This window comes from Amblyomma americanum, chromosome 4 (assembly GCF_052857255.1).
Source record: "Amblyomma americanum isolate KBUSLIRL-KWMA chromosome 4, ASM5285725v1, whole genome shotgun sequence".
Lineage (NCBI taxonomy): Eukaryota > Metazoa > Arthropoda > Arachnida > Ixodida > Ixodidae > Amblyomma > Amblyomma americanum.
Window position 1 is genome coordinate 125,441,591 of NC_135500.1, and position 57,443 is coordinate 125,499,033.

General features: G+C 44.8%; 3 protein-coding genes across 5 annotated transcripts; all 3 read left to right on the plus strand.

Moving 5' to 3' along the window:
• Positions 1–12,883: 12,883 nt before the first annotated feature.
• LOC144128317 (alpha-tocopherol transfer protein-like) lies at positions 12,884–42,569 on the plus strand. Of its 3 annotated transcripts, none has more exons than XM_077661636.1 (6): positions 12,884–13,783; positions 19,865–19,994; positions 21,406–21,657; positions 30,165–30,295; positions 39,947–40,057; positions 41,235–42,543. In XM_077661636.1, the coding sequence occupies exons 1-6, from the start codon at positions 13,781–13,783 to the stop codon at positions 41,439–41,441; spliced, it is 834 nt and encodes a 277-aa protein (XP_077517762.1). In that variant the 5' UTR covers positions 12,884–13,780; the 3' UTR covers positions 41,442–42,543. The 3 variants fall into 3 exon arrangements, with proteins under 3 accessions (XP_077517762.1, XP_077517761.1, XP_077517764.1); XM_077661635.1 differs by having other exon boundaries at positions 12,886–13,783; positions 30,102–30,295; positions 41,235–42,521; XM_077661638.1 differs by lacking the exon at positions 21,406–21,657 and having other exon boundaries at positions 12,886–13,783; positions 30,102–30,295; positions 41,235–42,569.
• A 6,810-nt stretch (positions 42,570–49,379) lies between these two features.
• Positions 49,380–54,299, plus strand: LOC144128319 (alpha-tocopherol transfer protein-like). The gene is made up of 4 exons (XM_077661641.1): positions 49,380–49,689; positions 52,054–52,188; positions 53,440–53,691; positions 54,053–54,299. The coding sequence occupies exons 2-4, from the start codon at positions 52,113–52,115 to the stop codon at positions 54,262–54,264; spliced, it is 540 nt and encodes a 179-aa protein (XP_077517767.1). The 5' UTR covers positions 49,380–49,689; positions 52,054–52,112; the 3' UTR covers positions 54,265–54,299.
• Positions 54,300–54,867: 568 nt separating this feature from the next.
• On the plus strand, positions 54,868–57,191 carry LOC144128320 (alpha-tocopherol transfer protein-like). The gene is made up of 2 exons (XM_077661642.1): positions 54,868–56,112; positions 56,739–57,191. The coding sequence occupies exons 1-2, from the start codon at positions 55,960–55,962 to the stop codon at positions 56,913–56,915; spliced, it is 330 nt and encodes a 109-aa protein (XP_077517768.1). The 5' UTR covers positions 54,868–55,959; the 3' UTR covers positions 56,916–57,191.
• Positions 57,192–57,443: the final 252 nt, after the last annotated feature.

The window sequence follows — 57,443 nt, forward strand, 5'->3', positions numbered from 1 at the left end:
AAGCTGTAAAACGGCACCCAATTACCCATTGCGACGTCACTTGCACGTTCACACACACGGCTCTAAAAAAAGTGAATCCAGGCACAAGTGAAATGTACTTGAGCTACATGCTGTAGACCTGATTTTAAAGGAGATATGCTCCTGCATTCAATTGTTAGCCTGCCGTTTTTTGCTTACGACAACGACAGGAAAACGCAAGCGTAATCTTTACGGGGAACACACGGAGAGAAGGAACGTGCTTCGCATTGTTTGCAGGCGCCCTTATCATGCACGATGGCAATTTTTTTTAACGAGATTTATTGCCCCAGGGCATGAATGGGTGAATGTGTGATGAAAGATGTAGTAATGATTAAATTAATGAAAAAAGGGTAGCTGATTTAATGAAGTCCAGTAGAGAGGGCTTGGAATGACATCAACCCCTTTCGAAGTAGCTGCAAACGTAATGTTTACTGGAACCCGTCGGACGGTGTTCCCATTGTTCACACGCGCCTTATCATCGATCATGAGGTTTTGATGCTTTTTTGTTTTTTTAATGAAAATGAATAGTGAGCTGTATGCCTGATTTGAAAGGAGGTGTATACCTTTATATATTTTTATTTTTCATATTTATTTGTTTTTTTAATTTTTCTTCCTTTCTGTAAATTATATATTTTTATTTGTTTCATTTTTTCTTGTGTATTTTTATTTATTCAGTCATTTTTATATTTTTATACTCTGGCAGCTTTATGTTCAGTATTACACACGATTTCCATGCTGTTGGGTACTTTTCCACGGGCGTTTTTTGGTGACGACGATGGCACGAAAATTTCCTTGAATGCTAGAGGTATGCAGCTTTGCTGTAAAACTAGCGAATTATGCTAACATCTTGGCCAAGAACAAAAAAAAACTGCGCGGATATGCAAAGCTGCTCACGCTCAGATCACGAATGTTATTTTACGAATATCGCTCAAGAGAAAAATATGTAACAGATGTATATTACCGGTACTCAACTATGGGGCAGAAACGTGGAGGCTTAAGGAAAAGATTGTACTTAAACTGAGGACAGCGCAGCTAGCTATGGAAAGGAAAATGATAGGTGCAATGTTGAGGCACCGGAAAAGAGCAGAGTGGGCCAGGGAGCAAACGCGGGTTAATACCATCCTAGCCTAAATCAAGAGTGCGCTTGGGCAGAGAGTAATCGAGGCAACGAAACTTCTTGTTTATTCTTTGAATTTATTTTTTGTAGTTGCTACAGATTTTTTTTTTAATTAGCGCAACTACTAACAGCGACACCAAGAGGCCGGGCACCTTCTGTCACACTGAATGTCGCAGCGGTGGATGACCGATGTCACGTGCGCCTGCGTCGCGTCTGCTCTGTGAACAGACGGGATGCCGGGGCTGTGCCGTGTCTAAAAAATATACAAGCCGACGTCGCGGCAGCTGGCGTGCTATCTCCATCCTGCGGTCAGAGCGTCTCATTTCTGTTGCCTACGCCCGACGCTGCTCGGTTATAGGCCGTGTGGCCCTGGCCCCGTGCGCCGCACTGACAGCCACAGTGACCTGCTTTTTTGCCATCTTAGCGCAAGGGCGAGCGTTGCCGCGAGCACTGCTACCTGTGCTGGTATGTTTCCATCGCAGTTGGCTTCAACACAGCTGCTCGGATCCCAACCTTGAACCTGATCACGGCGGCTGTCCCTTCATCTAGAGTTTTGCACGCTTATATTTCTCAAGTCCCTAGAAATATATTTACCGTTTCTGCCTGCCAGTGAATGATAAAGCTTGCACTATTGCACCGTCGCGAAGAAATGGGCAGCTAAAAGACTGAGAAAGAGAACACGCCTTTCAGGAGTATTCATTCGCGCCAAAAGATAAAATCTAGATTACATGTCAGTTGCGAATGCATATATGGGAAATGACCCATTAAGTTACCACGTCGTACCCTTAAGGCGGAGCTAAACTGCTCCCTCCAATTTTTATCCTTGACAATCTGTACCCAGCAAAACACCACCAATGTGTTATGTGTGTTACCTCGTATTTTCTTTCTTTTTTTTGCCGTGCTTGTATACCTTCTTTCGAGCACCTTTCCCAAAATTTGGTTGGATATTTTTTAAAGAAATATTTATTTCCTCAGGGCATAAATAGTGCATGTAGTGATAATTGAAAGAAAAGGATGGTTAAAATATATGAAAAAAGGGTCGTCGAACTAATGCAGTCGAGGAGTAAGTGATAATGCCTACCATTCGTCCAAACGCTTTATGACGATGGATTGTTCCGTGGAATACCCTCTGCCGCCAGGTGCCGGATTCTCCTCGGCTTCAGCGCTGGACAAACTTAAAGCAGATGGTGTACATCGGCCTCAGTATTCCTAGATTTGCAGACTACACACCCGGGACATGAATATAAATCTCGAAATTGAGGCCACTTTCGAGTCATGGCAGGAGTGAGGGCCAACCCGGCCCGGACCCTCCGAAGCACAACTTTCTCTGCATGGGTGAGACCTCGGGTGAGGTTTACCGCACACGGAGGGATTTCAGCACATGTGGGGAACCGGAGACGCTCCTTTCTCGTTACAAAGAGGGTGGCATTATCCAGGTTTAGGAGCCGAGGCAAAAACGTGGATGGCATCTGTTGACGTGTCGCAAAATCAGCATGGATTTGGGAGCTCTGGAGGTGACGTGGGGTACATTCGATAAAAAGTGGCTGCTGGATGCGTGCCGCCAGATGATGGACGTTTTGGAAAATTTCTGGGATGCGACTGACGCGTCGTACTGGGCCTGTTACATGAAAGGCGTCGGTGCAGATAGCAATACAGGCCATAGGAGCATGGGAATGGCGACTACAGAGCAAAGCACTTCTTGAACAGCAATCAGCTGAGCACAAGAGAAAGATGGAGGCTCTCGAAGTCGAAACCTCGTCGTGTCTATAAGGGCACGCTGGCAAGGGCAGTAGATTGTAGTTGTTTCGCAGGCTTGGATGCTTGCATCGACATAAACCACGATGAAACCATGCGGCAGACGGGCATCTTCCCCTCTTATTCGGTGGCGAATGGACGACCCACATTAGGCGATGTTGGTCGACGTAAATCCGCTCGTTTGTTATCGCTCTGTACTAAAAATTGCATCAAGAAAAAATTGGTGGAGGCGGCGGTAGTATGAAGTGCGACGAAGCATAAGACGCAAGACCACAAGTTGAGTACGACAGGCTGGGCTTAAGCCTACGGGTAATCGCGTCGCTGCTGCACCAGCTCATCTACTGTGTTTAGCTGTGCATTCCTCTTGCAGCTCCACGATCGGGGCGATGCTGGGAAGGCAAGTGATGACTTTCATTGCCTTTTTATTTACAGATTTTAGTTGATCCCATTGTACCCTTGCGAAATGCTGGAATTGGGCTTGTTCAAATGCTCTCACCAACTACCGTGCAGCATGAACGGGTTAGGGGCAATGCTTAGAGTGAGGCACAACGCCTGAATCGCCTGCTGTTTAGCCCGAGAAAACCAAGCTGTCCCCGTTTCGGGAACCATGAAACACATACTTTTGCAGTAGAACTTTCCTTAAGCGGAGCGTCGGTTGCACCCCGGAGGTTGGCGACTGATATGTACGTAGTTTTACTTGCGGAAAGGAGAAGTCTGACTGAATAAGCATAAGTCGACCTAACATACAAGGCTGATTGCAGGGCAGCGGCTTGAGTAAGTACTTTTCAGAGAGTGCTCCACATCATGATGTCATCTGGGTACAGCAAGAACTTAATGTCAGGAACATCGGGTAGGCGTTATGCAAGGGTGGCGAAATATATAATAAATAAAACTGGTGACAGCACCAATCCCTGAGGTATGCCGCGAAGAGGAACAAATAACCAGACAGCGTCCCTACTGAGCCGTATTGCAAGTTGCCAGCCTTCAGGGAAGGATTTTACAACAATATTGCGTATTTAAGGGGGAATGTAGCACATCAGTTCAGTGGAGAATTGAAGCATGATTGATGTTATCGTATGCCTCTTCGACATGAATGGTGAGGACGATGTGGCCATTGTGGCTTGAGGATGAACACAAAACTCTCGACACTAGTACAGCCAACACATCTTCACTACCTATGGATGGACGAAAAACAATTTCGGCGGGGTGGCAGAATCAGTGGTGCTCAAGCAGCCATGAAAGTCGTGTAGCTAACATTTTCTCTGCAACCTTGCACCGCGGTGGCGTTAGGAATAAAGGTCAGAAGTTGCCAAAGTCTGTCGGCGGCTTTCCTTGCTTTGTGATGGGGATCACAATAGCCGATTTTCAGCTCTCTGGTATGAAGCTCTCTGGGCGTACTTTCATAATGTCGAGGAGCTGAGCTAGCCACTCGCAACTCGCGTTCTTGTAAACCTCTTACGGCATGGAGCCAGGACCGGGCGCTATCTTCTGGTTGGGGTCATCTATTGTTACAAGTAACTCTGACATAAGCTGGAGTGCCTGCCAAATAAGAAACACTGACTAGGGGAGACAACACATTCTTTCGGAAAAACTTCCATGCTGCTTTTCTGGCATAATCATCCGGCGGCAAGTTAGCTGCGAAGCACGTTGTGAGCGTCGGTACGACGGCCACCATGTTTCATTACACGGAAAGCTCACCAGAGAGAAACATTTGATGACTCTGAAAAAGCCTGCTCAAACCACGCATGCCACTGCCGTCGTGACAGGTCGCGCGCATATTTGCGAGCACTAGCAGTGGGGTTATTCAGCTGTGTACTGTGCCTGTGCAGAACTCGGGTCTCGTGAAGCCGCCAACTCAACTTGTCGGCAAGACGCCCACAAGTTAATAAGAGCGACATCCGGCGCCTGTCGATAAATGGCTTGCCAGGGAGTGGTTGCAGCCCTATTGAGTGCGCATTGTATGCAGTGAACAAGCAGTTGTGAAGACTTCACTGCGACGTCTTGAAGAGCGGTGCGGAATTCGTCCCAATTGACCACAGTTTGCTTGCGGCGTAAATGACGGGTCCGTGACGGATGGAGACCGATCATTATAGAGTGGTGATCACTCCTCCAGCAGTCAGACTCTAGGTGCCACAAGGAAGTGCAGGGACACGACCACCACATAAGGTCCGGAGCGTATGTTGCACTTCGAGTATGACGCAGAGATTGCGCTGTTGAATCGCTTTGTTTCTTGTAGAAAAAACAGCGCGTCCGGGACGCCTTCTCGGTTGCGCTGTTTGTTCGACAACAAACAGCGATTCAATAACGCAATCTGTGCATCATACTTTAAGTGCAACATACGCTCCTGACCTTATGTGGTGGTCGTGTCCCTGCACTCCCCTGTGGCACCTAGAGTCTGACTGCTGAAGGAGTGATCACCATTCCATGATGATCAGTCTCCATCCGTCACGGACCCGTCGTTTATGCCGCAAGTAAACTGGGCTCAAGTGGACATTCAATAACCAGCCCAGATTAATGCGGAAGAGAGCGTCACCGGCTGAACTAACACAGTATGATACTACCACAGCAGTCGCTTGGTGAATTTCACTGCCACTCCAACTACCTACCGATATGTTTTGCACCAGAGTCCCAGAGAGAGGAGTACGGGATGGAAACGCCTATCAACATACAGCGCCACCTTTCCTGGCTGGGCAGTAGCGTGCACCCGACGATGGTTCACTGAAGGAGACATGTGTCCACTGAAGCCCGGAATTGCTGGCAAGGCGTTGGTCTCCTGCAGCAACAGGGCCTGGACATGAACTTGCTTATGTGAAGATGAGATTTGAGCTCTCCTACCTTCGTAGAGAGACTCTACAGTTCCACTGGAGCACGCCACAAAAACTTGCACTCGCCATTTTGAATAAGTTCAAGCGCTGCAAAAGAATAGACGTCAGGTTCGATAACTGGTTTACCATGCACCGCACCAGGCATGTTGCAGAGTGATCTGGCAACCCAGCAGACAACCCTGTCGATTCAGTGAACGACACCGGTTGGAGGGGCGTTGTCAATGTTGCTGCGGAATTGGCAGTTGTGGTATGGGACTCCGTCACTCATCTACGGCGAGCAAGGAGGTCACGGTGTTCTCAGAGCTTGATAACTTCCGACAGAAAGCATGTTATCATGCGGAAGTTCCGGCATACTACGCTGTTTTTCAACCTGTTTGCGATGGCGGTCTTTGCGCACTTTGTCATTGTAAGTGTATTGAGCAGGGATTGAAGGCATGTCGGGCTCGGAAAGCTCCTGCCAGTCGTCGTGATCCCACTGGAGAGCCGAAAACAGCTTGGATGTCTCCATCGGTGGGGAATTATATCTTGAGGCCAAAGCTTATTAATCTCACAATGATCTTGTTTAGTTACATTCCGTTTACTTAGGCAAGTTGAAGAGGGAAATTTGTGGTCATCACTCTTGCAGAGGCCGCATCGGTAACATGCTGTACCGTCTGACAGCCTCACTTCGAGATGGAAATGGGCAGGATCACTGCGTGTGGCCAGGGTGGAAACAGCTGCAGCAGTACACAAAACTCGGTTTTTATGGCCGAGGCCGCAGAATGCATACATAGTAGTATAAGCGGACTGGGAGAGCTTGTGGGCCTCGCAGGGTGATCACGCAAGAACGCCCCTTTCCCATATACCGCACTTGGGTGAGACGGTAGGCAGGACAGTAGAGCTCACGCTAAAGGGAGGCCTGGTCCTTCGCAATGCCGACGTTGTAAATAACACAGCGATCTGAGTTAGTACCTTCAACCAGGTGCACCTGGACCGGTACTGAGACCTCGCTTCAACTGAAATACACTTGAGGCGCTCCACAACAGGCAAAGTCGGGAGCTACACAGCGATGGTGTGACTTTCGACCTAGCCGTGAAGCCACGGAAACCTTTGGTTCCAAGACACGCGTCCAGGTTCGCCTGAATAATCCTGTTGGGGATATCTGTGACGCTTTTGGTTGCCAGAGCTTTGACAGCAGCTTTATAAGTTACCCATCCCGCAGTAGACACAACTGGGTGGTCAATCGTTAGACAGGAACGATTGCCTTCTAAGCCACTGTTCGCCGAAGAGTAATCCGGTGCAGTGTCTCCCGAAAGGTGCTTTTGAGAGCCTCGGGGGCTAGGCAGCGTGGACTGTGTTGCAGATGCCATGTCTGTTGGAGGGCTCGGCTCCTCAGGCAGTATGGCTGAAGCTGCATCCCGAAGAGTAGGCAGGGTAGCCTTCGCCTGGCTCCGCCCAGAGGCTCATGTGCATTTGGAGAACACGGTGTACTCTGTAGCCGGTGGTCCGGGAGGTTCGGGAGGTCGAACAAGGAGCTAGGACCCAGGCTCTGGTGCCAGTTGTGCCGCCATCGTGGCTTCGTGCCGTCGTGCGAGCGCCACCGGTGAAGCTACCTCCGCCAGCGCGTCACCAGAGGCACTAGGCTTAGTCTCAGAACCCACTCCAGCTGCAGGGATAATTGAGTGACATTTGTTCAATGCCACGCACACTGACGGCATATGAGTGTCCGGAGCTTGCCCAGTTGGCGTGAATCCAATTCTCTTGATATAGGGAGTGTATTTAAGCGGATAGCTAGATTTTTCACGGGAGTGATGTGGGTCTTGCCCTCAAGGAATTAATGGGATTCGCCAAGACACAGGCGGCGACTGACAGATGCACAACGTTTTTTTTAAATAAGGAAAAAACTATAAATAAATAAAGGAACGCTCGCTCGGTGATTTTAATTAAGAACAAATTGGAAACTGAAATTGGTGACTCAAGATGGAAAGGGTGCAATACGTGCAGTGCTTAGGACGTTTTGACAAGAGATGAATTTTGAACATTAATAGCCAGAAGATGCAGTTCAGAAAGATTTTAGGATGGCAGTCGTTTCGTGTCTAAAACAAACTTTGAATGGCGAAGAGCACATTCCAAGCGTACAAGCATCAATAGACAGAAAAACCCCAGCTGACCAACTTAGACCAATGTGTCGTAATGGGTATTCTGGCAGATGCCTCCGTAAAGAGAAGTGGCGGCATGACACTTAGTCCTCTGTCATTTAAATATTCTTCAATCTAGCTTGATGCATTGGTGCATGAACTCTGTTTTGCTCTTACCATAGTTTGTTTCCTTGTGTGTTGCGCGGTATTGATATCCTATCAATGTGCAGACTTCCGGATTTCTATAAAATCACGCCATCGATATCAGCGCCTTATAACAGCGATAAGAATAAAAACCCCCCAAGAGTTCGCGCAAGCGCTTAAAGTCCTCTCTAGTGCAAGCGTCGTTTTCTTCGCCCTGTTTCGCCCTGTCATTACGACCTGTTAGCAAAAATCTGATATTATTGTGTGATCACGCCTCTGATGGTGTTCCCATTAAGCAGCGGGCTACGGCCCCTCACAAGGTAGGCGTTGAAGGCATTACTTCACGCGTGCAGATGAATTTCCATCCTTGTCTTTTTTTTTCTTTTAACTGCGTTTCAAAAGTAGGGGCTCCAGTAAAACGAAAGAAAAAGGGAATGTGAGTCGCGGTGGGAAATGACAGTGATGCACATGCTCTACTTCACTGCTAATGATGCAAACACGGCGGTCAGTTCATTCATCACGTTTAAAATATACGCCGTAAATAGAATACGCAACACAGCACAAAAATGAACAGAACAACGAGCACCACAAGCCCAACGTGGTGTACGCCCGTTGGGCTTGTTTTCCTCTTCATTCATTCCAGGTTATGCACCGACGTGCTGAAAAACCTTCGGAGCACCTTTGCATTTCTAGAGAAGCTCCTAACTGGCATGACCGTGCTCTCACATCGCCGCTATCAAAATGCACCCAATATTCCCAGTATTAAACAATCTTTCGACAGATAATTAAAATATTGCACAATACTTATATTGATAGGGTTGCACCGTTTCCTAAATAGGATTAGGAAACACAACGATAATATAAAAGAAGACAGGGTGGGGTTCCCATTTTATTAATAGTTATCAAAGTCCACATCATTGCTGATCAATTCATTCAAACAATAGCCCCCGACCCACTTTAAAATGTGCTGTTGGAAGGCCTGATAAATGCACCCCATTAAATTATGTAAAAGATTTTTTATTCGTTGAAACGGCCAGGCCATGTCGGAAGCATTTCGATGGCGTTGCAATACAAAACATGCGTGTAATAAAATTTATCGCGCGTGTAATAAAATTTATATCCTCTGGCAGTCTAACTTTGATCTTCTTATGTCTTCCGCTACGGTGTCTCTCATTGGTAAGAATCCAAATTTGTTTTTAAAGATTAATGAGCTAGCTCCCGGATAGCGCCTATCCATCGCTTTCATGTGCAGCCTTTGCCAAAAGTAAAGAGACTAAAATGCTTGCTTCTGGGCCATGCGGTGCTGCTCAGATTTATGCATCGCCACCTTTCCAAGCATTTTGACGCAGAGAGCAACCCTCGCCCCCACTTCCCCTTAAGCTAGGACTTAGAGAACGCTGCAGGAGACCCACAGCAAGAAAGCCCTATGCGGTTTTTACGTTTGGCAGAACCTGTACTTTTATCCCAGGCTATACCAACCGTTAGCTTTGCAATATAAATTAAGTTACAACTTCAATACTGCAGTCACAGACACACTTGGCAGTCCGAGCTGCAACTTCCAGCGGCTACTCCGCTTCTCTACTGCATTTGAAGAGCTACGGTGAAGACGCCTATGCTAATGTCTAAAGCTATTTAGAATTCCTTACGCGGCAATAGCGTCCCCAATGCTTAGGAAGGAAAGCGTACAGGTCTGTATATTCCCTTCTCCCCCTCCCCCTCCTCGCCTGCCGGCCGAGGAATTCCATGTGCAAATACGTCCTACATATAGAGGTGCCTATAAATTTTTCCCCGCTTTAAGAACAGACTACGCATCTCTTCCAAATTATGCCGAAGTATGAGCGAGAGATGAAATTTTCGTCTAGAAAATAATGCAGTCATTTCGAAACAGCTGTGTTTGTAGAGGCTGTAATTAAATCTACGAAGCGACCTCAGCGCTAAACAGCTGCGCAGCATCTCTCTATCGGAACACCTGCTGTACGATCAAGCATGGCGATTACAGTTCGGCTCACTGCTGCCATCGTCGGCCGCTAACCGATGCACGAGACAGTTCGCAACACCCTTCACACATGGGAACAACTAGAACGACGTGAGCTCAAACGGCCCCTCCCAGCGCGACAGGAATGGCAGACTTCTTTGGACGCGAAGCAGGCTCTCCGCGCGGCCGCCGATTCGTTTCTTGACTGATTGCCTTGAGATCCACTTTTAACTACCATAAATCGAAACAAGGTTGTGTTCAAACATGGCGGCCCGCTCAAGGAGCGGGAAACCAAGTCCGTATTCCTGTACTCTGTTGCGCGTGTACTGCTGACGGCGAGCCGAAAAAACTCCCGACAGCAGCCGCTGGCGCTTATCTCGCAACCATCAGCAACGCGAAGCTTTGTCGCAGGCAGTGCAGAAGGGGAAAAGCTGGCAGCGCTTATCACGTCCCGACTGAGAGCGCTATCATCGCAGCGTATTCGGTAGCACGTATCTGTACTGTAATGCGGTATTTCAAAGCCATCCTGATTGTTGTGAATGCGGTAACAATGCCCTCAGTACTGTCCCGGCCGGTTTTAATAGTATTCCAAAAACCGATTAAAAAATAATGAATATATCGTACAACGCTTAAAACGGCTTATATGACGCCTTAGAAATAGCGGTGAGGCACCATACTGCAAAAACAACAAAGGAACAAGACACAAGTGTTAAGTTACACTAAACGCTTTTTTAGTTTCTCCTTTGGTTGCGAATGGCTTTATTTTGTTATTGATTTTGAGATGTATGTTGTCAACTTTCACGCAGTCAGCCCAATAACCTTTCATATGCTTCCCTCTCGCGCCTGGTTTGTACCTTCATAAACCTTGTGAGCGCAAAAAAAAAAGACTTTAGGGAAAGTTATGGTTTGTGGCTTGTCCCTTCGTTGTTTTCGGGCAATGAAAAAGAATGTGATTTATCGCTATCCTGAACCATCAGCCTTCTAATAGCGGCATTTAAAAAAATTGCAATGTTTCGAGGAGCACGTCGTTGATTATAATAAAACTAAGAGAAGTTATTTCGCCTATTTTTCTGATAATCGCAGTCCTTATCATGCTGTGTGCTCTGTACAATGTGCATGGCAATGTACGAGTCGAAGGCCTGTGAAGTGCAGTGCCTTGTGACCAGGTAGTAGATATTGTTCCTCTTCAAATGACCAAGCCGCGTTGGACACACTCGATGACAGCAAAGAGCAAAACGTTCGTGTGCTAAAACTTCCGCCCACCTTAATTACGCGTAGGCGATCAAATTCTTCCACTACGTTGTAGCTCCTGGGTCAAAGTGCGAGTTTAGTTTTTCAACATTCGCAAGCTTCCGAGTCGCACCTATCCACGCTTTTATTCACCTTAGGCCGGAATGAAATGCGAACATTGCCCGTGAACAAAACAAAATATTTTCCTGTGTGCTTTCAGCTGCACTGTGCAACTAGCCTGATTCGTGTTTCTGGGTAAATGATATAGCACAGTTAATATTCATGTGCCTGTCGTAAAGGAACTACGCTGCAAACCAAAAAAGTGTGGCATATGACTGCGTTTCATTCCTGACTGTCTGCAGAGCTCTTGTGAAAAAAAAAATCCCACGGGGCTTGCTTCCAGGCCATAGTGTGGGTCTTGTTATCCATTACCAGCGCTCCTAATTTCTTGAAAGTGAGAGGACCTTTCGTTCTCATTAGTCCGAAAGTTGCAAAGAGTTCCACGGAGCATGCAAGAGACCTACTTCACGGCTTAGAAACAAACCCTGTGTCCTTTTCACTTTTGACAAATGATGTAATCCTATCTCTACCTAAACCAAGCGTAAGGCCTCGAGCCTTGCAGTCGAGATAAATGCAAGCGCTCCTGTAGAAGGCGCAAAGATAGTTGCCAGTCCAAGCTTTTTCTCCGAGCTGCTACTTCGTTTCATTACTTCATGTGAAGAACAACATTGAAAGCGCCTACAGCGTTGTCTAAAGTTGTTTAGGCCTGTTTTCTGGCCACAAACATTCAAAATACATCGCCCACAGAAACATGGGTAACAAGAAAAGCCTACTGCCCTGTGTATCCGCTCCCTCGCCGAGCTGGCATTCTTTTTCAGAAAAAAAAGTTATTATTACTTTTTGGTTTCAAAGTAATCATTAGAAAAGTAATCTGCAAACAGCACCTCCCTCTACTAGCTCTGTCCATAAATCCGCCCTTGCCAATAAAAATAGAACACACACTTTTTTCGAACCGATGCTTTAGTATAAGTAGTAGTAGTAGTAGTAGTAGTAGTAGTAGTAGTAGTAGTAGTAGTAGTAGTAGTAGTAGTAGTAGTAGTAGTAGTAGTAGTAGTAGTAGTAGTAGTAGTAGTAGTAGTAGTAGTATTTTAAAAAATAACAATAAAAAGGAAGGAAAAATTTTTGCTAGCCCCAGCATCTGTCTTCACTACGGAAGCGTCTGAGCTGGGGCAGCGGAAGTAAAGGAACAGCAGGTAGTCTGGAGAAATTAAATGAAAGAAGTAAGGTGACAGGCAGTAAGGTTAGGGGCGGGAGAGGTGCTACATACAAGTATTCGATTTACACCGTAATATATATACAAGTCGGGTGCGTGTGATGCCCTAGTATAAGCAGGAGTGAAAGTTTTCCAGTTGAAACTAAGAGCGTCATTGCGAAGCACGGCGTTTGTAGGGGCTGCAAACCATTATGCACACGCAGCGACCACAGTGTCTAACAGGTGCGCTTTACGAACGCGGTTGCTAATATCAGGAAAAAGTTCTCGTCGTTGTTCGGAAACCAGTTCGACAGAGAGCAGCCTTAGCCAGCACCCCCCGCGCAATGCCCTTCAGACCTGTAGGGAAAAAAAAAACGCGCTACACGAGTTGCAGTGGCCTTGGCCGATCTTATTGGCACGCCACACTTGTTTTGACACTACGCATTTTCCTCGCACGTGCGCAGATTCGTTGCTAAACCGCCTGCAACGTTGTTGTTTTCATGTTTACCCTTGCCCAACGCCACTCGAAGCCCTATTGTGCGGAACTACAACGGCCGCGCTATGTGCAGAGTACTATCGAGGTCCTATTTGAACACAGTGCGCCGTGTGCCTCTCGATCGCTCTTCAAGTGCGTCACAGGCAGCGTTTACCCCGAACTAAGAGCAGGCAGCATAAGCGAAATAGGAGATAGCTCGGAGGCCAGTCGAAATCTAAGCCCCATCTGGGCAACGTAAGCAAAGACACCATCTCGTCTTCCCTGTCGGGTGCTGCGCTCTCCATGAGGGTCTGTACACAGTGCACCGTGTCTTGAGGACAGAGCTGCTTTGTGTAGTTGTCATACCGTGCTGTAGCCTGCTGCGGTCATTGTTCCCTGCCGTCGCTGGGCGCTCGTAGATGTCAAAAGCTGCTCTTCGCCCGATCGCCTGTTACTATACGCGAAATAATTGTTCCTGTGCCTCCTTTATCCGTCACCTCGGTTGGTCCCCGCAGAATCTACTCGGAGAGTGCCAGGATCGCAGGAAGGCGGTGGAGGCATGTCGGGCGCATGGCTGCGCTCTCGTGATACGCTCTACAGGTCACCGTTACCATGTCTGATTGCGTATCTGCGTCTGGATCTCTTCACGTGACCGATAGTGCAATGACCGCGGCTGCAGTTGCAGACAACTTCCTTCAGTGGCATTAGGTTCCCTCTGGTGGTAGGTTGCCTCTTGTGGCAACTTGTTTCAAAACTCAGCGGTGCCCGATTAATGAAGGACGCTTATTTTCGCTCATTCGAAGCGTACGGATAATTGCCCGCTGCGCTACGAAGAGAGGCTTCATTCGACCCGGCACGTCTAGGCGCCAAACATGGTGAGTGAATTTAAAGCTGTTTTCACTGTCGGAAAAAAGAATATCGGTGATGTGTTTCGATAACTGAAGAGGCAGTGAAAGACCCGTTGCTTATAAACACAAACAGCCAAGAGTGTCTGAAAGCAGTGACAAAGATTAGCAAGGCAGTGGGGAGATGCTTTTTGTTTCTGTTGCGATGTGCGACACTTGGCCAAATACAGCAACTCAAAGCGTTTGGCACGTTGACTCTGCTAACGGGTTTTCAACAGCTGATCTGCAAACCACACATAACCCTCGTACTGCACGTGAGATGTTGCCATGCATTTTCCTTAGTTTGACTAGCCGAGGTATTTGGTTTAAGAGTGGGGACAAGTATTTAAACTTTTCTGTATGCGATGATTCGTCGTACAGATTAGCTGACCACGCAGTGGTGTCTTTCGTTAATACACGGGCTGAAATATCCGTGGACATGGTTCTCGTTCTGACAATTAGTTACCAATCGTCGATTCAGCGCACAATGAAACATATTAAGAAACCTTCGCTCGCAACACGAACTGCCCCTAAAGCGCTCTCAGGTAATTCATCAAGAGAAGTCCCTCAAGATGCCAAGAGGCTCTTCAAGAAATGGTGCTCAGTCACTCTGGACCCTGTGCATTTCACCCACCAAGCCATGTGTGTCTAAGGGACTAAACAGATTCCAAGCCACATTTCTACATCGCATTCGCACGGGCTGTGCTCATACCCCTGCATGGATGTATAAGACGGGTCCTGCATCGTATCCGCTGCGCTCAAATGTGGTGTGTGCGGTGATGTAGAACACTTTCTTGTGTGCTGTGCTGTGTACAACGCGGAAAGGTGTGTTGTTCGCTTCCCCTAATGAATAAGGAGCCCCTCACAGTTACCTTCAGGGCATCGTCTACACGCGCGGAAATCAGTCATGTAGAAAGAAGGCTGTACGCTTTCTTTAAAGTTCCTCCAGGACTCGGATCTTGACTACAGATGATGACACCAGGATTTGGCTTTGACTGTTACGGGTGATTGTGTGTAGACCTATGCAGATAAGCCATGTCTCCTTTATGTGCCTAGCCGCCGCGGTGGCTGAGTGGTTATGGCGCTCGGCTGCTGGCCCGAAAGACGCTGGTTCGATCCCGGCTGCGGCGGTCGAATTTCGATGGAGGCGAAATTCTAGAGGCCCGCGTACTGTGCGATGTCAGTGCACGTTAAAGAACCCCAGGTCGTCGAAATTTCCGGAGCCCTTCACTACGGCGTCTCTCATAGCCAGAGTCGCTTTGGGACGTTAAACCCCCATAAACCAAACCAAACCTTTATGTGCCGGATTTGCGGACCTTATATTTAGCCTTTAAGTGTCGCTACGGTGGAGCAATTGCCGGTATAATCAGCAAGGCTAACCCCACCTGTAGCTTGGAGCAGCCTCAGCTTCAACTACGGGCAACGCTTTGTTTTCGATGCTTAATTTCTATCCTCACAGCACCAAAATAGACAGCTGACGAAATAGGATGTGGTCGTGGTGAATCATGAGTGCTAAAACTGAAGTGACAGAAGCTTTTTGCATATCCACTTGTCGCCCATCTAGCTCTACACAAGTCAGTTGTCGGTTGCATTCTCACAGAGAAAAATAATTATCCTCAAAAGCTTAGCCACTGCTAGCTCTTTGAGAGTATTCCTTGGACATTATTCTTTACTGGTTTTGTGTTTTTTTTTCAGGTCAAATGCAGAGTAATATTTCGGCACACATTCCACGGGCTGTGCGTATATAAACGTTAATTTTTTTAATCTTAGTTAATATGGACCTATGAGTCGCTATCTGTGATGCATGTTTACATTCAAATGCGCCCAACAGTGCATGCCATGCCCAAAAATATTCCTAATAGCCTAAATATTTACTTCCATGTTTGTGCTGTGCTGTCGTTGAAACCTCTCGGCATAGGGTTTATCTGGTGTCATAATTTCGTATGTTATCATCGCTCGAACGCCTCTCCTCTCCCTCCCCCTCTCCAAAGAAAATAAAACAAATAGCGGATCACAAGGGCCTGGCTTCCAAAATTCTTGTTGTTGTTGTTTGCCTCTCAAAATGGTACATACCCACAAGGGTGATTGGCCATATCCAGGCGGTGGCTATTTGCATCGCGGATTACATGCGGCAAGCATGGAATGACCTAAAAAAATTGGGCAACTCAGTTTCCGTGACAGAGGCGGTTTCAGGTGGTTAGGGGGTCAAACAAGCTTAAGTATAGGCAAGAAAGTGAGTACAAGAAAAAAGGAGAGAAAAAGAAAAATGCAGGCATTGCGAAAAGAAACTACCCAAATACGAAAGCTTACGATGGTAGCCGTTTTGTTTCTAGAAGATCGTTTTGAACAGCAGATCAAACATTTCCATTGGTATGGCCAAGCATTGAAGCGCCAAGATACAGTACAACCGTACAATACAGACACAAACACTAACAGTCACCTCCTGAGCGATGTGTAGCGACGACAATAGAGAAGAAAGGGCTCTAGTGTTTCCGGCTCAGCACAATACGGACACAATGGGGAGATCGCAAGACCAGGCCTGTAGAGGTAAAAATTTAGATGCGGCTCCCGGCAACGTAGTCGCGTCGAGGAAACTAAGTTTGCGGGATCGCCAGGCTGTACTCCTCCAAGGGAACAGGAGGTGTTGAAAATCGTCCAATGAAGTAAGCGCTGATGCGCCAAATTCTTTCATTTAACTCAACTCATTAACCTCATTTCACTAAACACACCTAGAGAATCCGACTGTGTTACGCGACACCAACGGCATCTTTTAAACTGTGAAAAAGGTATGTTGTTTATTCAATCCCTTAGTCATATGCGGCGATATCCACATGGGCCAAACCGCGAGGTGTCTGAATACAGGACTATGAGAAGCTAAGAGAAATATTACGTCTGTAAACTCCGGAGAATTACGCAAACGCTGTAGCCAGTGCAAAAACTGCAAAACGTGCCTTCGGAAGAGCAACTGTTCCGAGCAAGCGCCGGCACACCACCAAAAGGGTGAGAATAGAAGCTAGTGCCATTCCTAATCTCTGGTAGATGTGTCAGCATGGCTTCCGTACATCTGAGCAAGAGGGAGCTGCTGTTTCTAGGCGACAATGCCAATGCGAATGATTGGAGGGAATGGAAAGCAGGGTGAAATAATTGTGCCATGGATGCTTGGGTTGTTCTTTCCTTGTGTCGTCATGAGCCTGGTGCCTATATAAGCCAGGTCGCCTCAATAAACGCAGTTGTTAGTAAGCGCCTGTATTTGTGTCGCTTAATTAACTAGTCAGTGTTGGTACTGCACTGTAGTTCTAAGCGTCAGACCGTGCAGTGGAAGGAGAGTTCAGTGCAGACGACAAAATGAGGTTTTAGCCTCTGTTGCGAACAGCGAATGTTGATTGACGAGGTTCCAGGCTTTCTTTTTTCGTCTGTGTTAGTTAGACATTTAACGTACTTCACCCGCTGACACGCCATTCTTTTGTGCGTGTAGATTGTATAGCTGGTCCTGTTCATCTTTCTACCGGATCCGGAAAATCTAGAAAACGAAAAATCATTTTCAGCCAATATCCAGCTCTACGCTGTACACATCGCGTGTCGAGCATATTCCGGTAATTGGGATATGTAGGGGATAGTGGGGTGAAACGCGAAGCGGGGCAAAGCGCGACATTTTGTTTCTTGGCGCCCCTTACTTTTAGGTGCGCAACGATAATAACTTGACATTTACCTCGTAAGACTCGCCACGTGTCCACAACCTTTGATTTTAAGATTGAGCAGACCAGCCCATTTCTAAGCAGAGAAAGATATTGCGAAGTTATCATATGTTAACGAGAAAGCGGTCGAAAAGAAGCGCGAAAATCTGCACGCTACATTTTTCAACACAGTGTAGCTAAATAAACCTGCTGCCGTAGATGGACGAATGGTTCAGTTATTATAAATGTGAGCTTTTTTTATGTGATGCAATGTTTACGAGTTTTTGCGCAATGCGATCATAAGAAAAAATTATTTAAGCAGCTGGCTATATGTTGGTAAAAAGGTATTGTTGCTATGTTCTACAGGGACTAAAGAATATGTTACGGTATTATTGCTTACTCAACCTGTGCTACTCTACCTGTGGTGCTTGCTCTACCTGTGTTTTCTTACTCTACGAAACGCAAGAAAAAAAAGAACGATGAATTTTGACTAGTGTGCAGAAACAAAGAAAGCTCTGGAGAGACGCAAGCAGCGAGCGTACCATCAAGCGTCTAGGTGACCACAAGGACACCCAGCCTAGAAGAGTTAAGAAAATGGCAGGGTATGACAAACAGAAACTGGATAAATAGTCTTACGAGCCACATCAGTGCACTCTGTAAGGCAGACATGAGCAGATATTTGTAAAGCCCATTTGGACAATGCGCCGTCGAAATTTCTGGAGCCCTTTACTACGGCGTCCCTCATAGCCTGAGTTGCTTTGAGACGTTAAAGCCCCATAAACCACACCAAACCATTTTGATAACGTAGCAATCAATTTGGTCTGGCCTATAGAGTCGCGTTCAAAACCTCGTGTTTGCACCCTACGAATCGTACCATATCGCATGTCCCTTCAAAATGGCTGAGCAAAAGAGTAACGATTGAGAGACTAAAAGAAAAAAATTTCGAGATGGAGGCAGGAAATTCAAAAACATCGCTTAGCCTGTCTACACCCATGGACATGAATTTTAATTATAAGGCAGCTGGGGAATATTGTAATGCACTGTTATAGATATATTAAAGGCAACAGTTCATTCTTCCGAATGGTAGCAAAATCTTTCTTCTAATAATTGTCCATCGCTTGCATCGAGTAGTTAACACTGCCATAGAAAACCAACGAGGAAAGCTTTGACGACAGCAATACCACTGATAGCACATAAATGAAGCCTTGTCGAGGAGAAGTCAGCGGATATATTGATTTCGATAGTTAAATCTTGCGATATACGAAAAAATTGCTTTCACAAAATATTTTTCGTTGAAAAAAGCGCTTCTCCAGATTTCCTGGCTAACAGAATTTGGCGGTAGAACTGCCATATTTCTGCTCGTTCATTGCGTGGATGGGTATTGTGTTCATTTTTAAAGGGTGTTTCATTCTGCCCCGTGCTTTGTCTAAATCTGTCTCATGGGGTGGGGCAAAATGCAATTTTTTGAAGTTTCGAGTTTCATTACATTTTGCTGCGCTCCAATTCAGTTGGCCTTTTCACACAGTACCGTAATTTGGCGGCATTTGTTTTTTTTTATTATCTGTTAAAAAAACACAGGGGGCGATTTGCAGATTTACGTCGCGTTTTGCTCTACTTTCCCCTATGTTTCCGCGTTTTCTTTGTGAGGCAGATCAGTAGCTAGAGTGGCACAGATGTAAATATTTTTTTTTCGGTTCGTTTTGTGCGTTTCTTGCCTTACTATGAAAGTATCACATTCTTTGGTGCCTTTTATTAAAATTCCCCTGAAATAGAGTGAATACCGACGAGCTACGTGGGACTCCGAGTCATCAAGGTTGAGTTAATGGCACCTAAAAAAAAAGAGCCAGCGGGGGGGGGGGGGGGGGGGGGGGGGGGGGGGGGGGGGGGGGTAAGTATGGCTAATGTTTTAGCTCCTTCCCAGCTGGGACTCGAGAAACGTCTCAGTTTTCTGTTCTCTCCGCTCAGGAAGAGAAAATCCCCGGCAAAATGTTATTGCTGACGCAGATTAGTCGCTCTCAGCGCCGAGGTGATTGTTGTTGGCCCCATAAAGTGGTGTTCGTTGTTGTTGTTGTTGCCTTCGTGACATGGCACATACCCACGACGGAGGATTAGCCAGGGTTCAGTGGGGAGACCCCATAAAATAGGGTAAACTGGTGCCAAGCTAGTGATTGTACCTTGGGTGAAATTTACGCGTAATTAAAAACAAAAGGAAAGAACAAAATATCAGGAGACAATATCTGAGAATTAAATATATGAAAATGCCCAAACGCTCTTTCAAATAAGGATATTTTGGAAACAATTAGCGAGGGAATCTGCCGGTAGCTGTTATGTAATCGTGGAGGTATTTACAAACTGGACTTCGTCTCTGTTATTTCCCTTCTTTTGCCTCCATTCGCAGGCGCTTTTCCCTGAGGGCATGGACACCAACAGTCCGCCCATGGACTTGGATGCTCTGGCGAAAAAAGAGCTGGGAGAAACTCCGGAGCTGCAACAAAGCTCTCTGGAGCGGCTGCGAGAGCTCCTTAAAGGTGCGACGTGCGTTCTCTCGATGCAGTTGCAGCCTATTGCACTTTCGAATCTTAGCGCTTGGTCTGAAAAAAATATAGAAAACATGAAAACGATGTACGGACTAGAGGATTGTAATTTTGCTTTTCCTAGTGCGATGTCTTGCCCTTTTCAAACAAAACGAACATCTACTTTTGGGCAGTTTAATTTAATAAAATTTATAAATAACAGTAGTCAGCTAAATAAAGCTGAGGACTGAAAAAAGGTCGATCTGCCACTCTCGCTGCCTGCCATACAAGAAGTGAGAGTCAAACATTATTTCGGAACAAGCATTGAAATGGCATAATATTCAGCAGCCCATTACTGCAATTAAAATACCATATTTTGTTCCCAGGCAAGCGGAAAAACTTTGATTCGCGGGTGTGTAGCACTTCATGTCAAGGGGTCGCGCAGTGGCATCTGTTAATAGCGAAGCCGTTGTACGCGTAATGAGCCTAATTATTCCTCTCCGCAGCATTTTTTCAAAAGTGCACGAGAAAGAAACCGTCATATTTTACGCTGTAGCGAAAATTCATTGTAATTAAAATGATATTCGTATGCGCGAACAGCTTACTTCTTTTATAGACTGAATTGTAAATTTTAAAGTATTTTTTTTTGTTTTTCGGAACGACACAGGGAGACTATGGGGCACGCGATAATGGAGACCACTATTGGTTTTGTCTCAAAAGCGTTGTATTTTTTTTTCATTTCACCTCCCTCGAAATAGGCCCGTCACTTTCGCAATCGAACCTGGGATCTCAGGATCAGCAGCAAAACGTCAAAGCCACTGAGTCCCTTTCCTGGGTGTTTAAGATATAGACCAGAGGCGCAAGGCTTATAGAGAACTTTCTATGTTGACTCGGTTTAAGTACACATGCTTTTCCTTTTTGGAGTAAATTGCGCGTGGGAAAAAAAACTTTATTGTGCAGTAAGTGACAGATAAGGCTGCAGATAGAATCCTGACCGGAGAGCTTTTTTTTATTTCAAGGGGCGCTTCACAAAGCTTAAATTTTCAAGCAAAATTTTTGCCCGAAACAAGCGGGACTTCGCAAGCAAATTCCTTCTCCCCAAACACACTGTGTTTTTTTCTTGAGTCCCATCTGCTATGCGCAAATATTTTCCCTTCAATGATCTTTCTCCAAATGGCCCAACAGTCTGTGCTTCTTAAACTAGCACTGAATTTGCGATGACTTTTTCGAGTACTAAAAGTCAAGCAATTTTTATTTCACCCTAACAGATAAATGTGGCAAATAAATTTATCTTCAAAATAAAAACGGCTCGCACCCTTTAGTCATCTACCTCCTTTAGAACTTAAGCTGTGAGTTTCTACCTCAGTATAAAACAATTCTCAGCGACAGTTGAACCCAATCTTCTTTTTTTTTCTTTTGCCTGCAGGAGAAGACAGCCTGCTAGTTCCTCCGGATGACAGTTTCTTGCTTATGTTCCTACGAGCTCGAAAATACAGAGTGAATGATGCCTTCACGACAGTAAAAAACTACTTCCGGGTTCGCAGAGATGTTCCTGAGTATTTCGATAAGCTGACGCCTTCAAACATTGCGTACCAGACAGTCTGTTACGAGCACAAACTTTTACTTTCCTCAAAAGACAGGGACCCACAACGCAGAGCTGCAGGGTATATTAATTTTGGTAAGCGTCTTTACTATGTCATGCATGATGTGATGATGGATGATAATGATGCCGACTGGGCTGTAAAACGCAGCGTACCAATCACAGAAAAGGGTAAACTTGGAGGTACAATTGAGCTCCGCTTCAAGGCTGTGACGTGATAGCGTTCATGATTGTTTGCTACTTTCTTAATTTGCACCTATTTCTAAATGCGCACTCTCATTAGCGGACATCAGCAGGCATACTAGACCACGTGATATACCACAAGACAAACAAGGTCTCCCTTTAACCAGATAGGACGGACGTCCCTCACTGGCCTCCTTCAATGTCCGCCATTCAAGTAGGCCAGTGAGTTAGTACAGGACCTTACGGCTTTGCCGTATGTCTAAGAATCCCTTGACACGCTTTCTTTCTAATTGAACTACACAGCCTATGGACACTTCCCATGATGGACCAGCATAGTGAATCGGCTGTTTCTAGAAAATTCCATTTCATCCAAATGATTCTTACTCGAGAACTGTTTGACCAGAAGGACTTTGAACCGGAGTGGCATTGCCTCTTGGTGGCAGGCTTAGCCTTTCTTCCCTTCTAACGATCTTTGGCGTCCAGTTGCTTGGTTTTGAGATGATGTTAATGCCGCCGGCAGAAGGCATTCCAATAATTCGCGTTCAAAGAACATTTTATCGTGACGTTAAATACCGAGTATACAAGAAATGCTTAAGTGGCCTAGGGGGAACGTCTCATTCGCAACCTAAAGGACGTGAGTTCGATTCCGAACGATTAGCCCAACTTTCTTATCTGCATAATTTATTTACTTTGCATCCTTATATGTCATAATGACGTTTCAGCGATCCTGCGACAACGCAGTCACAATTCAACTCAAGGTTTAATCATTTCATTCCACTGCACAACTCCAGATGTCGCAACGCTCTTGAAAAATCTTGAATTAGTGTGACAGCTCGCATGCATACCCAGCTATTCTGGACAGAAGCATTTTTCAATGGGAAAGAATTTATGAAAACCTTTTCTTTTGTATGTTGTAAGATTGCACTATCACAATCAACGTAACCGCAGATCTTCGGTCACCAAGCCTCTGTTTTCTTGCTATTAACATTTTTGCTATCGTGAAAAACGTTCCCGATTGGTTGTCTACGGCAATCCTAACTGCATTGTGCGAGCTATGGAAAACCTTTAAAAGAAAGATTTTGTAGCACATCGGAATCATCAACCATTGCCTTCAATACTCCTTTAATTGTGCATTACAATATTCCAGTCTTCAAAATTTATTATCTCCAAGAAAGCCGGGCTGGGCTTTTCCTCTGAACGTCCGCTGTAACGCTATCGCATTTATACTGAAGACCTGAAAGGAAGGGAGCTCCTTTTATCACCTTCGTGTCTCTTACTTACCTTTTCCCCTCTTTTTTTCTTGGATCACCATGTGCTGAACTCCCTCTTCTATTCTCATGACCTACATTAGCCGGGCTCAAATTGAACTACCATCTCACAATTTCTCACCTGCGCTTTCACGCTACTTGTCCCCGGTTGCAACAATTTTCCCGCCTTAAAATTCATCATAAGTAGCGCATTGCTTCTTTTTTCACAAGGCCTGTTAGTAATATCCTGCAACAATACTATTTGTTCCTGTTTTGATGCCTTGGGTACGTCATTACTGCTCATTTCTCATGAAAATTTTTTGTTGATCGTGTGTGCTTTAATTACATATCTCGAATTCGCTATAACTACGTTCCGATGCACCACAGTTGGGATATTATCCTGTTGCATCTTCAGTTATTTTTTATTTATTTGCAGTTAAAAATACGATTGACTAGGAGATCAGCTTCATTAATATGAAGGCAGTTACAGGACACTTCCCGAAGATGGTATAAATATCATGATTCCAAGATTGCGCAGCTTTTTCCCGCTCTGGATACTTTTCTACAGAGAGAGAGAGAGAGAGAAAGGTCTATACAGTTGCAAGTTGTAGCGTTCATTTTCGATTCTTGGTGACGGTACGTGGCGCTCAATAGAGGAAAGCTTCCTGCAAGGGCGCAACTAGCTTCGCAAACATAGTTATGCACTCTTCAAATTGATTAGCCTCTTAGTTTTCGCCACTTGAGCATGCACACAAATCCTCATTAGCACTAACAAAATAGCGCAGGGTTCGGGGGGGCGCTACCCTAGTAATACATATTTATGATTAGATGGCATTGCTTGATTTTGTTATAGAGGGTTCTCTTAATTTCGTAAAATGGACAGAAAAATAAGCATTGGCGTTAAACTTTCCTGCAAGCTAAAAAGTTCAGACATTTGTCCCCCATTCCCCATTCTTTCAGTGCGAAAACGCTGATCCGAGGGGCGAACCGCGAGCAAGATGTTGCAATCTAGTATCTTGCGATGTGTGTGGGTTTGTGCCAAGAGAGACTAATAAATCAAGCACACATCGCGTGACTGGGAGTCGCATCTGCTGCCGCGAAAACAGATCATGTTCGTTGGCCTGTGCGTCAGAGCGCTAGGCTGTCGCCGCTTTTGTTCTCAACATGGTATTCATTACACTCATGCGATGTCTTATGTACATGAGCTATGTACAAACATTAAAAAAAATTGGCGGTGGTTTAGCTCTGGTTAAACCTGGAGTGACGGGATAGCTATAGCTGGCCGAGTGGAACTTGGTCACGTGACCAACCACGTGACGAACAGCGTGATCAGCCACGGCGCCACGCCGCCGGCAGCTGCTCCGCACCACGTGACCAACCACGTGACAGCATGGCGGCGCAGCCACGGGGTGGCGGCGCCAGCACGGCCACGGCGCCGCCACGCTGAATAATAATAATAATAATAATAATAATAATAATAATAATAATAATAATAATAATAATAATAATAATAATTCAAATCGTGTGGGGAATTCCCCCCGTTTCGCTTACGCACTTGGCGACTATGTTGGTCTCTTCGGTTTTTTCTCTTCTGTCGACTCGTCCGTTTTAAGCGAAATCAGCGATGTTGACGAACAAGTCAGCCGCTTCACTTAAATAGTTCTCAATGGTATGCGTCAGTACATACCTCTGCACACTCCTACTCGCAGCAAGTTTCCGTTCTGGTTTTCCAAGGAACTTAGAACAGCGCTGAAACTTAAGGAGCGGGCCCACCATAAAGCGAAACGCCCTGGGCTGGATACATGGGCAGATGAATTTCGCCACTTGCGTTCCCTTTGCATACGCCTGTACAAGCGGGATCATGTGTCCTATCTTGAATATTTAGAGAATAGTGCCTCTAATCGTCCTACTGAATTCTGGCGATACGTTCGCAAGCGTTCGAATAAATCTGATAGTCATATTCACTTAATTTACTCTCATGGTTATGAAATTCGGAATGTTGCTGACGGCTTTGCTCAACACTTTTCCTTCGTGTACAAATCTCCACGTTGCGATTCCATATGCCTTCCAGCTGGTGCACCTAATTCCGTTCTTCTCGACGAGAAGTTAGTAAGTGATAGTCAAGTGTTTGAAATCATCTTTGTCCCCTGGACCTGATGGCATTCCAGCCGCCTAAATAAAAGCCTTCAATAGTACCTTCGTCCCTGTTTTAACCACGATATTTAATAACTGTTTGAAAAATTTTGCCTTTCCACGCGTGTGGAAAACGGCGCGTGTTTTCCCTGTCTTCAAATCAGGAAACAAATCTGATGTTTCGAACTACCGCCCCATTTCTCTTCTTTGTGCAACCTCTAAGCTTTTTGAATTAGCTTTGCACAAAGTACTTTCCTTCCACCTCAAACATGTAATCATACGTAATCAGCACGGTTTTATAAAAGGTCGTTCTACTACAACTAACCTTGTGACTTTTATGACGTATACATCAGCTGAAGTCCTTCAGAGGAGTCAGGTAGACGCTGTGTACTGTGATTTGAGCAAAGCTTTCGACGTTGTTACTCACTCATTACTTCTTCAAAAGCTTCTGCTGTTTGAGATCGGCGTTTCAATTGTAGCCCTCCTACGCAACTATCTTCTTGATCGGTCTTGCTTTGTTAGTGTAAATGGACAGACCTCATTTGTTTACACTCCAACCAGCGGAGTTCCTCAGGGCTCGGTATTAGGCCCGCTTCTGTTCTCTGTTTTTATCAATGACGTTTCCTCCGTGGTCAAAAACTCCTCGTTTCTCCTTTATGCGGACGATATAAAAATGTTCAAGGCAATACATACTCTTCATGATTGCTTGTCATTGTAATCGGACATATCCGCCTTCTCTGATTGGTGCTTGAAGAATGGGCTTACTCTCAATTCATCTAAAACCAAGGTTGTCTCATTTACGCGTAAAACGCACAGTCTTCTCTACTCTTATTTTGTGAATGGTAGGCCGCTGCCCAGGGTTGAATAAATTAATGACCTCGGCGTACTTTTCGACCGTAGCCTCAGCTTCTCCTCTCATACAAAACGCATTGCTCTACGAGCTGTGCGTACACTCGGCTTCATCTGCAGGCTTTCGAGAGAGTTTCGAGCCCCACTTCCTTTCTTAAAGCTCTACCTCTCTATATGCTTGCCGCTTTTGGAATATGCGTCTGTTGTTTGGAGCGGCGCTTGCCAGACGAACTGTGAAAAAATCGAGAGTTCAGCTAAAGTTTTTACGCATATTTCTACATCGGTTTTCTTGCAAAACTTCCAGCTCTCGTCCCAGACGGAGTAACTCACTGCAGCTTCCTTCTCTTAGCTGCCGTCGTGTTAGGGCAGATATAATTTTCTTGTATAAACTTCTTCATGGTCACATTCTATACCCTCAGCTCCTAGCGCGTATCCTTTTGCGTGTACCGCGAAAGAGCATAAGGGAATTCAGACCATTCCAAGTTTCTGCGCTCCTGCACTCCCTCTCCCTTCTGGAAAGAATGCAAAGTTGTTTAATTCTCTTTGTCATCACCTTGATATAATCGAAAATTCTCTCCCTTCCTTTATATTGGATGACCGTGACGTTCCACTTTGAGCACTCTTTTTCTCATGCATAACTTCCCCTTTCATGCATTTTGTCTTTACTACACTTGTGCATTTGCACCGGTATTACATTGTTTTTTTTTCTCCTTAATTGTTCATCACGGTTACTTGTTTTCATTAATATTATTTCTTTAATACTGTGTACTCACGCCTGATTTTCTGTAACGCGTTCACTAATTACATTTCTTATTGTGTATGATTGTATTTCTAGCTTGCATTTCAGAGGTTTCTTATTCGTTCATATTAGTATTGGCTTTATTCTTGTTTGTATTTTGCTGTATGCTGTTCTTTGTTGTTATCGGTCGTTCTTGTGTTCATTCTCTTTGTTTGTTTCATTAGTTATTCATATGTCTGTTGCCTGTTCTAGCTGTTCTCATTTACCGCTGTTCTCGCTGTTTTCTTGTTTTCACTTTTTTGCTTCATGCTTGCTGTCACGCCTAGTTTATATGTCATTTTTTTTCTATCGCCTTGACTGCTGCATTACCTCCGCTGAGTGTCTTCCTTTGTGGTGAAATAAATTTACATTTTGTCCGTGTGAATGGTGTACCAGCACCAAGACCTTTGGGCTGTTCCTGGGCACCGAAAATTAAAGATTGATTATTATTATTATTATTATTATTATTATTATTATTATTATTATTATTATTATTATTATTATTATTATTATTATTATTATTATTATTATTATTATTATTATTATTATTATTATTGCCACCCCGTGGCTGCAGAAGGCTCGAAATGCTACCATAACGTAGCTATCGCTACAAAACAGTGCCGAATCAACGCACCTAAGCAACCAAGCAGGAGAAAACAGACCATGCAGAGCATATGGCTAATGCATCATAATACGACACATCTAAGCAAGAAACAATTAGAAAGAAGGCAATGAAGAGCTCAGCATTAGGCTATCGCCGCAGCCCAGCACGCCCCGCGTTGAACTGCAACACAATCTCGCGCTGTGCATTGCACATCGTAGTCTTCATTAACTTCCGTCTGTGGCGCGAAGGCAGAGAATTCTTTATCTTCGTCGTCGTCATTATCGTTCACGCAATTCTGCTTTCGTATCGTTATAAAATTTAAGCAAATATCCTCTGTCATTTTTTTCTCAACGCTTATTTGTGGCGCGTTCTCCTGTTTGCAACTTATAATATTGGCGTCAGGAGAATCGTATACATACTCGGGATCCAGGAAATCGCTTTCACTGCAGGTCAATCAGTCAACTTGAGCTACACTTTCTTTCTGATATGAAAAGGTGCACGCAAAATTACGGTGTTTTGTTGCAAAGCTTCTGGTGGATAATTTCTCGAAAGAATTGATGATTTCAATACAAGTTTTTGTAGCGGTTATTATTTAATTTCTTCTTTTCATTCAGCGCAACATATCGCGTACGAGTTAAATCCCAGACAGGAAGAATAGAATGTTTTAGACTTTGCCATAGTTGGGAGCACAAAGTTTTATTTTAGTCAAAGCGTCATAATAAGGCTGTACTGACGTAAAATGAAGCTCATTCACAGCTCCTAAGCCTCCGCGTAAGAAACCCAGTGAATCCTGGGTGAGTATTTCGTAACTAGCCGGTATTTTAACCTTCGGGTGCTTTTAGTTAAAAATCTCCCCTCAAGATCACAACTTGAAAAAAAAAAAACGTCAAATCCTACCACCTACGTTTCTGCGTCATTCCATTCCTTACAGAGGGCCGAAAACCAGCGATTCAGAGAAAGAAAAACATTGCTCAATCAGTTCCAAAGTCGTATCTAGAGCTCATTTGTTCATATTTAATCAGCAGGAAAGGGCACAGTTATGGGTCAAGATAATATACTTCGAGCACATGCAAGCAACCACCGAACGAGGAAATGATGTGTTCAGGCAAAGGTAAAATGTATATAGGTTCGGAATGTATACAGGGTGTTTCGCCTAACATATTACACCATTTTTAAAAATAGGTATTTTGAGAGAGTAAAGTTGCAAGCCACTTGGTGAGACATAACGATTAAATCCGCAACACACAGAGGACGGAGGCAGGCGACAACACAGGGCGAGTGCGCACCGCCTTGTGTTGAAGCCTGCCTCCGTCCTGTGTCTACTTCGGTTTTTGGTCGTCAGGCCTTTTGAGTTAGGAGAGGGATTTCTTTGGCAGATTATTGTCCGCGGTGTAATACATCATAATACAGCTAAGGCGTACTAACTAGCAGGCTGGTTAAATAATACTGAATAGTTAACTCTATTAATATTACTGTTAGGCTCCTTATTTGTGGAGAGGTCTGTAGCCCATAATAAGTAATATCCATATCAGTTTTTAGAATCTCGAAAACATGGTTACCCTCAGCGATGTGGCTCAACAAGTTTTGCGTAAATCTTGCCAAAATACATGCGCTTTTGCGAAGCTTGTAGGCAAAGCAGTCTCTCCAGTGTACGCAACTCGTGAAACATCCAAAATTTGTCGGGCCACAGCGCCGAGGGTAACCGCATTTTCGAGATTCTTAAAACTTATATGGGCATTACGGTAGACTGCACGCCTCACGGTAATTGAGGAGCCTAACTGTAACAGTTAAACAGTTAAATATTCAATATTAGTCAACCAGCCTGCTAGTTAGCACGTCTTAGCTCTACTCTGATGTACTGCACCGCTGACAATACTCTTCCGAAAATGCGCTCTTCTATGTCAAAACCCTTTTTTTTAATTGTTTAAATTCATAGGTAAAATGCCCTGTATATTTCTCGCCACGGTAAACTGGCAACTTAGTTCTTCGATGAGCTTCTCTCTATCTATCTATTAACTCATTCATTCATCCATCCATCCATCCAGCCGCCGAGGTGTCCGTCCGTCCGTCCGTCCGTCCGTCCGTCCGTCCGTCCGTCCGTCCGTCCGTCCGTCCGTCCGTCCGTCTGTCTGTCTGTCTGTCTGTCTGTCTGTCTGTCTGTCTGTCTGTCTGTCTGTCTGTCTGTCTGTCTGTCTGTCCGTCCGTCCGTCCGTCCGTCCGTCCGTCCGTCCGTCCGTCCGTCTGTCCGTCTGTCCGTCCATCCGTCGGTCCGTCCGTCCGTCCGTCCGTCCGTCCGTCTGTCTGTCTGTCTGTCTGTCTGTCTGTCTGTCTGTCTGTCTGTCTGTCTGTCCTTCCGTCCGTCCGTCCGTCCGTCCGTCCGTCTGTCTGTCTGTCTGTCTGTCTGTCTGTCTGTCTGTCTGTCCTTCCGTCCGTCCGTCCGTCCGTCCGTCCGTCTGTCTGTCTGTCTGTCTGTCTGTCTGTCTGTCTGTCTGTCTGTCTGTCTGTCTGTCTGTCTGTCTCTCTCTCTGTCTGTCTGTCTGTCTGTCTGTCTGTCTGTCTGTCCATCCGTCTGTCCGTCTGTCCGTCTGTCTGTATCTCTCTCTAAGTCCTATGTAATCTCTGCGGTTCATTGCAACGCTTTTGTACTCCTTAGTCATAAAGAACTCTTTCGAGAAAAACTTGGGCTGCGTTAAGAAAAATAAGGAAGTGATTTTGATTCTTTTTGCAGGAGCGTGGAACACTGGCATCTGCTCCCTCACTGAGCTAATGAGGTGTTTGCTGTTGGCCGCAGAATGCAACCTCCTGGCGGAAGAGACACAGATAAGGGGTGCAATAGCCATCGTAGATATGAAGGGCTTCGGCGCTCACCACCTGATGGCGCTGTCGCCGTGGTTCCTACGAAGAATTGTCTTCATAGTAACGGTAAGTGATGCACGGAGGTACTTGGAATTACGATGTATAGCTGAGTGCAACCGTATGGGCACAAGACATGCTACAAAGCTCTTTAAACTGTCTAAAAAAAATTATCCATGATCACGGTCTTTGTAAATAGTGTGAAATGTGAAATGTACTACATGATCGGCCCTTCACCGTAATGAGTCATCTAATCGCTCTGAAAGCGAGCACACTGCTCAAGACAATCATATGACTCACTAAATAAGTCCTAAAAGCGATAGTTGATTCACAACCTGTTGGGACAGCAGTGGAGTAGTCGGCGGAGTCTGGTTTGACGCCGCATCCATGAAAGCAGAAAGACAAAATTCAGGCGAAAGGAAGAAGTTTCACTACAACGTTTCCATGAGAAAAGGTGAGCTAAGCGGCATACTGTACAATTTAAGTAAATGTTCTTCAGGTCCTCATATTGTCGTCACGTTCGTCTCATGACGTGGCCGCGGGCGTAAACTCCGTGCCCCCCCCCCCCCCCCCCCCAAATTTCTCCCGCACACCCTTTAATTGGCGTATTATTGTTTACGTGATTGGCGCTCTCCAGTTGTGGCATTCGTTCGCCTGGGAACAGCTCGCACTGCTGGTCGCATGCTTTAGTTTATTAGCTCGGAAGATGACCACAGAGTCATAGTTGTGGCTGCGACACGTGGTTAACAGAATACTGCGCTGCGAAGGTACGTATAAGACAAAGGACTGAGTGAGGTACTAACTTATAAAATCTAGGCTTCAGTGACAAGGCCTCAAAAAGCCAAGTTTTCGCCGGCTTTGCGGGAAAAGGATTGCGGTGGTTGTAGTTGCAGCGATCTGTGGAAGGCAAGCGTATCAGGGGGCGGCAGAAACTTATGTTGGCGGATGAGATTTAAACGTTTACGGTGATAAGGTGGCTACGGCAGGCAGACGGCGGGGTTAATTAGGCCGATACGGAAGAGGTATTTGTACTGCATTGGGCGTAGTCAGGCTGATGATGATGAATATGAGTTGTAGTTGTAATAGTATAAGTCGAAGCTAGGAGTGCCCTCACAGGCGGCGCCTGCGCACAAGCTAGATCTCTAGTTATACCTGCTCCAGCAAACTGCGGTAGGCTTCTACAACCCATATTCTATCCGACTATGCTCATTGTAGACAGAAATTGTTCCTAGTGTGCCGAGCTCTGGTCTTTAAAAAAAAACAGGCACATGTAAGGAGAACCGTCATTATGCATGCATTCAACCGATATTCTGTCCGACTATGCTCATTATAGAGAGAAACTGTTCCTAGTGTGCCAAGCCCTGGTCTTAAAGAAGAGAGGCACATGTAAGGAGAACCGTAACTATAGTTATGCACGCATTCTTATTGCTAAGAACCAGTCGCGCATACATAAAGGACGAATGAAGGAGAGACGATGAAGACGGAAAGAGGCAAACTACCAACTGGTTTTATTCGGATCAACGCTCCTTACATAGGCATTGTACACACATGCCTAAAAAAGAGCAGTTGTAAGCGATAGAGAGAGGGCAAATGAAGCCTGGGCACAAATCAACAAAATGTACCGCAAGTTGTTTTTTTTTTCGTGATGTATAGTTTAACTGATGTATCCCTAATAGATTCCTCGCCTTTAGCCATTTATGAGCGCCGGCAAAAGATTTGCGACGCACGCCTGCTGAAAATTTTTATAAAAGTTCCAATCATAACGGAGAAATCAAACTTCCTGCTCTGCAATTTTCGTTTCAAAGGCTGATCGTAAAGGCCTTTGGCAAAAAATCTTTATAATGCACTCAATACAAAGTGCAATCAGGGTGAGGTAACAAGTCACCGCCTCCTGCGCACCCTCAGTTTTTATACCTATGTTTATGGCATCAGGACACAGCTCCAAGTGCTTTATGCCGGCACATGAGGCTGCGTACTTTGGAGTGCCTCATATGCCTCGGAAGCTTCGTTTTGAAAGCGCGAACAGCTTTCAGGCAAAGCTTCCATTTTAACTACGCACGCACTTGAGGCATCTCGTTGTACAAAGTCATAAGTGAAACTTGTAATAGTACCTGTCGGCAAACCTTCGCGTATACTTTCAGTAGCTGGAGGCTGTAAAAATCATCTCTTAAATTTAACTAGTTAAGTCACTTCCGCAAATCATACTCGCGCTACGCGAACGCCAACAGTACTGCTTGTTCTGTCCTTGTGCGAGCTTCTTTAAGTCCTTGCCTTATGAAAATTGGATGCTTTTATTTACACCCTGCAGCATGTTTATGCAAATGATATCAGAGCAGCACACCAAACCTAACTGCAGGTACAGTTTGGACCGAGCAGAGTCCTAAATTACGGCTTTAATGTTCGTGTAATTGCTTTGTAAATGGGACTTCCTTAATACTATAGGCTGGTGAGAATTTCACAAATAATGGTATAATACAACGTGCCACTAGTGATCACATCTAGCTGCGCATGCTGCGAGATCTGCAGAACTATGTGAACCATGATACTTTTCTGCTCAGCAGCAGAGCAGCACATGCACTGCGCGCCTGCGACAAGTTCTCCTTTTGAGGGATTTTATATTTTTTCAGTGTGTTATATATAGCCTTACGTTCGCAATACATTTACAACTACCACAGCTTCCACGTGAATCACAATAAAAGGTGTCACGACGCAAATCGGCAAGCAGCCTCCTAGCTCTCACAGCATGAAGAACGCTGTAACAGGGACATTCGCTTTCCAATGAGCACATAATAATAAAACATGTGAGCAGCTCGTCTAGTGAGTATGTACGTAAACCGCCAACTTCTGAACTGATGATGATAGATTTAAATGGCGCAAGAGAATCTCAGGCCAAAAAGCGACATACACAGGCTAACTAGTCAACTCATGTGAGCAGTTTCTGAAATGAAGCATCGAAGATGTCTGGTTAAATGTGCTGTTTTCTTGTTTGCTTTGTGTTTCGTTTAACAGAAAATCAGAGTACTCAGAGCGTGAAATTTGGTTGGTTAATTAAATTTCTGGAATTTTTCTGGTCATTATTTATGCATCATTAGAGAAAACTACGCGCGCAGATAGTGTGGTGCAGAGGGAAGGGTTGCACACCGTGGGGGGGGGGGGGGGGGGGGGGGGCGGAAGTACTTATTAATGTGGGTACCTGGTTCAAGTGCTTAGCAGCGAGTGGAATATGTCAATGACCGGGGTAAAGTACGCATGAGCAGGTGCCATCAAACATGTCGTTAAAAGACAGCTTACGCAAGTCTTTCGCCACAGCTCCGTAGGCAAATTTTCTCATCCGCAATAACACTTATTTTCAGTTTCAAGCATGATGGGCACCTACAAGGAAAAAGGGATATTGAACCAGCCCACATTAATTCGAGTACATAGTAGTCAAGTACAGGAGTTTCAATATTACAACTTTCAGACGTCGTGCAAAACTTGACACGTGCCTCCCCCCCCCCCCCCCCCCCAATGTTGTATTTCACGCTCCCAAAATAATTGGCTTTCTCGAAGCAGGCTGTGGTTCTTAAGTCAGAAAAACGATTTATTCGAGCAAAAACGGCGAGCGGCGTCTGACCCGATCTTATAGTTGTTGTTACAGATAGTAGATGAGTCCAAAGAGGTGGACTCCCCGTTCCACTGCTGTACCACTACAGTACAAATTTGTTTTTTGATAAGGGATTCAGTTATATGTGATCACATAAAGGTGCACTAACAGTTATTGAATCATCTTTTTTCAAGCCGCCATGTGGCTCAGTGGTTACGGTGCTCTGCTGTTGACCTGAAAGACGCGGGCTCGATCGCGGTCGCGGCGAACGAATTTCGAAGGAGGCGAAATTCTAGAGGCCGTGTATCATACGATTTCAGTGCACGCTAAACAACCCCATGTTGTCGAAATTATTCCGAGACCTCTACTACAGCGTTCCATAGCCTGAGTCTCTTTTGGACGTTAAACCTTCTAAATAAATAAACAAACTGTCATCTTTTCATTTTTTCATAGGGTATATCAAAGGTACTCTTCTCCACCGATTTTCTTCAAACCCCTAAACTACTTCTCTGTCCATACAGATGAAAAGACACTTGTTCACATCCGTTCGTGCGTACGTGCGTGCGTGTGCGTGTGTATGTGGGGGGGGGGGGTGGAAGTGCCCACTTCTCTTAGGCCTTTATCGTGCGGAAGCCAACGCAACCTACTTTCGTAACTATATATATATATATATATATATATATATATATATATATATATATATATATATATATATATATATATATATATATATATATATATATATATATATATGTAGTGAAGTATAGGCTTCGTCAAAGAAGCATTTTTATTGGACTGGACGTTTCGATCGCAGGACCGATCTTTCTTGAGTGATTTGTCTTCGCTGATATTTCCCCTTTTGTAGGGGTCGGACACTGAAGTGGTGAGCGAGAAACGGATAGAGAGTACAGAAAAAGTAGATAGCAGTAAAAATATAGAAGTAAAAATAAAGAAATAAGAATGCATATGAAAAAGTGGAGAGGGACCCGCCCGACAAAAAAAATATGAACAGTGCGCAGAACGTGTGAGGAGTAGGGAAATACAATATCCAGATGCTACCTTTGCTTTGCTAGGCACCCTATGCTTCCTTATTGACAGGCATGTCGACCTGAGCAGAGATGGGCGACAGTGTGCGTGACTATGCGGCTACCTTCGTGGTAAAATGCGGGAACTTGTCGCTCCTCCTTGCCGCGAGTGCAGGGGGGAAAACTCTTGACGAAACAAAAGAGAAAGCAGGAAAAAAAACATAAAGTATTGTTTTTTCTTTGCATTTGGCAATATTGCACCCACCGCTCTTTTAGCCGCTGAGGCTGGACTACGAGAGAGCATAAAATAAAAAGAAAAAAAAACGGGGCGGAGGAGAGGTACACGAAACAATGTTGCCAGTGCAAAAGTCTTCAGCTTATAGAGTAGCCAGAAGAAATGACAAAAAAAAAGAAAAAAAGCTAGCGGCCTTAGTAGACCAGAAGATGAGCAAAAAGGGGGGTGGTGGTGGAAGTAACTACCCGAATGTGGCATGCAAAAAAAGGTATGACCTCAGACGACGCAGTAAGTGGTGCTTTGTGTATTTTTGTAGGTCGCTGATATCGGAAGAGAGGTGAAGGTGTCCTGGCTTTCGTTAATGCTTCTTTGCACGGTGTTAAATTTAAAAATAAAATATGATTCCTGTTGTTCGTGCTCATAAGTGTTTTTGAAACCCCTCTGTAATATAGTTACTTTATGTTTATCAAACGCGTAGCCTTTCTCGCGGAGGTGTTTTTCGAAAGAGGGAGGTTGGGTAGCGATTGTGCATGTGAGTGGTGGTTATTAAACCTTAAATCGGAAGGAGTTGTCTGTTGCCCATGTATTGCATTCTACAGTCGCCACACTTGAGCATGTAAACATCGTTGCTAGAATCGCAGTTTAATTCTTCCCGTATAGAGTGTTTGAAATTTGAGTGGGTGGCTTTTGCAAATGCTGTAGTTTGTATGTGTTTGCAAACAAGGCATCGATTTTTTTCCGCATGGTGTGCAACACACCACACTCGGTTTATTGACTGTTGAATGGACAACATGGTTTTGTAAACTTTTTGGTCTTGTGCATATTTCCTGGAAAACCGTTGAGAACATTTTGGAAAACCGCACTGCTGAAAACAGTTGTATGATTCAATAACGTCATACAGGCTTCGTCATACAAATGGCATACAATTTTGCCACATAGTATAACATTTTTATCACGAATTAGCATGAAAGAATTACATTTGTATGATAACTTTGTATGATGTGTATAATAATTATACTACAGCTGTATGGCAAACTGAATCAGTTTATTACATCATACAACTTTTTTCAGCCGGGCCATGGTCACTCTGTTTTATGATACTGCTGTGTTTTTTTTTAGAATTTGGTTAACATTTGGGAGGTTGGTGTGAAGGTAAGTTTGACATCACAGCGCTGTGCTGTTGGCCGGGGTTCCTCAAAGACGTGATTATGATTAGTAGCTTCCGCCGTTTTAATGGCATCGTTGGTTGCAGAGGGCGGGTAATGTTGTTCCTTTTGAATGTCCCGCGTGTGATTAGAATTTTCGTGAAAATCATCCGGCCTGTATGCCACATTACTATCGCCTCTAATCGGCGAATGGTGGACAAATTCAGGCAACGCGCCATTAAGCTCAACTCTAGACTCATTGAACTGTGCTGTCAAAGCCAAAATGTGTCCTCACATCTTTCACTCCCTGGAGGCCTTCCTAGCCGCTGATGGGGTGCGCCCGAGTTTTGGAGGCGTTTCAGTGCTCGTCTGGAATATTTCCACCCTTCTCCTCAGTACCCGAGGGCACTGATGGCCCGATGGGAAGATCACCTCACAGCCTCAGAGAAGATCCTCCCGCCCAGCATATATGTGTCATAGAATTTTTGTGCCTTTAAAAGAAAATGCCTCTTGCGTACCGAACCGCTGTTTTAGATCATTAGAAAGTCGACGAACATCCTCAGGATTATCGTTTTTCTTTCGTGTCATTTGCTGCTTCCTTTCTAGCAAGCTACACTACGCGTAATCTATGGACGTGTGCGTTTTGTACGCTGCTGTCGCGTACGAAATAATCTTTTCATAGAATGTTCTATTAAGTCTCTTGGGTTAAGCTACAGATTATTCACTGTACCATGTATTTAAACGCAAAATATTTCTAAAGATGCTTGAGAGAGCAAATAACTCTAACTTCATCAGCTTTATTGTAGTTTTTAAAAACTACACGAAATTCAGGAACCGAACTTTTAACACCGCTATTTTCGATAATAACTATTCGCAGCAGCCTTTTGCGATGCATTATGCTCGGTTAAAGAGTGACATCGGCTGTTGGCTTCTGAGAAAAATGCAAGGTCTACTATTGACAGCGTCTGCATTGAATGCGCGTAGACTCGGTGACAAGCTCATATAATGAAAAACAAATCGTTGTGCTCCAAAACAGTTCGGAACTACGAACATCTCTACCATCGATTATAAACCTACTGCAATTAATAGGGGCTAAATTGAAATCATCAGTAATAATTAGCTTAGTGCGAGCTTTCAACCTCCCGCAGAAGAACACATGAATTTTCTTTATGCAGCCATGAGACGCGTTTGCCTTTCTATAAATACCACCTCTCAGCGGACCATGATCGGGAATGCCTTTCCCTTTGAGAAAAGGTAAACTCTGCCTTGTCGCGACAGCAAAACCAATTGAAGACTACAACGGTTGAAGGGAAGAAAAAATAATAGGGGGATTATATTATCTGAGTCACTACTACCAGCGTGTAGCCATGTTTCGATTATGACCACAACGTTAGCAGAGTGAATTAGCAAGATCTCTTCTAATTTTTCAAGCTTTGTTCACAATATTCCTCATGTTAAAGCACATTCAAGAAAGTGAATTAACGATTATTGCCTGTCATGTGCTGCGAGCGCTGGACATTCTTGCGTCATTGCGACGGAGGACATTCAAAGGCAGTCCGCATTTCTTACCGTCATGCAGTTGATTGGTCACTTTTGGCTCATCAGAAACAAGGCCTCTCTGTCACCCTAGTCTCGTTTTGTTCTAAACGACTACCAAAGGTGACTGCGCATGTGACGCACGGAGGACGAGAAGTCTTGATATTTACATGGAACGATTTTTAAGCATCTTGAAGTTACGAAGAACGGACACATTCTTCTTTGAAGTCGCAAAAGCTTATACATAGAGTGGACAAGCTAGACCTGTCTGATTTGTACAACGAGGTTGTCTTTGAATACACCTTTAACTACAAATTGTTCAAAATGTTGATTGTTTTTTTCTTCCAACATATAAATAGTAATGTCTTCATGCGCCTTCTGTTTTTGATCACCATATCGACATCTTTGCTCATTGCGGCGGTCAGCTGTTCACACTTCTCTAGTTTCTTATGATGTTATTTAAGCGATGCTACTGTAGCTTCAAACCCTGTAAGTCTGCATTTAGCGCCTTGCACTTCTAGAATTAGCTGCGAGGTCTTAACATCAGTAACACCTCTTAAGACCTTGTCAAGCGTGTTTGGGCCTGGATTTTTCTCGATTGCGCCGCTTACTAAAGAGCTCATCACACAGGCAAATCGAAACGACTCGTAAACAAAACTACAGTGCTCTTGAACGTAAGTTCTAGAGCACTGTAACGACTCGTAACGACTCATAACGACTCGTAACGACTCGTAACGACTCGTAACTACTCGTAAACGAAACTACAGTCCTCTTCAACCAAGGATCTAGAGCACTGTAACGAAACATAAAATTTATTCAGGGCTTGGTAGCACCACATAACAGATAGCATTACTTTTGTAACAGAAAGCCACCACCTTTCTTTCTATCCTGTACAAGAAGAAAAAAAGTGCTTTCTGCACGACTGTCAGTCACTCTTGTGGCGATGTGCTGCGGGCGGGGCACATATTTTCACCTCGTACGTGCATCGCGGAAGAACGCGATTTGATTGGCATCGCTTTGCACCCTCGCAGGCGCGGTTTTCGTGTGGCCTCAGAAATTGACCATATTACTTGAGGCATAGAGGCAAGGGCAATCGCAGATTCGAAATTCCAAAAACTTATATGGCTATTTCCAGAGTCCTTCAAAGCATTGAAGGACTCTGCTATTATTAACGGCAGGCTACAAATCTGTATTTGCAACTGGACACCTATAAGTAATAGTTAAAAATTAATAATTAGAATTAGGTTAATGATTTGGCTAATTAACATGATTCACCCGCTTTTTTGACGCACACTGACACTGTTATTATAATGGTTAAAAAGCTTTTCTTTACCTTCAAATAAGTGTCCCGCTTGCCCGAAACACCTTGTATATAAACAGTTTTTCGAGGAAGGCACCATGGGCGAAGAGGTATATACTTGAAACAGACACTGAAAAATAAAGCACAATTTTTGACCACGGATATAATATTCATCATCATCATCATCATCATCATCATTTATTGATCCCTTAAGGACCCTTCACACGGCATTATATAAGGGGGGGGGGGGGGGGGGCGGCGTACGTAGGCCAATACACGAACAAAGTCAAAGAGGTTGAAAAAAAAAAGAACAAATCTAGTAAAACATATATATGAACATACAATGAGGGCAATTAGGACAACTAATACAATCAGTAACACAAAATGAGAACACAATTACAACAGTTACAAAAAAAAAATCAATCCAGTAGAGAAGGTGATTTACAAACGAGTGGCTCAAGCACATCAAACTATGGGCGAGAAAAGAAATATAGACAAATTTAATGTTCAAAGGAAGACAGTAACCGGTCTTTGAATTTGACAGGGTCACTTTCCATGACAGTATAATCTGGCAATTCATTCCATTCCTGTATTGCGATTGGTAGAAATGACTTATTAAAAGCAGATGTTGATCCATGCAGGCGCTGTATACTATTGAATAAGCGTCGAGATGAACGTGCTGGTGGATGAAGAGAAGATTGGCAGAGTTGCGTGAAATGATAGAATATCTTGTGAAAGATGCATAGTCGTGATATCTCGTGGCGAAAGACCAATGAGGGGATCTCCAGTGATGACCTTATACTGCTGATACTGATTTTGTAGTCGTAACAGAGTAATCGATGATTTTCGCACGCTAGAGTTTGTAGCCACTATAAATTACATCTTTTTTCTTTCAGCAATCACTACCTACTCGGATCAAAGGTTTCTACTTCATAAACACGCCAACTGTCTTCAGTGTGGTCTTTTCTCTTATAAGATCCCTTGTACCTGCCAAACTAAAGGAAAGGGTACGTACTAGGTGAAACCTAAGACTCGTTTTCGCATTTTTAATCGGGCGTTCAGCACTGTGCAAGCAATATAACGTTGGAGACCACCTAAACTTGCAATGGTCAAATGGTAATTTCGCATCAGAGTTGTCAGACAATCTTTGATATTTATTAAAGCACTATTCGAAGCAAGTCCATAGTGACGACAGGTTGTAATAGCGCTTAGGACAGGACAAATGAAACGAGACACAGACTTGCGCATACTAGGAAATTATTGATTGTAACTTGTGAGGTAGCATGCTAACATGTTGCACATGTTCCACTAAATCATTTGGATGCTAGTCATTGTAAGTGCGTGTCTTGTTTCTTCTGTCCACTCTTAATAAGCGCTGTTACATCCTCTACATTAACAAGTACCAACCAGCCTGCACCAGCCCTCTTTAGGTTCCAATAAAGCGTCTATTGCATTCTGACTGCATCATACCTCCCCGTCAAAAAAAAATGTTCCTGCCTGTTCACTGTTACAAGGCAACGCGATAGCTACAAGCACGAGACGAAAGCGAAACCTGTAATATTGAAATAGTTTAAGCATTTATTTTATACCTCCTGTTTGGACAACGCCTTATGCAACAGCCCGAAAGCGCCCTCTAGCGGTTCGAAAATAAACAGCGTCCGTCGTATGCGTTATGTCGTTTATGAGCAGCTTTTTTTAGAACCAAATAGGCTCCAGTCTTCCTATTGCTCACCATGTCAATTTGTCAATGTAAATGCCAATGGTCTCAGTTAGAGTGTCGACTATTTTTTCTGGTGTCTACCTTGAACGATGTACCACCCTTAACAAAAGAAGCAAGGCTAGGCTGTTATTTGCACTTGTCAAGCTGCAAGGAAGATTACTGTCATCTAGAGAAGGATAGGGGTGGCACAGATTCACGCCGCGTAGGTAATCCTCGAAGCCGACAAGGGCTATCGACTGCAGTCGCCTTTCCACCGCCAGCTCATTTTACCTGTAGACATATATCCTGTTTACTTTTGTCAAGGAGTGTACGGAGAACAGCACGCCCAAGCATGAAATGCTGCGTTTCCCACAGCTATCAAGGCTTAAACCTTACACAAATAAGAGGATATCTGAGAAACAAGGCACGGAAATGATGTGTTAAATGGCATCATCCCTCCTCTTCCCTCTTGCCTTTCCTTGCAGTTTCGACTTCTTGGGAACGATATCTCAACTCTTCACGAAGTCCTTCCCCGTGACTTCATACCTAAAGAGTTCGGCGGAACACGGGAGGACTTCGACTACCACAACCAGAAGAAATTCTTTCACAGCAGGGCAAGCCACTTTGAGAGAGTGCGGAAGTTTGGTTATCAGTCAAGTCGGTCAAGTCCTACTGCATATGACTGTGCTTGAAGTGAAGCGCAGCTCTTTGAAGTGGCTGCGTTCATTGTCCTAACTCTTGTTGACGCTTCCACAGAGCGATACAAAAGTTGCGCGTGCTGATCCAGAAGTCTGGACTAGCGTTTTCCTGACAAAAACTAAAATCAACTGCCTCTCGCAGGCGAAAACAGCATTTAAAAGGTTGTTTACCGTTAAATCATTAAGATCTGTGCTGTCTCGCTCGTCCTTGAGCATGAGCTTTCCTCTCGGGGCGACCTTTCCCTTAAGTACGAAATGTTGTCCAGTTGCCTCAATAGAGTGAGTTATGCGAATGTCGTGTTGGTGGTTTTATATGACATTCATATGGACGTTATGGTTATTATAAAGCTGTACCCTCACTGTTGCTGTTACTATTATTGTCGAATTAGTTTTCTCTTGTTTGACGCTTGAAAGAACTGAATTCAATATTTTAATGCATGTGGATTGTCCCTGATATCTCATATTACCAAAACATGCCACCATTTATGAAACACTTAGCCTGTTATTTAAGCACACCGGCTTCTTGCGCAAACCTTGGTCAGGCCTCACTATTTGTTACGCATGGCTTCCCATTTTAAGATGACTGAAACGAGAGCAGAAACAAACTCATGCTGAACACATTTCATTCTATGCCGTGGTAAATCGACTATCTACTTGTTTAAAAATAACTTTTCTGCATATAGCAAAGATTGCTCATTCTTCCCGACGTCTTGTCTGGTCTTCGAACTCGAGGATTACGGGAGTTCATGAAATAATGAAGTAAAAATGACTTACATACAGAAATACATACAGCAGTAAATACAACGACTGACAGCAAACAACACCATGGCCGCCCCGTGGACCTTTATCGCATCTCTAACCATTCAGAGCCATGAAATCTCACATGTTTCTACTCCGATACTTACGCCCCCTCCCCGGACTCAAGTGGCGGATCAGGAAGAGGCATTGGCTTGGCGCTTCACAAGCGTGGGAATACACGGCCATAACGACCGCGATAATATGGCGTGTCGAGCCACGAAGCAGAAAATGCAATAGCATTTAGGTTGCCTGCTGCGGTGTCTACAATGAGTGTCTAAAAGTCTTGCGATTTTCCCGCCAATACTCAAGTCGGTACCGGTTATATTGCCCTTGTATGGCATGCATGAGTCATCACCTGGAATGTTGGAGTACCTTGAATTGGATTATCATACGAGGTTATTTTAATCGAAGCCACTAATCTGATGGTAATCTAATTTCTAGTGTGGCTCTACTTCCAAAATTTTCAAGGTCCTTAGGAATATTAAGGGGCGGGCCAACTTCCAAATTTTGAGGGTCCCCGCGTTTTCAACTTTGGCAGTGCCCTATTGGATTATCATACGGGATTATTTTAATCGAAGCCACTAATCTGATATAATCTAATTTCTAGTGTGGCCCTACTTCCAATATTTTCAAGGTCCTTAGGAATATTAAGGGGCAGGCCAACTTCCAAATTTTGAGGATCTCCGCGTTTTCAATTTTGGCAGTGCCCTATGACTGGTCCACTGGTGGTCACGCGGTGCTGATAACATCACGACTTGCTCAATCGCATTCATAGATCGCGGAAAATCCTGATACCACTACGGGTGCATGCACTGGTGTAGTGGTTAAGTGATGCGCCACTGCCTCGGCAGATGGCTGTTTCAAGCACAGCCACCGGTGGGGCTTGTCAGATCCAGGTTGCTCTTATCGAGCTACCGTAAGGCGCATGCGCAGCGCCACGATGAGCAGGGGGCAACTGCATTGAACTTGTTAACGGTGGGCAGCTTGTTCACAGTCCGGTGCACACGCGTGCTGACTTCACAATGTCAAGTGATCTCTCTCGCCCATTGAGGGAATTCCATGGGGAATATCAAATTTGGCGGTGCTCTCAAATTGGAAATTTGGGGCCACGCGTCCCTGGTGACGTCGTCAGGGAATTGACCAAACAGGGAATGCCGCAACGGAGAAGCTGAACATCTTTTTGTGTGATGACAGCAAAATGCTGTCGCACTAAAAAAGAATGTTTCGTTCAAAAATCCACTCATGCGCACCTTCATTAGAAGTGAAGAACAGTAAACCTTGGGTCTCTCTTAATCATTCTATGTCCTAGCAAAAACCATAACTAGCAGCGATGGCGTGTAGGTAGAGCACCCCCCTCGCGTATAAGAGGACTCCAGAATCCCGGGGTCGCGATATTTCCCACAGGATAAAAAAAAAATGCGCATCAATGAAATTGAACATCCTGGCCTGGGATGCGACCTGATGCTGGCTACTAGGGCCGACAACCCACTCGCTCACCAGAACAGGATTCGACGACTACCTCCGATATGAATATACTAAATAACCGTCTGCCCTCAGTCCCCCAGAGGCGGCATAAAGAAACTGACCAAGGCATCGGTCGGACCTGTGACGCAGCGGTGGGAGCTAGGAATATCTGGCTTCATAAAGGCCACCATTGGAAATCAGATTATTTGCAAAGATATGAAAGGGGACTTTGTCTTGCAGGGGATGTTGTCAGACTGATGATGATTATCATGATCATTATCATGAACAACAACCATGCACAACAGCCAACCACGCAAGCGTTGTCTGCGTCTTTTATGCGTTCATCGAGATTCACGTGCTTCACAACGTCGTGTCCGTCATGAATATGGTGAGATCGTTAAAGTGTGGTGATACAGGCTATTGTTCGAGGAGGCGAGCGTCGCGTTTAGTTTTATGGTTTAGGCACTCATGCGGCCAGTAATGTCTCAACTCAGTGAACCACAGTGGATTTATAAAGTATCCCTTAAGGGTTCTCTTAAAATAATCTGCTTACCCATAGGGGACATCTGAGTGCTGTAACCGGGAAGTTGTAAATGTCAGAATGCTACTAGCCTTCTGGAAAACCGAAATGTCTATTTTTTCGCATTATAGTTACTGCCATGAATAAATTCGCCACTGCAAGAACTTTGCATAAAATTGCTGTGAATTTTATTGAAACCGATCTTAATTGCTAACCTCCAGTGCCATCTGTACCTCTCATTTCGTAAATGCGACTGGTTCTATCCCATACTTAATTTCCTCTTTGATTGCCTAAGATTTCTTCAAAGCATTACTGTTTGCCCGATCATGTGTATAGTATACTTCGGCGCATCGCTTCCCATCGATCGTCTTATTAATTCTGGCAGGTCATGAAGTCATACCCTATCTGTTGGCTTCGGTACGAGCTTTCTTCATAAATTCTAGACCGTTTCGTTATTATCCTGTCATCCAACGAATATTTTTGAAGTCATTCTTTTCGAAATACTGCTGTGAGTATTTGAGCTGTTAAACTAGCCTCATGTGCTGCGACAAGTTGTGAGAACCCCACACCAACCTATTCTTCACCTGTGGTAAGTAAAGAAACTGCAACAGATTTCTGAGTGCTAATGGGCACAGAAATATACCGCCGAGAAAAAAAATCTGTTGCATTGTACGTCCACAAAACATTGATCTCTAGTGCATCTTAATCCGGTGGATGCAAATGTATTGTGTGGCATGCAACACCTATTTATAAACTATGCATACTTGCCTCGCGTATATGCGACTGTAAATGCTACAACCCGAAGAGACCCCACGGACACATGACGCAATTTGCACTATCGATCTGAGGGGAAGTTGCAGGCCATAGATTTTTTATTCGTCATGCCGGTACCCTCGGGAACTATGTGATAATTTTCGGGAATCTTATTCGTAAGCTTACAAAGCAGCTGCCTAGTGTTGTTGCATTGAGGACCTAGTAGCTTTTTTATACGCATACTTCCTGAGGAAGAGAATCTCCGGAATAAATTGCCTGGATACAACATTCGGTTTCGCATTATCTCCTAACTATAAAGCCCTACTTTATTGTGCAGGCCAAACCAAAAAAAAAGTATGCTTCTTAGTGGATCGACAAATAGGCCATTTCTACAAGTCAACCTTTGTGGTCATGTGACGAGGTAAAAAGGGGTAAAGGGGGTGGACTCTTACCCTTGTTTCGGAAAGAGAAAGACGACTTAGGGGCTTTTACTCGAACTTGTGCATAGCAATAATATGGCATGCGTCCTTTACAAATACTCTCAAGGGGCTAGATATTTTGGTAGTACTGATGCAAGAATTTTTCCGGGCTTCTAGTAGCATATAAATGCCAAAGATTGTTCTGATATTAATATGGAGCCTGCTTCCCCCACAGAGCCAACTACTTCGACACCTCTGCACTAACAAAGCGAATAAGCAACCTCTGATTGCCTGAAGAAACTATCAGTTCCGTGACTATCATTAATGGGCAAATAGAAGGTGACAAGTTGACAAAGGTGCCCCTCAAACCACTGTTGGCTGCCTGAAGCAAGCACAGCGCTTTTCCTGCATAGATTCGGCGCCTTTGGGCTTTAGGGCGAAGCTAGTCAGCACTTGCTGAACAGAACGCCTCTGCCTACCTGGCTGAGTGGAGGTGGGCTCTCCTTTCCCAGTGCAACCATCGCAACGTGTAATAAATATGGCCGCCGACGCAGCAGCATTTGGTGACCCGGTCATTCCGAGCCTGCGCACCCAGCCATTGAGCCAGAGCTTCGACTCCGCAGCTACTGGCCGCTCAGCCACTACGCCTACAGGCCGTGGCACTACCGGCGGAAGAGTGGCGCCTGCCTACGTTTGACAATCAAACTACCCTACAGCTACCACCGTTCAGTCCTGAATCACCCGTAGTGTGGTTTATTAACGTCGAGGCTACCTTCTACGTAAACGGCGCCTCATCCTAGGTATATATTTCCCGACTTTTTGACACAGTGGACCCGACCATGCGAGCTCTTCGGCCGGCTCACGCTCTCGCCACCCGACGAGCACCTCTATGAAACTCTGAAGGCCGCCTTTTTCGAGAACTTAGGCGTGCTGTCATTTCGTCGCAATACGGCACTCCACTCTCTCCCAGGGCATCACGCCGCCTCCGCGGATAACGCCTCCGCTTAACCATCGGTCTCGGCCCCTGCCGAACCCCAGCAGCTTACGAGAGATGTTGCCAACATACCGACATGTGCTCTTCAGCCATTCGTTCCTCAAAATTCTGACGAGCCTCCATCGCCGAAAATTCTTACTAGGATCATCTCGGCGCCCACGTGCTCTCCGCTCATGCCTATTACACGCAGGCTCCAGGGACATAAAGCTGATAAACGTCGCTCAGATTGCGCGGCTAACCCGACCTTCTTCCAGCGGTGAACTGTGTCCTTTGTGGTGTCATCTGTCTTTTCTGTGGAAGGCGCCGTCCCCTCCCCTGACGAGCTGTGCGTCGACACAAAAAAGTGTTTCCATATCTGCGACAGAGTCACAGCAAGACCGGCTTTTTTTCAAGTCGCAGTCATGTAAACGACTATATAACTACACACTAAAGAGTCGCAGTGGAGTCGCTTCGCCAACAGGGAGTAGACGGAAACGCTACTGAGCCTTCCAGAAATGCTTGTGAACACGATAGCCCGTCGCAACAAAACAAGGGGGAGTTCTTAGAGCGCTGAAAGAGCGGTAAAAAAAAACATTTCCAGCAAACCGGGTCCTCCCGGGGGGGAATTTTCTTGCAGCATAAGCTGGCTAAGGCGGCGAGAAACCGGAAATTGTCGTAGCGTGAAGCTAATTGGGCCAAGCCGTAACTTTCACTTTAGCTCCGACGCAAGAAGGCCATCGATCGCCAAGGCTTCGATACGCCGCCATGTAAACACTGACTTATCACATCGACCACTGCGCCAGCTAGCTCAGACGCGTTTCTGTCGCATCCATGTAGCCGCTGTTACAGTCTCGTAAGTGCCCCAGGAACTAGAGAGTGCGGCCTTCACACCCAGCGTCCACTGCATTGCAGTGCCAACCCTTGAGCTAGTGACGACGAGGAAGAAGAGGAGACCAGCATGCGCTAATCACAACGGATCTTAAATTTCACCCACGTCTACCTTAATTGCGTCAACGTGTCCCTACTGTTTGCATGTGCAAGGCACCATGGCCAATCCCCCCCCACCCTGTGGGTATGTGCACTCCAGGAGAAGTCAATGACAACAACAAAACCTTCCTCTCTGAGCGCACGTGCGCTCTCCTGTTTCAGCACCAACATCGCAACCTGTAATTAATGCTGCCGCCGCCGCCACAAGTATACAAATTTTGCTTGTGAAGCTGTACGCGAGAAATAACGTGCGAGGAATGGTTGTGACACCAAAAATGAACTTTACCGTAGAAGCCTTCTAAGGCCAAGTAAATGATAAATTTTAAAATCTATTTTCACCGGAAGGAAACGCTGTATGGCAGCCAAAGTTGGTGGAAATAAGGCGATAAGAGAGGTAAACCTTTCGCATAAGCTTCATTAGAATATCATAAACTCAAAACAATTACCGCAGCTACTCTTAACATAGAGAATTTCCAAAGGACAAGAGAAAAGGACGCGACAAGCGCTCTCGTTCTTTCTCTTTAACTGCGGTCTCATATTTGAGTATGCTATACCGACTAGCCCAGGAGACAACACCGTTAAGCTAGTCTTTAACATGCTAGCGTACGAAGAGGCAGCGCTCTTCGGGCGCATATAATCGCCGTGTAGCTGTTCCCTACTTGCGTACTGGCCTGCTATATCTTTCCAATCCTGCTCCGAGACCAAATAAACTTTGATCATGGATTCGCCGCTTGTATCAGTATTTATTGAACCCTCGCCGCCATCCAAATTCACAGAACGTGTTTAATAACAGTGATCATAGCGGTTGTAGTCAGGCATTAGTTTTCGTTACAATCTTCAAATTTTTCGACAAATGATACATTGCCTACAAGGCGTGTAATTAAAGATGCGGTTTTTACTATAAAACTTGAGAAATTTATTTCAAGAAAAAAAATGTTAAGAGTACCGAGTCTCGCGATGCAGCTGTAAGGCCCGGCATTGACCAGGTCACTGATTTAGAGAGATTGAGTGATATTATCGTACATGAGTTGTCGGCAAATTTTCGCTTAATATATTAGCTGCCGGATCTCTCTTTTTATTCCTATGATCTAAAGGACCGTTCGCTTGGCACACGTTTATTTGTGAACTGTGAACATATGCGTACTGGGAAGTTTGGTAAGTCCTGCTTCAATGCCATCCGCTGTTTCAACCTAGCGCCATTTATAGGAAATATCTATTGCGAAAAGCGCAGTCCAGAAAGCAGTAAACAATAATAGTTACTGTGAGGACTGGTCTTTTTTTTAACTGAGTAACTACAACTATTCGAGGGCGAGCCTCACGCATCGATGATTGGTCTTTTCTGGAACTACGAAATATGGCAGTCTCTCTTTCTTTTTAAGTCCGAATGTTCCAGAGTGACGAAATGTGTTCATAACTGCCACGTAGCCAAGTCTGAGCGGTAAGTATTTCAAATTGCGCAGTTCGTTCAAAGCGAACCGAAGCGTGTTCGAAGCGTGGACCGAATATTTTGTTTACAGGCGGGACGCGCCTTCTGGCTGACGGTGTTTATATGGGACAGCGAAATAAATACAGCCACGCGCCGATGTATACTCAAGGATTTGGCTTCAGTTAGCCACGCACTCTTGGCGTCCGCGCGCACGCACACGCGAGCGCCGCTCCACGTGGAAGAATTGCTTTCGAGGCGCGAGTGCGAGCCAGCGTCCTTGGTATTGACGCGTGCGCTCTAACGGCCAATACGAACTATTCGTATACTGGCACGGGCAACCAGCTCTCCAGCAATTAGGCAGAGTCCGAACAAGGAGAAGTGCCAACACTGGGGCACCGCGCATATACTAAAAGCCTTGCTTTTATTGTGCGTTCAGCCGACCTGTTTATATAAATGTGACGTTCCCTCGTGCTTTCAAAGGGATCCGGTAACGACACGTCCAGACCCGCGCTATTGCGTCAGCAGCCAAGGCCGAAGAACGAGAGCCGCTTTAGGATTCCACTTCTCTCTCTCTCTCTGTCTTTGGCTTGAGAGCCTACAAAGGTCCGGCGTTAAAGGGATTGTCTGCAGCTTCGGAGAAAGGCTCATCTGGCTTTCAGACACGGCGGCGATCTGATCCAACAGCTACTGTTTGGAACTATAGGAGCAGCCGTGAGAATTTCGGGAGGCCTCTGAGTGTTCCAGATTCGTTTAGTGGCGTGCACTAGATTTTTGTAACCGTGTGTTAATTCTGCGGTGTATACTCTCGAAGCATAGTTACCCATCCGTGGGGGAGCTTGGCTGCGTTGACTACGAAGTGCACCTCTTCAGAGGAACAAGTGTCAGTGTCCTCTGCCTAAACGGTAAGTTCATACATCACCCCATACTTCCTGCTCTATAACGATAAGGGTTTACGGTGAAGAGAACATGCCGACAAAATCTCGTCAAGGATACACATATGACTTCAGGAACATATCCAGAACTGTCTTCCACATGTGAAAAGGGACGACGAGTCATCGCACTCAGTTAAAGCTATTTGCACACTAAGAACGATTTAGCGTGAATATTTAATCGCGTGAGAAGTTTGTTGGTTGCAGCTAACTGGCGCGCACCTTCACTGAGCCAGATGAATAGCGACTTCCGCCTTGCTTTGGCGAATTGTTGCAGAAGTATATGCAGCATACTTAGCAAACCAATATTTTCAGCAAATCACTTTCGTGCATTTTTATCAATCAGTGTTTCTAGAACCATTTATATGAAATGTATTATTTTAAAACATCCTCTTATTACAGTGACGATCGCCGGCTTCTAACATTGTATTTGGTATAATCTTGTGAAGCGGCAAAAAATCGCCTTAGTCCTTATATTTCATTTCCCTAGACCAACGCCACCAATACCGGTATGAGTTCTTTCACTTTGACAAATTAAAATGGGTTAAAAAGGTTATCAGCAATGTCATTAAACCGTGCGAATACGCAAATATTCGTAGCATAACCGCGCAAAAAAGCAAGCCACCTCTAACGCAACACCTGAGGCGGTGGACATCGCTTCAGACAGGAACAGGAAGTAGTACACGCTGTATGTAATAGCAGCAGCGTGTTTTATGTTCAGCACAAGGCTCTTTTTACGCACAAAATGCTCCAAGCGCAGAACACTTCATCTGTAGCAGAATTTCTGCACAATTTAGACGTTCTGCGACTTCTAAAATTTTGAGAAATCGGCAGCAAATAGATAAACTATGCTACCAGCGTAGAACTTCCAGTACGGTCACTGACTACAGGACCTCCTTCTGTATAAATTTGTCCACCTCATATATATATTTTTTTTCATTCCAATAAGCTGATTTTGATTCTGTACATATCTCTCCCTTTTTTTGTTTCGTTCTACTCACAATTTTCCCCAAATTGTGCCCTCCAAAAGGGGATCCTGTTGCGCGCTAACTGTACAACACCGAATGCTCCTATCGCAAAGCGTGTGCATCCATAACCTGGCGTTCAAGCTCTAAATTAGTGGTATATATGGCGACTACATGCGTTCTGAGTTTCACAACGACACAACGAGCGTTATCCCGGAGACGACGGACACTTGTCCCAGATTTCGAAGGGCATAGGAGCAATAGAACAGTTAAATCATGCACGCTAGTTGGTATCTATCGAGCATTGTGAACCAGCGCCAAAAGCAGGAATACAAGAAGAGAAAGTAGACAGGACTGCTCTGGTCTAACAACTGATGTTTTATTGAAAGGTGGCAGATCCAAGAAACCAAACAACGTGTGCTTATCAGGCGCCCAAAACACCCACCTGGAACGTCAACTAAAACACTCTTAACCTTCAGGCAGCGAATGCATAGATAAAACATTTTTTTTCTTTCATTCCTACACGCGCACACCGTTTTTAATTAAGTACCTTAAATTCTTTACTCGTAAGCTACATAGACGGTTTGCTGACACATGTGCTTTAAGTTCCATGTGGGTGTTTTGGCTGCCTGTTATGCATGTGTTTGGTTTTCTGGGTCGGTCACCTTTCAATAAAACATTAGTTGTTAGTTCAGCGCTGTGCTGTATACTTCCTCTTCATGCATTCCCGTACGTGTAGTTGCTTTCATTATGTTTGACAAAAGCAATGCTTGCCCCTGTGAATCATGCGGGATGACTGGCTTGTCGGGAAGAGTGCACGTGTGAAATGGCAAAAAAAAACCTGAGTAAACTATGCCTCACAACGTGCACAAGTATTCGAAGACTTAAAGCAAACGGATGGAGTAGGCGCACAAAGCGAGGTAGATTTAGCTTTTTTTTTTCGTCGCAGCAACGTATGGCTCTCTTCAGTGAAATTTTGTTCTACTCAGAACAAGTTCCTAAATATTTATTTTGTATTTATTTGATTTAGGTTTGTGCATAATACGACTGTATGAGGGACAGATATACATCGAGTTAGAAACAACTATAAATTGAGCATACTCAGGCGTAGAACTGTGGATTCTGGCACTCTGCCTGCAGGCTTTTACGCAACAAGCCACGACGATGTTTGGCTCCACCATAATATTGCATCACACATTTCACGGAAACGCCGCCAAATGCGCAGTTACGGAGGCTCTAACGTAGCTGTTCGAAGCACCTAGCACCATATTTCCTTGTTGACAACGCTGCTGTTTATAAAACAAGTGGTGTCCACATGAAACAAGTGATGCTCACCTTCCATGTCTTCCTTCTTTTTCTGTTCATTCTCTAGGCGTAGTCCACCACCTACAACACCAAAGAGACCGGAAACCTGAAGCCCGACTTCACATCATGACAGGGATAGACAAAACAGAACACCCCGAGGTCGAGAAAAAGTACCTGGAACAACTGCGGCACCTGCTCAAAGGTACAGTGGCCAGGAGAAAACTTTCCCTCTGGTATTGCACTATTTTAAGCACTCACAAATCCGCTACGAGACAGTTCTTTTGAACATAGCTTATATGCTTTGTCTGAGGAAGGCTGCTCGCAATAATACGTTACACCTCATAAAGGAAACTCGGAGTAGTCTAAATAAATGGCATGCCTGAGATTGCATTACATAGATAGAGAAAGGTACACCAAATATTCGCGCCTGGTTCTAGCGCGTACGATAGTTTCCCTTCGCAAGTGCTACGTAGGAATGCCAGGAAGAAATGCTTAGCTCTCTTCTTCGTGTTAACAGGAGAATAACCTCTTTGAACTGACTAGTAATTCTGTTGACATGCATCATTAACAGGTGTGTGCGTGATGCGCTCAGCTTCGAGCAACACTTCAGACCGCCGCACATTTCTTATTTGGGATTGCCTGTGTCATACCTCACCTAATTGCTTTGGCTTGATCACAGCTTTGAGTACTGTGAGAATGTGTGTGAGATTAAAGGTTAAGCACCGCTTTCATTCGCAACGTCTTGAACGAAACGACCTTTCTTCGACGCATGTGGTTCTTGTTTAGTTTTATTCGCCTTCTTAAAACAATGTCGGGAAGGCGAACTTCACAATGTGCTGTGATGGCAACTACGACGCGGGGCGGCTAAGAATATAAGTGTCATTAAGAAAGGGGTGCTCTTGATCTTCACTTTATATGCTTAGCTTATCCAAGCTACAAAACTTGTTTTGTGCTTCGCTAGACAGCGTTCACAGAGCTGTTAGTTTAGTTTATCTTGCCTAGAATACGGATTGGAATTTTGCTGCTTTTATCAAATCTGTCGCCCATACAGCGGCATGGCTACCATTCTATGTGATTTCAAACCTGCTTTTGAGAACCACGAAAAACACACGCGTTCGCGCGCGCAAGTTTAGAGATTTTAGTCACTTGACGTGATATTTGATACTGCTTGGCGTTTGTATGCTTTCTTGTGGTTCATCAAAACACGGTTCAAACAAGCACGCTGGCGCAGTAAGCGGTAAAGATTTGCACGACAGTACAAGCTTGGGCTCTTGGCACTTTAACAAGTAAATAGCGCCAAGTTTTATTGTCATATGTTTTCTTATTTTTATGTTTAGGCGATCAAATCATTCCACTGAAATATAAAAGGACATATTTGACTAATATGATACCAGCATAGACTATGCGCTGCTACTGCGCGCACCGCTGTACGATGCATTTTTTTTTTTTACAGAAGAGGCCGGCTTACGTGATGCTCCAAGTGACGATGCACTGCTCATGTTCCTTCGCGGTCGGAAATACAATGTCAGGAAATCCTTGAAGACAATCAGGAACTACTTCCGGGTGCGCAGGGACATGCCAGAGTATTTCGACAACCTGACTCCATCAAGCATCCCGTACCAAAAGGTGTTTTACGACAACAAGCTCATAATGCACGCGACAGAGAGAGACCCGGAAGGCAGAGCGGTTGGGATCCTTAAGCTTGGTGAGCGCCCAGAGTTTGAGCTCTGTTTTGAAGCTCTTATTGCAAGCATGGACTCTGCTACTAACATTGAAGTGTTTTTTTATGAGGGAGGTAGTCAAGTAGACTTTACTGTGTCTTTAAGGGATACAGCAGCTTTATCTTCCTGCAGCGTGCGTAATTAGTTGTATGCAGCCAAACAATAGCTAGGCAGATAAATATACAATTCTGCTCTATTAGCTAGACGGTTAAAGACGCAATTCTCTCCATTTCTTGGTCATATTAAGGTACATCTAGTAGCTAGCACAACCAGCTATAAAAGAAGTAATTTCTGACTCCCGGTTCACGTTAAACGCAGTGACTATAGAGTGCATTTCGTCTACAGGTTCTTGGAGTACCGACATCTGCACTATGGACAACCTAGTGAGGTGCCTCTTGTTGGCTGCTGAGTGCAGCCTGCTAGAAGCAGACGCCCAGGTACGTGGCGTCGTGGGCGTCATTGATCTCCAAGGGTTAGGCGCTCATCACCTGATGCATCTCACGCCTTGGTTCGTGCGAAGGATCATCACAATTGCTCAGGCAAGTACAATATCGTAGACTAATGCTCCCGAGTCTAACCGACACCGATTGACTCCTTTACTCATTACACCTTTCTTATATTCACCGGCCGTGAAGTGTCTGTGGGGGACTTTGCCGAAAAAAATTAAATTTATTCGCTCCAAAAGCGTACTCCATGATACTGACTGGCGCACTGTGCAAATCGCACATTGGCAGTTGAGCTGTATATATTTATTACTGAATGCATTTATGAAGGCACTAATGAAACAAATTTTTTTTCAGTATTGTCTTCTATGAACTCTTGACTGCGAGTGTGCACGTCGCCTTAGCATATGTGACAGCTTCGGTTGCATGTGTCTATGCGAACGTCGCGGGAAAATGACGAACTAGTAATTTGAAACTATTATAAATCATATCTTTTATTTCCGAAGCGTTTCGAAGCGTTTCGAAGCGTTTCGAAGCTTTCGGTTTTTATAGAGGCAAAAATGGGAATCGTTTTTTTCAGAATGGAAATAAAGAGCGTTGAACCTAGCTTTGATTTTAACACCAGGTGTAGCAGTTATTTCTGTCTTTAATGAGTCAGTGTTATTTATACTCAAGCAAACAAGGGTCATCTAATAACACCCCATACGGCATTGGTAGCGGCGCGATAACTTCCAGCATTTCGTAATGTTACTTTAACTATCGATCAAAATAAATATTAAATCGAGCGTGCGGCAAAGTTGTATAGCTTGAGACCAATCTTTAATTTGTTAACAACAATATACAGACATCTTTCATGTTGTTCGAGTACCCAAAATTACCATTTGGGTGACATGAGCTACGTTTTATCAACTGAAACACAAAGTGAAATTCCCCTATGTTTTTACAGATGTCGAGCTTCGCTCTCTGCGACACAAGCAATAAGCGCGTGCCGCTTGTGTTTCTAATATTCTCCCTGTGTTTCCACTGCCCGTGGGGATGCCCCCGTATTACGAGCGCCATTCTGTTCACCCCAGTCGCTGGCCTTTACATTAACGACCTATTACCTCAGTTCCCAGCGGCTGCGGCTTACCGGTACTCACCTACGCGGCAGAAACATGGGAACTAACGAAAAAGGTTCAGCTTAAGTTGAGGACAACGCAGTCAGCTATGGAAAGGAAAATGATCGGTGTAACGTTAAGAGACCGAAAGCGGGCAGAGTGGGTGAGAGAACAAACGCGTGTTAAATACATCCTAGTAAAAATCAAGAGGAAGAAATGGGCTTGGGCAGGGCATGTACTGCGAAGGAAAGATAACCGCTGGTCCTTAAGAGTAACGGAGTGGATTCCAATAAATAGCAAGGGTAGCAGAGGGCGGCAGAAGTTTAGGGTGGCGGATGAGATTAGGAGGTCTGCAGGCATAGGGTGGGCGCAGCTGGCAAAGGACAGGGTTAATTGGAGAGACATGGGAGAGGCCTTTGCCCTGCAGTTGGCATTGTAAGGCTGATAATGATGATGTTGATCTACAGTGGCACTAAAATATTACCACTTGCAAATGATTAAAAGAATGAGCCTTAGAATTGCCTCAGCCGCTCCGACTTGTAGTTGCAACCCAAGTCCTCCCAATAAAAAAAGCTCTCCAGTTCATATACCAAGAATTGAAACTGGAGAAAAGCGCTTTCTTACTACTAGTGAATGCATACCGCAGCTGTCAGAAAACACCCTCTGTAGCACCGCGTAGTCGAACTCCTGTAGACCTGACGTATTCCTCAGAATGTCATTTGACGAACGACACCCATCTTTATTATTCTTCCAGGACGCCCTACCGGCAAAAATAAAGGGAATCTACGTCGTCAATACTCCCGCCATCGCCGAGGTCGCAATTTCCTTTCTGCAGTTCTTTCTCCCATCAAAACTGAAAAGCAGGGTAAGAAAAAAGAAGAGCGGCCTTTGGCAATTTGTCTAGCTGGACTAAGCGAGCGCCTGTGAAAAGCTTTAATCTTCAACACGCATTGAAACATATCTTCAGTTTAGTGAAGTGGCGAGTTTATAAATCTTCAAGATTCACTGATCTGATATTCGAAGCATTTGATGGTTACTCATATTTTTATAACTTGTGGTTTCCCGATGCTGTGAAAGAGATTTCTTTGCAGCAATGTGATTTAGAGTGGACGTTATGACGGAAAGTCTCGAGGCACACATCTGAAGTGAATGCTGTAAATCAATTTCCGCACATGTCTTTTGCACTCAGCAGCTGTAATTGAGTACTTGAAGAGCGAGTATTTTTCAGGCCAAATGTTGAGCCGTAATAAAGCGGTTTTTTTTTAAATTTCATTAATTCGAGTCTCTGCTCCGACTGTTTAAGGGAACGAAAGGGAAGCAATGATGACCGAATGTTGAAGAGCCGCCTAATTGGATACCTTTTTGGTCGGTGACTTAACACCAGGACTTTGGGGCTGGAAAAGCTGGGAATCGATGGAATAAGCGCCGCCATAAATGTCAAGGGGGTTCTTAACCCAAATGACATTTATGTCTTTTTGTGATCTCTTGCAGCTGCACTTCACTGGTGGCGACTTGTCGGAATTGCACGGCGTCATACCTTCAGAACTGATACCAAAGAACTGCTGCGGAACGCAAGAAGACTTCGACTTCCACAGACAAGAGAATTCCTTCCTCGAGAAAGCTGGTCACTTCGATAACATGCGACAGTGTGGTTACTCAAGGAAGTGAACTACGGACATTTTGCGTATCTTCAAGGAGTGACTCCCCGTCAAACAGCGGGTTGTTTGCTTGTGCAGACATTCTTTCGCACTAGCAGCGGACGATACATCGCTTACGACCTGCGCCCTGCGGCTCCACGAGGGGCGCAATGTTTTAAAGGCGCACCGTGTGGGGAAGAGTAGCACGCACGGACTACAGGCTGTGGAGGAGAGAACGCCCCAGTGTATATAGTGTACATATAGAGAAAAAGCGCTGTGCAATTTAATAAAGCGCTTACGTTCATTCTGTACCACTGTCTGTCTGCAGAACAAGATTATGGTTAGTAGCGAGGTGCTTCCTGCTGAAACCTTTAAAGCGCCCTTATCTTAGCCACGTGGTCATTTATCACAAAGCTCCGGCATCGCTTCCCTCAGTCAATGTGGTCTATCGTGAACAGATGGGCCCCTACCTTATCATATAGCATTAACTGTGGCCCAGGCCCCAATTGCTGCTACCTCCAACGGCTAACCTTAAGGGTCTCGGGGGACAACGCCATCG

Excerpts from the sequence above, each read along its gene's own strand:
- LOC144128317 (XM_077661635.1), top strand. Across the intron at positions 19,995-21,405 it reads GCTGCGAGAGCTCCTTAAAG|GAGAAGACAGCCTGCTAGTT; the intron begins GTGCGACGTGCG and ends TTTTGCCTGCAG. Across the intron at positions 30,296-39,946 it reads GAATTGTCTTCATAGTAACG|CAATCACTACCTACTCGGAT; the intron begins GTAAGTGATGCA and ends TTTTTCTTTCAG.
- LOC144128319 (XM_077661641.1), top strand. The coding sequence starts at position 52,113 with ATGACAGGGATAGACAAAACAGAACACCCCGAGGTCGAGAAAAAGTAC. Across the intron at positions 52,189-53,439 it reads ACTGCGGCACCTGCTCAAAG|AAGAGGCCGGCTTACGTGAT; the intron begins GTACAGTGGCCA and ends TTTTTTTTACAG. Across the intron at positions 53,692-54,052 it reads GGTTGGGATCCTTAAGCTTG|GTTCTTGGAGTACCGACATC; the intron begins GTGAGCGCCCAG and ends TTTCGTCTACAG.
- LOC144128320 (XM_077661642.1), top strand. The coding sequence starts at position 55,960 with ATGTCATTTGACGAACGACACCCATCTTTATTATTCTTCCAGGACGCC. Across the intron at positions 56,113-56,738 it reads CATCAAAACTGAAAAGCAGG|CTGCACTTCACTGGTGGCGA; the intron begins GTAAGAAAAAAG and ends GATCTCTTGCAG.